We start from the raw sequence: 72,089 nt of genomic DNA, 5'->3' as shown, positions 1-72,089 counted from the left end.
CTTCTAAAACTCTATTTAGGTTTTTCTGAGATCTCCTATGAAATTATCAGTTAAGATTTTGTCTGAGATAGCCTAGTAAAATCTCAGTTTGGGTTTTTATTGTGATAGAGGTGAAAATCACAAGGAACTCTATCAGGTTATTAAGGTGACCCTATGAAAATCTTTTTATAATGAAAGCCAAAATTACGAGGGAAGTAATTTTTGGAGTGGAGTAGATGTGGCTGTTTTTAAAGCATCGAACCACTATAATTCTTTATGCCACGTGGTGAATGCTTTATTTTTATTTTTGGTGGATTGGATTATTTAATTTCAGTTGTGTGGTGATTGTTGTAATTCTTTAATTTGCACTTGCTAGCTCGAAGTTTTGATTTTAAAGATATTCATAAAATAAGGTTGTCCTGCCTAAAATTTTAGGTCAAGGTTGTCCTACGAATTATTCGGAATCAAGGTTTCAATACTTAAGTAATTGAGATCTTTGTATTATTTACATATTCGGCACTTGTTTTGATTATTTTGCATTGTCCTATTCACCCCCCCCCCCCCCCCCCCCCAAGGACATTGTAGTCTCTCCTTTTCAAACTCCTTTCTAGTTGTCAATCGAGAAAGTTGGCCAATATATGATGTTTGAGAATGAATATGTCAGTCGAATGACTTTCTCCTTGCACTGAAGATGCTCTTTATGTTCGTTTAAAAATTTCTACCTCAACGCTGTTAATTCTGTCTCTAGAGCTATGAGTCAGACCTCAAGACTATCCAGTTTTGCCCAAGACGTCGTTAACTTGGTATGTTCAGTCTCAAGCTCATAAGCAATGGCTTCTACACAAGTTCTCTTGGACTTGGCTGTAGCTAGTTCTACTCCAAGACGGTTGATGACAGTACTAATTTGGAAGTAGGTTTTGAATAACCCTTAATGTTCTTGCACAATGGGTATGTTATCAGCAAGGGCTAGGTCTAACCAAGAGAAAACATAGTAACCCTCAACCAAGCGGTCGAGTCTTTAGATTACCTAAGCATCAAGAGAACACTTTATACCCCTTTGCAGCAGAACTTAGAGCTCGGACCTTACATATTGAAGAGTGTCGTAAGAAGATGGAGACTCGGCTATTGTGCTCTCTCCAGTTAGAGCCCTCCGGAATGAAGAGATGATATCCACCACTGGAGGAAGATCTCCGATAATAGAGGTAGAAGCAGTCCTGGTTAAAACAACTCCAGCGGAAACTGGTGTAAAAGTCTCGACTGCAGCAGATTCTGCAATGTTGGTAGGAGCACTCTCGGTTGTCTTGACCCTGTTACTAATCTTGACAAAAGTTTCCTCGATGGTCATGACCAAAGCGGTAATAGGTTCCTCAATTTTGGCCGTGTTTGGCTTATCAACTTCAGTCAGGTTTGGTACAATGGCTTTAATCAGACCAGCTTTAGTTCTCTCTTCTTTGTCCATTGTCCTTGCCATCTCAATAATCTCCTTAACCAACTCGACTGCAACCATGCTTTCAGACTTAGTTGGAATCGTAATCTTCTCGACCACCTCCTCTGTAGCTTCGGGCTCGGCTGGAGTCAGACTCTTCTCAACCGTTGCAAGTGGTGGGAGGAGCAACAAGGGAGGAGTGAATTTTACGATGAAGGGTCGAGGAGAAGAAACCTCAACCGCACTCTGAATAGTTTGTGCAGGGTTGGGGGAAACTTGTATCATATACTCTGAATCTTCAAGAAGATTGCTAACTTCCAGTGGGCTCTTGGAGGGAGCATTTTCTGAAGTTGCAACACTCATGACCTCAATAACCATAGGGTCAAGGACCTTAGGGATTATTGAAGTTACTATTGTTGCTAGTGCAGCCGATACTTCTTAAATCACCACTAGTAAGACCCGTGTCCTAATCCGTACCATTTCATTAGCTTTCGCGGTCATTCCGGTCAAATTCCGGCAACCTTAGCACCGTATTCGGTGTTTGCGCACGATCCTAAGCCAGGTCCCGCGCACCGACGTCGGCTTGATCCGAAAGTTGTATCATAGCGACCGCGTCGTCGCCGCGGTTCCAACGCCGTGACTTGCGCACCGAACCGATACCCAGGTAAGAAGATGCCGATCAGCGTTTATTCCGAAGAAACACCGCGCGTTGCGGATTTCGAGAGAATCTCTACACAATAAGTCCCATCAATCATCATTAAATGCAACCTTATCTCAAGTACAACAACCCATACCTCTTTCTTCACAAAGTCAATTCTCTCTCTCTTCACCCATCCCTCCTTTACTCACTTTTCAAACAAACCCATGCCCCATTAATTACACCCATCACTCCATCACCTCATATCACTCCCATCCTCTCATTTTCTCTCTCATTTTCTCATATCTCTCCAAGCAACCCCAAGCCCCAAACGTCCAAGCCTCCTCTCCCTCTCAAGTGTGGTCCACCTTCCATCATCCATCTACACCCTCCCATCTCTCATCCTCACCATCAAGAGTCCATCATCCTCCATCAAAGTTGAAGCTGAGGGGCATTGGAGTCTAAGAGACCAAGAAGAAGAAAGATAAGGTGGGTGAATTGCCATTATTTTAAATTTTAGGGCCCACTTGTTGGTGGGACCCATTTGGATGTATGTGATTTATTCAAGAGGGCCCATAGTGGCGGGGTTCCTCTATCTCATCGTATATCTCTCTTCTATCTCTCTCTCTTCCTTTGTGATGGTGTGGATCCCACCAATATGTGTTACATCTACCCGTCCATCTACATTAGACGGTGCGGCCCATCTTATTGTAGGTGATGATCCACACCATCCACCGTTTAGGTGGGCCAAATGCTTTATATATGTAAATATATGTTATATTTTATATAATATATATAATATATATAATATAATATGTATTATATATATAATATAATATAATATATATATATATATTATGTATAAGTATTGGTGGGCCACATCTACGTGGGACCCACCACATTAATGTATTCATGCATGCCGTCCAGCGTCCCTGGACGCTGGACGCTGGCGAACGGTGAAGTGTAAACTGACGTGGGCTGTGCTAACGGGCTAGCCAAGAGGAGTGGTGGCCACTCATACAGGCCCCACCTTGATGTATGTATGTGATCCACACCGTCCAATCTATTCTCCAGTCTTCTTTAGGCGTTGAGCCAAAATTTTAAGGCGATCTGATCATCAGGTGGGCCATACCATCTAAAACCATGTGAAGACATGCCAGATCATAAAAAAGTACTCGGTGGGACTCACCTGAAGTTTGGATGCAGGTGAAACTAGTTCTGGACGGGTAGAACAGTGGGATACACATAATGGGCGGGCTGGATTGTGAATCACATCTCGGTGGGCCCCAAAACAAAAAAAAATAAAAAAAAAAATTTAAAGCAGCAGCAGCAGCACGAGGCAGGGACCCACGGCTCCATCCGTGGGCCCCACGGTGATGAATTTCGATCATCAACCCCGAGCATTTGGTGGGTCCCCACGGTTCATCCGTCCACGCCAAAAGTCAGCTGTATATGGAACTCTGGTGGGCCACATCATTTGAAATCATGTGAAGACATGTCTAAAACATATAAAATCGTTGGTGGGGCCTACCTGAGTTTTGGATGTAAATGAAACTTGATTTGGACCCTTAAAATTGTGAGACCCGCATAATGGACGGGCTGGATTCGTGAACCACACTTCGGTGGGCCCCACATCCACCGTCCACATGACCTAAAAAAAAAAGGATATATATTTATATATATTACAGTGGGCTCCCTGCCCACGTAACCTGTCAACAGGTTAGATGAAAATAAACATTACGGTGGGCCCCTTCACCACGTGGCCCTGTGGATAGATTGCATGAAAAATAAACATTTCAGTGGGCCCTTGGTCCACACGACCCCATCAACAGGTTGTATGAAAAATAAATATTACAGTGGGCCCCTTCACCACGTGACCTTATGAATAGATTGGATGACGAAAAAAAATAAAATAAAAAATAAATATTACGGTGGGCCCCTTCACCACGTGACCTTATGAATAGATTGGATGACAAAAAAAAATAAAAAATAAAAAATAAAATAAAATAACGGTGGGCCCTACCCACGGTCCGTGTGACCTTATGAATAGTTTGGGTGGGAAATAAACATTCCAGTGGGCCCAGTCCAGTGGGCCCTACCTTGGTTTAAGTGGCTTTATGAACAATTGGGTGGAAAATAAACATTATGTTGGGCCTTAAGTTGGGTGGAAAATAAACATTATATTGTGCCTTAGGCTGGGTGAAAAATAAGCATCATGGTGGGCCCCACTTATGTAAGTATTGTAAACCACACCCTCCATTGGTATGGGCTCCATCAGGATGCATGTGTTTCATTCGACTATCCAATCATTTTTGGGATATTTTAAGGCCCATTGTGGAGGCCCATCTTCATGTACTGGTGATCCTCGTTGAGGCCCACCTTGATATGTATATATGAGACCTATGTATGGGGCCCATTTGATGTGCTGGAGGCCCATAGGTCAAGGCCCAATAGGACATACATAAGGCCCACTGATAGGCCCATGCTTGCGGTGTAATTCCGCCATGGTATATGTGTTGATTTTGTAACGGGCCACGCCTTGGGAGTAATGTTGGTTTGACGTCCACATTGATAATGTTGGTTAAATGTCCGCATTATAGTTCTCCCTAAGGCCCACCGATAGGCCCAAACTTGTGGTAAGTAGGCCGTCTAGGCCCATCTCCATTATACCTAGAACCCATCTCTTATTACATGTTTAGTATAGATGCATGATTCATGATCATTCGCACCATATGTATGCATCGATGTGAGGAGTGACCGATCATAGCATATACCTTTGGATAGACTATTTATGGGCTCCCGATAGGTGGAGTTGCCTCATATAAGTGCACGGTATATGCAAGGATTGTTGCATGAATGATAGTGTGACTCATGCACTTGCATTTGAGTGATTGTAGTTCTGTATGCCCTAGCGACATCGGGGCCATAGCCTCCATAGACACATCGTGGATGGCCGATGGATACCTGAAATATTTGATTCTAGCATACGGGCGCCATAGACGTCCCGGGTGAAAATCCCTAAACCCGATGGTACCGAGGATGACTCCAATGTTGAGACCGAGTGGATATATGAGCGCACGAGGGCTCGAATACCAGAGGCCGCGTCTCCCACCGTGTCGTGGTCGGTTGGAAAGGAGTGTGGCCTTACTCGCCCGAGGGTAGGGGGCAATACTAGGCCGAGTTTGACCAGCTCGTGAATGGGTCCGCTATCGACGTGCGGATAGGTATTGGCAGACTTTGGCCACGCGGATAGTGAGGTTTCTTACGCTCACTTGGTATGCGGCTAGGAGAGCGACAGTGCCACTTGGAGTGTATTGAACCCCGGATTATCCGAATGAGAACTGTACTGATACATGTTGAGGATTGGCATGCTTGAGTTGCATTTCACATCGCATGGCCGTGTTTTGGCCGATGGCATTCATATCTTACACCGCATAGCCTTGGTACGGCTGATTGCATTCATGTGCTCATTACCATGTTTCCACATCACTCTGACCTTGCATTTTGAGTACGTTTATATTGCGCACACACTTACACCACCCTCTAAGCTTTCCATAAGCTTATGCACGATTGATGCGTGCGAGTGACGCCAGGACGCAGCAGCCATAGTCTCGCTGTAGTTGGAGCGTGCAGCTGAGCTTCTGGAGTTTGCTTCTTTTGTTACATTGTATTTTTCCTTTTGTCGCATTGTACTAAAAAGTTTTTGATCATAGTGGATTTTGTGGTGGTGTTCTTGTGGTTATTAGTTGTGGGTTATGCTTTTGTTATGCTCATTATGAATCAGACTGATGATTTGAAATCCTCCTTGTAGTATCTCATGATCGGAACCTGGTGAATGGGTGCCGGGATCCGAAAATGGGGTTCTACGGAGGCTGCTGGATTCGGCGATCTTGTTGCTAGTGCAGCCGATACTTCTTAAATCACCGCTAATGTCAAAGGAATGACAGATATTGGGACCGCTGCTATCGTAGTTATTAGTTGTTGTTGCGTTCGCACTACAGTCATCTACTTCTCGGCCGCTGTCAATTCTCGAGTAACTACAAGAAAAAATAAGAAAAGAGTTAATATATGCAAATGAGAAAGAATCAAAGCAAAAGACATATGGGCTAGCGATCTCCACCTAAGTCAGATTAAACTGCTTGGACAACTGGTTGATTCTTAATAGCTTGAGGATTTGTTATTACGGTCGCTAATGGCCGAATGGAAGTGGGGAATGATGGCAAATTAGGGTGATAAGGTGTGAGATATTTCTCAAATGGGAGATCAGGATTTTTCAATCTTTCTCTATCATGCCACCATTTATTCCAACATTTATTGAACTGAGCTACCTCATGGCGTTTTAAGCCTTCTTCAATTTCTTGTGAATAATCCGCGACAGTAAGGCTAGGCCAGTACTTCATCTTGAATATTTTTCGAAAGTAGATATAGCTCCAACCAAGGAAGTATTCCATGATCGAATGGATCTGGATAGCGACTGATCTCCTACTATTGGATGAGAATTAAAGGGATCTATGCGTTGAAAAGAAAGGATAGGAATTTCTGGAGGATGACTGAGAATAACTCCTAGTTCCGAAATCTTCTTTGGAGCCATTTGTTGCGGTCAACCGAGTGAAAGAACCTCTAGTTTTTCCTCTGAAAGCTCCTCGTTTGATGGGAGAGGAACTTCAGTTACTAAGGACGGGGTAGAAGAAACAGTGACCGATCTCGTCCTTGCCTGACTTGTCACTCTTACCAGTAAGAGTAGGTGGTATTGTGGCAGTCCTCTTTTTGCCCTTCACTGTAACCGGATGGGAACAAAATTGGGAAGTGAGCTCTATTGCATCCTTACCACCTAAAAATTTGGTGTAATGATGATCCCACCATGTTATGAAAGTATCCATTGCTAAAGAAGAGCCAAGATAGCTTGGAATCTTCGAAACAAGTGCTTTCTTGTGATACAAATTGCTAAGAGATATGTAAAGGTCAGGACTAGTTATTATCAAGTGGTCATAGGGAGGTTGATTGTAAGTTTTGTGAGTGAGGGGGCATGGGATGCATTGGATCAAGCCGAGTTGTCGAGCAAACAATGTTGGATGGTATTGCTCAATCCCAACCTTGTCATTTTTTCATCTTTCGATGTGCCACCATAGGGAAGGTAGCGACCGATGACGTAGCTAGCCTAGGCTTGGTGCTAGCGACCCGCCAAGTTTTCATCATTGGGCTCGAATCGTCCTGTAAGCCACTTCGGCACATAGACTTCTCCCTCTGAAAAGGGCATGAAGAATTGTTCTTCCTTGAAATTATCAAGAGAAAAGAATCCTTTGAGATAATCTATGACCGTGACCTTCTTTGGATGGATGTGAAGAAGTCAGTCACCAATGGAAGAATATGTCTTGTTGGTCTGCGTTTGATTGAAGAAAGAAGGTCAGAACCATGTGAATAACCACATTTGTAGGAGCCAAAGTGAGCCTCCCGCAGAGTATAGGCCTTTATAAATGACCTCGTATAGACCCCAGTACAAGTGACTGAGGACATATGGTTCCATGGCTATTTGATGGTTTTGGGTAAGGTATTCGGTCAGGACAACATATTCGAAGGTAACTTGCTGGGCACTGACACATAGCAAATGATTTGAAAATCCAAAGAAGGAAGGCGATGTGCTCATCTTCTTTGACCAAACCCTCAAATCTACGATGGGCCCTCATGAAGTTGGTGTACCCTTTATGTTCCTTGCTCGGGTAGTCTTTGCGCCGCTTCATGGAAGCACCCGTATAATACGTCATCCCAATGGGTAACAGCTTAGTTAGATGGCATATGTGTTTGATGGTGATGCTCATTGGACTGCAACTAAAAAAGAAAGTATTGGCAGAGGTGCTCTAAAATGCTGAAATTATAAGTAGAAGAGATGTATTAGCTTCATTGTAAGAAAAAGAGAGAGCTTTATGGACTCAAAGATGTCCATATTTCTCCATGATTCTTCACACCTAGACAATACTTGAGTGAAGTAGGCTTTCCATTCTGGGAGAGGTTTCGGCTACGTCCTTGGCATTTTCAACGTGTTTGCTACATTTGGGATGGATCCAAATCGGATCAATATCTCTTCTCCTGGACAGATTGGGAAGAATGGATCTAGAGGTTGAACTTCATCGGCCAAAACATTCAAAGAGAATGCTAGACCGAGGCAAAGAACATCTTTGCCTAAAGGAGATTTAAAGATAATCTCTTCCGCACACCTCTTCGAAAGTAGATCCATCACCGCCATTATATCTTTCTGGTTGAACAAAGGTGCAGACGATGAAGAAGCAAACATTACAAGAGAGACAAGAATGAAAAGTAAAGGTTTTGGAAAGAAAGTTGCAGAGAAAAGAAATCCAGAAGCATGGTAGAATCAGATTCAAAGTGCGAAATATATAGACGTGAATGGAAGAGGCATTTATTGCGAAATCATGATTATTTCGGTAGAATGGCTAGAAGAGATGGTGTAAATAGGGAATTCATTCAACCCCTCGATTTGATGTGACTAAGATTGACGATAAATGTCAAAGGAAATTCGCATTTGAGTAACATGTGTGGACATTTATTACATCATTAATGAAGCATCAAACGTCAATGTCACTTTCTCCAAAAGAATCGGCTGAGTCCTATTTTTAGCCAATCAAGGTCATTTATGTGTGATCTGTATGGACACGCATGTTATAGCTATAAGATCTTCTGCAGATATGTATGGTTGTGTCTAGGAAAGTGGAGCGACAACGTATCAGCCATGACTGTACATCACCCAAGCGGTTGATAAGGGTGGGATCAAATTTAGATGACCAAATGACAAGTGCCCAATGGCTGAATTTGTACGATCGCTGGACAGGTGGTTGAAAGAAAGGTCAAGGGAGCAAGAATGTGGGAAGTGTCTAAAAGACAATAATGGGAAACAGTTACGATAACCATCAGAACATGGGAAGGATCCAGATCTGTTGGATTAAAGCTTATAATAGGAAGGCAATGCAAATAGAAAATTTGTCTCATACCAAACCAAGCAATCTAAAATCTATCTTTTAATTATCTTTACAATTATCCTATCAATTTACATTCCTTAGTGCAATCATTTACTTTCCCTGTTGAGTAAATTATTTTTCTTTGCATAATCATTTACTTTCTGAACTTGCCATTTAAATTATGTAGTGTAATCCATAGCATTAATCTAGTAGCTGATAACTTTAGCTATAATTGGAGTCTACTCTCGCACAATGAACTTCATTCGATTATTCGAGGAGTATCCTTTAGTAACTAACAGTAGCCAACTGTAAGGATTTCTTTCTCATTTTGTTTAATCTATATTAAAAAGTCCTTTCATATGGAAGGTGAAGGAGTAACCCATCATCAGATGACGAATCCCACACTCTTACTATCACCTGATCCATTTACACATTGAGTGAGTAGTTGAATAGGTGACTAATCTTCTCAAAACTTGGTCATACTCTGTCTGCCTACTTTGGCTCTCGGGGTCCTTGTTGTCCTGCTTGAATTGGAGCCACAATCCCAATTCTGGCATGCCCATGACCACTCGTATTATGAAAGCAACGAACAAACAATGACAACCATGACCCAGACCCTTAACACATGACAAACTTGACCCTTAACACATGACAACCATGATACAGACCCTTAATACATGGCAACCTTGACCCTTAGCACATGACAACCTCGACCCTTAACACATGAGAACTACAAGCCAAACCTTTAACACATGACAACCTTGACCCTTAATGCATGACAACCATGACCCTGACCCTTAACACATAATAACCTCGATTCTTAACAAGTTATATATGTTTATTGTCTTCTAAGGCAATACATTATAAAATCTAAATTTTGTCTCTTTCATTGTCTTCCACATGACAACCACAACTATCCCTCCACCTCAAATCCCTTCCGATAATCACTTCTTCTCATGAAAACAACCATGACCATCCCTCTCTATCTACAACTAAAAATGACTTCCATCTATATGAAAATTTTATTCTATAATAAAATAAAATAAAAATTTTTATTCAAAATGTCATCTACCTATCAATGGCTTCCATCTCTAAGAAATGTGGTCGTCAAAGCAAAAAACAACACCCATTTTTAGGGGCATAGAAGTTGTTGGTGGTGCCCATACCTTGGAAAAGTTGATGGAAGTGACCGTGCATTGAAAAATGCAGTCGAAGGAGGGGTGGTGGGTCCTCCAAAGACATGTTTGAAAAGGAAATAAGAAGAGTCACAGGAAAGAAATAAAGGAAGGAAAAGAAAGTCTATATGGGCATGGCTCCAAGCAAAGACAATTTTGCTCCATTTTTTAATAGTCATAGCGTTATCAAAAGCATTTTTTTAAGTCCTAATTTTTTAAGCATTTGACATTACCACAAGGCTACTTTGATCAAAATCCCCAAAAAAAAATGTAAAGAGATGGTTTCAAGTGTAGATGTTGGATGGCGTGTAAGGACTGGCATCCTATCAACCATGTAATGTGGTCCATCCATGCGATCCACATCATCTATAAGGACCATTGGCACTATACATCACCCCGACTGTAACCAATCACCCATCTTAACATTGATCCAAATCTAACTGTTAGTTTTGATATAAGAATCTAGATCCTCTGCTTCTATTTGTTGCAATCTGATACCATCACACACTACATTTAATGCAACAGTGCTGACAACATCAGTCGCAGCCATAGTCTCGCTGTAGTTGGAGCGTGCAGCTGAGCTTCTGGAGTTTGCTTCTTTTGTTACATTGTATTTTCCCTTTTGTCGCATTGTACTAAAAAGTTTTTGATCATAGTGGATTTTGTGGTGGTGTTCTTATGGTTATTAGTTGTGGGTTATGCTTGTGTTATGCTCATTATGAATCAGACTGATGATTTGAAATCCTCCTTGTAGTATCCCAGGATCGGAACCTGGTGAATGGGTGCCGGGATCCGAAAATGGGGTTCTACGGAGGCTGTCGGCCTTGAAGTTACTATTGTTGCTAGTGCAGCCGATACTTCTTAAATCACCACTAATGTCAAAGGAATGACAGATATTGGGACCGCTGCTATCGTAGTTATTAGTTGTTGTTGCGTCCGCACTACAGTCATCTACTTCTCGGCCGCTGTCAATTCTCGAGTAACTACAAGAAAAAATAAGAAAAGAGTTAATATATGCAAATGAGAAAGAATCAAAGCAAAAGACATATGGGCTAGCGATCTCCACCTAAGTCAGATTAAACTGCTTGGACAACTGGTTGATTCTTAATAGCTTGAGGATTTGTTATTACGGTCGCTAATGGCCGAATGGAAGTGGGGAATGATGGCAAATTAGGGTGATAAGGTGTGAGATATTTCTCAAATGGGAGATCAGGATTTTTCAATCTTTCTCTATCATGCCACCATTTATTCCAACATTTATTGAACTGAGCTACCTCATGGCGTTTTAAGCCTTCTTCAATTTCTTGTGAATAATCCGCGACAGTAAGGCTAGGCCAGTACTTCATCTTGAATATTTTTCGAAAGTAGATATAGCTCCAACCAAGGACGTATTCCATGATCGAATGGATCTGGATAGCGACTGATCTCCTACTATTGGATGAGAATTAAAGGGATCTATGCGTTGAAAAGAAAGGATAGGAATTTCTGGAGGATGACTGAGAATAACTCCTAGTTCCGAAATCTTCTTTGGAGCCATTTGTTGCGGTCAACCGAGTGAAAGAACCTCTAGTTTTTCCTCTGAAAGCTCCTCGTTTGATGGGAGAGGAACTTCAGTTACTAAGGACGGGGTAGAAGAAACAGTGACCGATCTCGTCCTTGCCTGACTTGTCACTCTTACCAGTAAGAGTAGGTGGTATTGTGGCAGTCCTCTTTTTGCCCTTCACTGTAACCGGATGGGAACAAAATTGGGAAGTGAGCTCTATTGCATCCTTACCACCTAAAAATTTGGTGTAATGATGATCCCACCATGTTATGAAAGTATCCATTGCTAAAGAAGAGCCAAGATAGCTTGGAATCTTCGAAACAAGTGCTTTCTTGTGATACAAATTGCTAAGAGATATGTAAAGGTCAGGACTAGTTATTATCAAGTGGTCATAGGGAGGTTGATTGTAAGTTTTGTGAGTGAGGGGGCATGGGATGCATTGGATCAAGCCGAGTTGTCGAGCAAACAATGTTGGATGGTATTGCTCAATCCCAACCTTGTCATTTTTTCATCTTTCGATGTGCCACCATAGGGAAGGTAGCGACCGATGACGTAGCTAGCCTAGGCTTGGTGCTAGCGACCCGCCAAGTTTTCATCATTGGGCTCGAATCGTCCTGTAAGCCACTTCGGCACATAGACTTCTCCCTCTGAAAAGGGCATGAAGAATTGTTCTTCCTTGAAATTATCAAGAGAAAAGAATCCTTTGAGATAATCTATGACCGTGACCTTCTTTGGATGGATGTGAAGAAGTCAGTCACCAATGGAAGAATATGTCTTGTTGGTCTGCATTTGATTGAAGAAAGAAGGTCAGAACCATGTGAATAACCACATTTGTAGGAGCCAAAGTGATCCTCCCGCGGAGTATAGGCCTTTATAAATGACCTCGTATAGACCCCAGTACAAGTGACTGAGGACATATGGTTCCATGGCTATTTGATGGTTTTGGGTAAGGTATTCGGTCAGGACAACATATTCGAAGGTAACTTGCTGGGCACTAACACATAGCAAATGATTTGAAAATCCAAAGAAGGAAGGCGATGTGCTCATCTTCTTTGACCAAACCCTCAAATCTACGATGTGCCCTCATGAAGTTGGTGTACCCTTTATGTTCCTTGCTCGGGTAGTCTTTGCGCCGCTTCATGGAAGCACCCGTATAATACGTCATCCCAATGGGTAACAGCTTAGTTAGATGGCATATGTGTTTGATGGTGATGCTCATTGGATTGCAACTAAAAAAGAAAGTATTGGCGGAGGTGCTCTAAAATGCTGAAATTATAAGTAGAAGAGATGTATTAGCTTCATTGTAAGAAAAAGAGAGAGCTTTATGGACTCAAAGATGTCCATATTTCTCCATGATTCTTCACACTTAGACAATACTTGAGTGAAGTAGGCTTTCCATTCTGGGAGAGGTTTCGGCTACGTCCTTGGCATTTTCAACGTGTTTGCTACATTTGGGATGGATCCAAATCAGATCAATATCTCTTCTCCTGGACAGATTGGGAAGAGTGGATCTAGAGGTTGAACTTCATCGGCCAAAACATTCAAAGAGAATGCTAGACCGAGGCAAAGAACATCTTTGCCTAAAGGAGATTTAAAGATAATCTCTTCCGCACACCTCTTCGAAAGTAGATCCATCACCGCCATTATATCTTTCTGGTTGAACAAAGGTGCAGACGATGAAGAAGCAAACATTACAAGAGAGACAAGAATGAAAAGTAAAGGTTTTGGAAAGAAAGTTGCAGAGAAAAGAAATCCAGAAGCATGGTAGAATCAGATTCAAAGTGCGAAATATATAGACGTGAATGGAAGAGGCATTTATTGCGAAATCATGATTATTTCGGTAGAATGGCTAGAAGAGATGGTGTAAATAGGGAATTCATTCAACCCCTCGATTTGATGTGACTAAGATTGACGATAAATGTCAAAGGAAATTCGCATTTGGGTAACATGTGTGGACATTTATTACATCATTAATGAAGCATCAAACGTCAATGTCACTTTCTCCAAAAGAATCGGCTGAGTCCTATTTTTAGCCAATCAAGGTCATTTATGTGTGATCTGTATGGACACGCATGTTATAGCTATAAGATCTTCTGCAGATATGTATGGTTGTGTCTAGGAAAGTGGAGCGACAACGTATCAGCCATGACTGTACATCACCCAAGCGGTTGATAAGGGTGGGATCAAATTTAGATGACCAAATGACAAGTGCCCAATGGCTGAATTTGTACGATCGCTAGACAGGTGGTTGAAAGAAAGGTCAAGGGAGCAAGAATGTGGGAAGTGTCTAAAAGACAATAATGGGAAACAGTTACGATAACCATCAGAACATGGGAAGGATCCAGATCTGTTGGATTAAAGCTTATAATAGGAAGGCAATGCAAATAGAAAATTTGTCTCATACCAAACCAAGCAATCTAAAATCTATCTTTCAATTATCTTTACAATTATCCTATCAATTTACATTCCTTAGTGCAATCATTTACTTTCCCTGTTGAGTAAATTATTTTTCTTTGCATAATCATTTACTTTCTGAACTTGCCATTTAAATTATGTAGTGTAATCCATAGCATTAATCTAGTAGCTGATAACTTTAGCTATAATTGGAGTCTACTCTCGCACGATGAACTTCATTCGATTATTCGAGGAGTATCCTTTAGTAACTAACAGTAGCCAACTGTAAGGATTTCTTTCTCATTTTGTTTAATCTATATTAAAAAGTCCTTTCATATGGAAGGTGAAGGAGTAACCCATCATCAGATGACGAATCCCACACTCTTACTATCACCTGATCCATTTACACATTGAGTGAGTAGTTGAATAGGTGACTAATCTTCTCAAAACTTGGTCATACTCTGTCTGCCTACTTTGGCTCTCGGGGTCCTTGTTGTCTTGCTTGAATTGGAGCCACAATCCCAATTCTGGCATGCCCATGACCACTCGTACTATGAAAGCAACGAACAAACAATGACAACCATGACCCAGACCCTTAACACATGACAAACTTGACCCTTAACACATGACAACCATGATACAAACCCTTAATACATGGCAACCTTGACCCTTAGCACATGACAACCTCGACCCTTAACACATGAGAACTACAAGCCAAACCTTTAACACATGACAACCTTGACCCTTAATGCATGACAACCATGACCCTGACCCTTAACACATAATAACCTCGATTCTTAACAAGTTATATATGTTTATTGTCTTCTAAGGCAATACATTATAAAATCTAAATTTTGTCTCTTTCATTGTCTTCCACATGACAACCACAACTATCCCTCCACCTCAAATCCCTTCCGATAATCACTTCTTCTCATGAAAACAACCATGACCATCCCTCTCTATCTACAACTAAAAATGACTTCCATCTATATGAAAATTTTATTCTATAATAAAATAAAATAAAAATTTTTATTCAAAATGTCATCTACCTATCAATGGCTTCCATCTCTAAGAAATGTGGTCGTCAAAGCAAAAAACAACACCCATTTTTAGGGGCATAGAAGTTGTTGGTGGTGCCCATACCTTGGAAAAGTTGATGGAAGTGACCGTGCATTGAAAAATGCAGTCGAAGGAGGGGTGGTGGGTCCTCCAAAGACATGTTTGAAAAGGAAATAAGAAGAGTCACAGGAAAGAAATAAAGGAAGGAAAAGAAAGTCTATATGGGCATGGCTCCAAGCAAAGACAATTTTGCTCCATTTTTTAATAGTCATAGCGTTATCAAAAGCATTTTTTTAAGTCCTAATTTTTTAAGCATTTGACATTACCACAAGGCTACTTTGATCAAAATCCCCAAAAAAAAATGTAAAGAGATGGTTTCAAGTGTAGATGTTGGATGGCGTGTAAGGACTGGCATCCTATCAACCATGCAATGTGGTCCATCCATGCGATCCACACCATCTATAAGGACCATTGGCACTATACATCACCCCGACTGTAACCAATCACCCATCTTAACATTGATCCAAATCTAACTGTTAGTTTTGATATAAGAATCTAGATCCTCTGCTTCTATTTGTTGCAATCTGATATCATCACACACTACATTTAATGCAACAGTGCTGACAACATCAGTGTTAATGATCAGTGATAATGGGACCAATTACACAAAAGAAAAACATGAATTTTCTGACTGTGGCAAGTAAGGATCCATATTCTTGATATAAACTCGTCAAGGCTATCCAATTGTAGAATGTCTGATTATAATTGTTTTTCGACAATCCAATTCATTTGCTTAAGTGGGCCACCATGCACCATGATCTTTGGATAGTCAACCTCTATCACTGGCCGTTCGATGTGCGAATCACAGCTAAGTCATACGGACATGTGCATATGTGGATGTATATGAAAATTAAAAACATTGAGTTTTGGAAACTACCTTCTGTTCATCCCCATGATCGCCATTCCTTCCATTCCTCATAAGAACAAATCAGAATAGGTTATGTGTGATCTGTATAGATATGCATGGTGTATTCAAAATTTTAAGGATATGTACAAAGAAGATTTCTTGGTAATACAACTGAAATGCATTAAACAGTGCCACATCATTATTCGAGTGGTCGATGAAAGAGTAAACATGTAAGAGCAGTTACGGGACAAACGGAAGAAGAAGAAATAAAGGCCAAATAGTGGTGAATGGTTATAGCAACTGTCATAACATGGGAAGAATCTAGATAAGCGGATGAAGGTTATAAATAGCTAAGGAACCAAGTAAGAAGATTTCGTCTCATACCAACCCAAATCAAATCAAACATTACCTTTCAATTGCCACTTAATTTACATTTCAGAGTGTAATCTTATACTTTCCTTGTTGAGTAAATTACATTTCTTAGTGTAATTCTTTGATTTCAGCATGATGTTTACATTCCGTAGTGTAATCCATAGCGTTAATCAAGTAAGCCGATAATTTTAGCTGTAATTTGAGTCTATGCTCGCATGATGGATTTAGTTCTTCACTCGGAAAGGTGTTTAATAAGTGTCTCTCACAACCGACCGTAAGAATCCCTTCTTTATTTTACTTTATCTGTATTAAAAAGTCCTTTTGTACGAAAGGCAAAGGTGCAACCCATCATCAGAGGACGAACCTCACCCTCTGAATATTGCCTGATCCTGTTTACACATTGAGTGAGTGGCTGAATAGGAGGTTGATCTCATCAGATCTCAGTCATACACTACGTGTCTACCTATCTTAGCGCTTAGGGTCATAGTTGTTCAGTTTGAAATGAGTTATAATTTCAATTCTAGCACATCTGCACATGTACAACTGAAAACAGAACTACACAACAATTTTTGGCATGCCCGGTGGGACCATGTCTTCAACTTACTGGTGTAATATTGCCAACTATGAATAGAAGAACTGCCCGCATTGCTGGGATCGACCCCTCTATGCTAATCGCACCACCTCCAATCGAGGATGTGTCGGTTCCAGCAGCCCCTGAGGCATTAAATCTGAACTATAGTCCAACACATGGTACTGGGGATCACGAAGGAGCATCAGCCTCTTGAACTGTTCTTCTAGACAAAATACTTATCATGCTACAAATTGTACAGCAGAGTATTCAGCTTGTATAGGAATATGGAAGGGCCCAAGGAGAGAAATTTCGTATTCAAGCTAAAAATACTAATCGATATATGGCTAGCCAAACTGAGGCCATGCATAGGTTGACGACTATAATGGCCGAACAAACACCATTGGTGATACAATACAATGCCGAGGAAAGTTCTATTGGCAACGCAGCTCCACTTCCATTCATGCCCCCTCGGCCACAGAATCCACCACCAATCCTAATTTAGGAGACATGAAATGTTCCACCTCCTGTGGAAGCTAGGCGACCGGTACTAGAGGCTAGAAACTTTATACCTAAGAATCAGAAGCAAGGATTGTCATAAGGGTTCAATCCTTAGCAAATCTCCAGATTCCAGGATAATTTGAACCGATTTGGCCCTGACCCGCCACAAGTCTTTAAACCTTAGTTGATGGATCACAACTAAATTGTCCAAATTGTCCAATAAGTTGCTAGTCAAGTACTTAGCCACAACACTATCCCAGTGTATCATAAAACATACTTCGACTGGATAGATCGGCAACACCCATTGCCAAGGAACTATCGACCAGATTTTTCATCATTTTCAAGTGAGCCCAGTTAATCAACTATCGAACATGTTGGTCAATTTACTATGTAATGCTGTGAATTGGCCAACGATGATTATCATAAATTACAATTGTTTGGTCATTCAATAATGGTAGCGGCCTTCACATAGTATTGAAACTTACTGTCTGACTGAGTACACACATGCAAGTGATGGAGAAGTTCCATGCTCAATTTTTCTCTAAAAACATTGAGATAATTATGGCTGATCTCACCCACTTTTGGCAGTACCCAGAGAGACGTGGGTTATATTACATGGTTCAAATGTGCAACTTGTAGAAGATGGGCTTGAGTATAAACTTTGTAAGAAGTTCATAGATTTATACGACCTAATTAAAAAAGTCTCTCAATATAAGGAACTCGTACAAGAGGGAAACAGACAAAAAAACTCGTCATTAGGAACATATTACCACAACCTGAATTACGAGGCTGCAATCACCAAGGTGGTGGCTAAGAAGCCATTGGTATGTTCATCACTGGTCAAAGAGTAATCAACCGCATCAACCACACAGAAAGCTCAAAAGATTTATATCTTTGACATCACAAGAGCTGAGGAAATATTTGACATTCTGTTGGTCGAAAAGTTTATCAAAATTCTTATGAATCATAAAATAGCCTCACTTGACGAATTCCAAAAGGTTAAATATTACAAATGACATAGAACTCGGTCTCATTCAACTAATAAATGTATTGTATTTAAGAACATCATTCAGGATCATGTCAATCGAGGATTGTTGAAGTTTCCTGAAAAGGGTGAAGTGGCCATGTTAATTGACATGGACCCATTCTCGTCCAACCTTGAGGTCAATATGGTCACAACCAATCTAAGAAATCTACCATCATCAAGGGTCGATCTTGGCTTGAACAATCAAGGAGAGGTATCATGATAGTCGGTACGAGGGCGACGTCAATTCTTTTAGTCAAGTAATCATCAGTCTAACACTTAAGGCTCGTTGTTATGTGACTGATGTGCTCGAAGGACTATTCCTGGATGCGGGGAACCCTCCCAAATAAAGGTGGCACGGTCATTACATGTCCCCGAGGCAAATCAAGGGAAACGACCAGCATCGGCCGCAGCGAGCGATCCCAAACTACAACCAATGAGTTGAGTCATCTAGCCGAAGGATGGTCAAACCCCCAATGACTTGAGAAAGGTATGGAAGTGGGTGGTGCACCCAAAATTTCCAGCAACACTAGAGGTGCTGACTCAAACCCAAAAGCGTCAATGGCAAAGACGTAGGGTCGTAATAAGAAAAGAGTTAAAAGAAGCCACGAACTTGCCTCAGCTAGAGTTATCTCAGTTAAACCCTTCTGGAAGATTCCCGTATCTAAAGGTGAGGTAGTTATAAACACAGTAGGGGCAGTACTATCTCTTATGTTACAAAACGAGGGTTCCGATGTTATCGATCGACCTAATCAGTCGGCAAGATCTAAGGAGGAGGACATTTGCGGTAATTTATCAGACACCTTAGTGATAAATGCTTCCCAATGGATGAATGGTTGGATAATGAACTGACATCGATCGCTGAAGCATTGCAAATTGTCTCACCAACAACCACCTCGGCTAGCTATCTAGCCAATGGAGGCGTTGATCAGACGGAGAATCTCAGGATGGAAGCAGACCTTGAAACACTAGGGGGGCAATGTCCAAATGATGAAATTGTATTTGGCACATTGCCACTAGTCGTGTTCCATTGCAACTTGGTTTTCACATTGCCTTTACATTTCTAGGCCAAGCCAATTCAACCAAATAGAATGGTAAGCGATGTAGAAGAATATACCCCCCAATAACAATATAGCATGCTTCTTTCCCATTCGAAGAATATGCTAGAAATGAACCCATGATGGATGAAGCACCTTATGTCAACACCATCACAGTGGAGGTGGAGGCTACGTTCGAAAGGTTAGTCATAAAGAGACTTACCCACGACATAATGCAACATCTCAAGCCGATGTACATTTCGGCTCATCTTGAAGGATTCCCCATCACCAGAATCATGGTCAACAATGAGGTTGCTATTAACCTTTTTCCATTAAGGATGATGTCGAAGTTGGGGAAGACTGTGGCTGATTTGTTCGCATAAAGGTGACCGTCGGTAACTTTGTTGGTCATGTTACGAATACTCATGGTATCCTACCGGTCGATCTGACTGTTGGGACCAAGACAATATTAACACCATTTTTCATTGTCAGTACTTTATCAAGCTATAATACTTTGTTAGGCAAGGATTAGATTCATTCATTTGCATGTATCTCATCCTCCCTACATAAGTTTGTGATTTTCTAGAACCAAGATAAGGTCGAACTGGTCCTAGATGATAATAATCCTTTCTTGGCCACCTCAAACACCAATGAGGCTTATTATTACAGGGATGAAGTGGGACCAATTCGGTTCATTAGAAGAAATAAGTTCAGTCGACCAACTAAAAATCAGTAAAGAAGAATCCAGAATGTATTGTGTAGGCTATGATCAAAGTAATATGGGTAAGTGACAACCTACCAAGGGACATTGTTCCTTAACAGCTAGTCTCATGTTGCACGATCGAGAAAATTCTAAAATTGCGGTTTTTGTACCGCTATACATTAAGTGCGAAAGCTTGGCGGAGTTAGATAATGAAGGCTAAGTCCTAGAGGGGGTGATTAGGACCAATTAAAAATTTATACCAATTAAAAACAACAATTGCCTAACTTAAACTAATTAACAATTAAGCTAAGGTAATATAACTCTAAGGATTCTAAGCCAATAAGCAGTCCAATCACATAGACTAGATATGATATGTAAATAAGCAACTAGTCTATAAAATGATAGTGAATATGTGTGCGTGGGATGTGCTACCTATCAACTCTAAGCATTCATCTAATCATGCATGTTAAAATGTAAACATTCAAACTCACAAGCATAATTAAATAATTACACAAATGACACTCCCAAACACAAGCATGTATATTGGTTCGGCTACTTGCCTACTCCACTCTCAGTGGATGCACTCAACCCATGAGTGTACCAAATTTCACTATTGAAGGTTTTAAATTAGGTTCACCTCTAACCTTTACAGCCCTACACAAGGACTCTAAGATTTATGCCTGACACAAGAGCAATGGTCATACTCCTGAACCTAACAATTTAGGCCATATACAAGAGTAACGGTCCTACATAAGAACCTAGGGATTTAGGCCCTACACAAGAGCCAAGATCCTACACAAGAACCTGAAATTTAGACTCCACACTAGAGTCAAGGTCCTACACAAGAACCTAACATGTATTATCTCGCCTTCAGTTGGTTTTTCCTTAGGTTAACCAACAACCTTGGTCCTATGCAAGAACCATGAATTTAGGCCATATAAAAGAGCCAAGGTCTTACATAAGAACCTAGGATAAGTTTGGGACACAAACTCTTGCACTCCAAACTACACAAGTGAGGAGTATAAACTCAGAGTCTTACACATGACACTTACTTGTTCGATTGAGTCCCTTTTGTAGCTCCGTCTTGGGTGACTTGATCTCCACTCTCACATGCTTCAATTAGCTCCCCGATGCTCCTTTGATCATATTGTCGCTGCTTTGCCAAGGCTTTAGCTCCATGATTAATCACCTTGCATTTGATGCTCCTCCGAGGTGACCAAGGTGATGAGAGGTTGGTTGAATCTCCTACAACTAATGGGAAGTTATTTTTCATAGGGGATTCAACTAAATGGGTTTCTTAGAATATTTAGACAATGTTTTTTCAAGATATCTTAAGTTTAATCTTTAGGAAATAGAGGAGTTCAAGCACATATCCAATAGTGATGTTGAAATCCCCATTAGAGTTGAAATCTCAAGGGAGATTGCTTGAAACTCAATGAAATAGAGGCATGGGTGAAGGATATGCATAAGGAATTACCCTAACTCTAGTTTCTCCAAAAACTCATCGAAAAGCCCAAGAACCGAATGCCCTTTATAAAAAGCTCAAGCTCCAACAGTAAAGGGGGGGGGGGGGGAAGAAAACGGCTCTGTCGATGCATTGAAGGTCCTTCGATAACATCAAACAATCTGTCGAGGGTCAAATATTACATATTATCTCCCATTTATTGCTTGGTTTTATGAACATGATAATGCTTAACGTTCTATTTTAATCATGTTTGTGTTACAAGATGAATTAAGGACTTGGATTGAAAAGGATGCTAAAAGCATGGATTTAACACTCACGAATCACCAAATCCAAGGATGGATCTTATGAGATCAAGACTAAAGAATTCACATGCCAAAGATCTAAGAAAACCAAATGAGGAATAAAGAGCATTGAAGACTTGAAGTGAAGAAAAGGAACCCTAAAAATTTACATCCTTCAACTAGTTTAAGCCCATCTTCGACCAGTCGAAGGCTCCTGCTCGACTAGTCGAAGATTCCTCAACTCGAACTCCAGTGACAAAATTCTCTAAATTCAAGTCATCCTCAACCAATCGAAGAAAATCCTTGACCATTCGAAGGTGACCCTAGACCAATCGAAGGCTGTCCTCGACTAGTCAAGGGATATGCAGATGTTGCGAGGACTACGTAAATTTGAGGCAATTTTTAAAATTTTCCAACTCGATGTGAAAGGAGGTGATGCACAACTATAAATAGGAGTCCCCAAGGCATCCCTAGGAACCTTCTAAGGTTTGAGTATTAGAGCAAAAGCATGGAGAAGTTGTCGCCAAGAGTTTTTCTTCCTCTTCCTTAGTTGTTTTTATGCTTTTCTTAGGAGATTTTAGTTTAATCATGTCTATGGTTGGCTAAACCTCTTAGCTAGGCTTAACAGGTGAAGCTTATCATGATGGGTTATTTTCTATTGGTTTGGTTCATGTTTATGTTGAACTATCTTTGATTATAATTAGATATTTAAGAAATACTTTTAGTTGTTATTGGTTTGTTGTGACTCAAATTACAATAGATCTGCAATAGCTTTGAGTATGCTTTTTTCATGTATTGAGATTGTGAAATTAGGAAATCCTATTGTTCACCACTGTCCCATGGGCATGGTTGGGTGATGGAATCCTGCCTAATCTTCCTAATTCTCTTATGATTAGTTGTGGGATTGGTAAATCCTATTGTTTGCCTTGTCTCCTGGGCATGGTTTTGTGATGGAATCACTTCCAGATCTCACACCTCTCATCCATTGAGAATTAGGTAAAAGGAAGTTCAGATTTGGTTTTACTGAGATATCTTCCAATTGGATAAGATGAGACTCTAATTCTAGTTATGTCCTTGAATCAAGCATAGATCTCCCTGATCTCTACAAGTGGATCCTTGGAAACCCTAGTTACCACCATGGAATTTGTTAGTTTTAATCACTTTAATCACATTTACTCTCTCAATTAATTCAGATTTAGATTCACATCTTCTTTTAGTTCTAGTTCTAGTTACTTTCAGAATACACACAAGATTAGTCCCTATGGATTCGACCTCGCTCTCATTGAGATTATTACTACATCGCGACCCTAAACTTGGGGTTGTGAACAAGTTTTTGGCATCGTTTCCGGGGACTAATGGCTGTGTTTTTTTGAGATTGGCTAGTTTTGGAATTAGTTTAAGATTAGGTTTTTCTGTTTTCTATTTTTAGGATTAGGATTTTGTTGAATTATTTTAGAAACTGACTTAGCTTTCTAATTCTAGGTTTAGAAAATTTCCTAATTTGATTTTAGAAACTAAATTTTTCTCTTTTCAGAAACTTTCTATTTTCTATTTTTAGAAACTTTTCTTTTTAAAAACTAGTTTACTTTCCTAATTTGTTTGTAGAAACTTTCGATTTTTAGAAACTAACTTGTTTTGTTTTGTTCTGTAGGATCTTAATTTAGGAACTTCTAATTTGGTAACTTCTTTCTAATTCCCTTTCTCTTTCTATTTCTAGATTTTTATTTCCCTTCTTTCTTTTAGGTGTAGGTTGGAATCTGAAATTGAGGGTTGAGAATGTTTCATGCCTAAGTGGGCTCGTGACAATACTCAATGTATTTTGAGTGACGGAGGATTAGTTGAGGGGTTATCTATCCGTCAGAGGATTAAACACCACTCGAGATCCTCAGAGTTAATTGAGGTTATGGCTACAAATCAACCTATAAATCAACCAATGAACCAACCGCAACCTCGTGTTGTGGAAGTTGAGGATGAGAATGAGGTGCACCATGCACCCCCGCCCCGTACTTTACGAGATTATTTACAACTAGCGGGGGTGACCACACCTTCTTGTATGGTTTTTCCAGAGAATAGAGGAAACACGGACATCAAGCTTGGAGTGATCCAACTCCTTCCAAAGTTCCTTGGACTTGAATATGAAAGTCCATACCTACACTTCCAAGAGTTTGACAAGGTTATAACCACTTTATACTTTTCAAATGTGTCTAAGGACACAGTCAGGCTGAAACTCTTTCCTTTGTCCTTGAAAGAGAAAACTAAGATGTGGTTGTACTCACTACATCCGCAATCTATTGACACATGGAATGACATGATGAAGGAGTTCATAAAAAAATTCTTTCCATACCATAAGATGAACACCATCAGGAAGTCGATCATGAGCTTTTCCCAAAAGGAAGATGAAACACTCTTCTAATGTTGGGAGCGGTTCAAGGATCTTGTCAATTCATGCCCACAACATGGTTTTGAAATGTGGCGTATAACAACTTTCTTCCACAATGGACTGATGTCTTCCATGCGTCAATTCGTCGAGACGATGTGTAATGGGGAATTCATGAACAAGAATGTTGATGAGGTGTAGGATTACTTTGACAAACTCGCTGAAACCGCACAATCATGGGACATCACCTCAAAACCTAGCACCACATCTAAGCCTACTCAAGTAAGGGAGAGAGGTGGGATATACTTGCTGAAAGAGGATGATGATATAAATGCTAAAGTGGCCAGTCTCGCAAGGAAGGTCAGGGCCATGAAACTTAAGAAGGATAAGGCTAAGGAAGTTGTTTGCGGTATTTGTGCTTACAACATACATACAACTGAAAATTGTCCAACGATACCTACTTTTCAAGACGTACTGAATGAGCAATTGAATGCCGTGAACAAGTACCAAAGATCTTTCAATCTGAGTCGACTCGACTCGAGAATTATACCCTAGCGATTACGTCGTCACTGCGGTTCCAATGCCGCGTCTTGTGCACCGACGCGATACCCAGGCCAAGAGTTGTGGGCCGCGTTCATTTCAAGGAAAATACCGCATTTGTAAAACCCAAGAGAATCACTATCAAATCAATCAATCAAGTATAACCCATCACTCACCCATACCTCTCTCTTCCCCAAAGTCAACACAACCCATACCTCTCAAGTCAAGTACACCTATTACTCACCCATCACACCCATTCCTCTCCCTTACAACCTCTCTCTCCCTCTCTTCCCTACCCATTTTTTTCCTAGTAACCAAGGAGCCGTTGGATGTCCAAGCTTGGAGACCAAAAACTCTATCATGCCAACCCCCTTCCTTACAAGATCCCACTCAATCCAACCCTTGGATCGTCATCTCCACCATTGAAGGAGCACTTTTAGAGCATTGGAAGGCTAGGGAGGAAGAAGAAGGATAGGTGGGTGATCTTTAGGTAGATCTTTTCATTTTCTTACATAGGGCGAGTGGGACCCACCAAACAATGGTGAGGATCTCATCTTGGTCCCTAGGTGTGGCCAACGGCCCACCTTGATCGCATGTATGTATTGTAATGCAAGAGGGGCCCACAGTGGCGGGGTCCCTCCCACAACTGCTCTCTCTCTCTCTCTCTCCTATTTTTCCCTGATGATATGGCCCACCCTAATGCAAGTGTTTCATTCACACCTTCCAGTACTGAGGGTAGGACGCTGCATACCATCCAGCAACTCATTGCTGCCCGTTTTGGGCAGGCCCTGTTTTAAGGGAAACCACAAATACCACCTTGATTTTTAGTGGAATGGCCCATTGATGTGGACACCACTTATGGTATGTGCAGCATCCATGTTGCCCGTCCAGTGGGATCGGCCCACCTTGCGGTCATCATCCAGGTCCAGCGGGCCCACCATGATGTACTTGACCCTAACCGTCTAGGCATTGGACGTCCAGCAGCAGTTGCTGCTGGACTATTTGAAGAGAAATCACAAATATCAACTTTATCCAGAACCGTGGGCCACATGTGTGGCCCACCTTGATGATGTACTGATCCACACCATCCGTCAAAGCAAGGACGGTGAGTCCCACGTAGCAAGAATGTTGTTGAATTGACGTCAGCAAGTTTTGTGGGTTGTACGCGAGGTATGTGTTAGATCCATACCATCCAACCAGTTGGCAAAGGTGTGGGGCCCACCCCACACGTGTTGCATGTGTGGGATGGGACCTACCTTGATGTACATATTCTATATCCATCATCCATCTAGATGGGTGGTGTGGGACCACCTTTGATGCATATGTTTTATATTCAAACCGTCCATCTACGTGGGACCTTCATGATGTAAGTGTTTTACCCACACGTGTGGGTCCCACCTTGATGTGTTGTATATCCACACCATCCATGTGTATGGGACAGTGGGCCCTGGTGTATGTGGATTAACCATGATGGATGTGCTTCATATCCACACCATGCATCTGTTTTGCTGAATGCAGGGCCCACTTGATCTATCCATGCCCACCTTTAATGCATGTATTCTATATCAGCATTGTCCATCTGAATGGTGCCATGTGGGGCCTACTATAATGTATGTGGTTCATCCTCACCGTCCACTGCCTAGGACGATGGGAATCCCACCTGATGTATGGGTCTTATACACACCGTCCAGATGACTGGACGATGGGACCCACCACTGATGTATATGTTATATCCACACCGTCTATCAATTGGGCCACACTGCAAACCAATGGAGGGTTGAAGTCTACCATTGAAACCCGTTTGGGGTCACTAAAGTTCTGGATTAATATGAAATTTGTTTTCCTCTTAATTCATGTCTTTGAGACCTTGTGAACAGATTAGATGGAAAATAAACGTTTTGGTGGGCCTATGAATTGTTAACGGTGAAAATCAATATCTCCACTGCTATTTGTGGTATGGTCTAGATGATCTTCCGATATGATTCATTTTTTTGGGTAATGCTCTAAAAATAATCTCTAAATATAGATGAATGATACATATAGTCTAGTTAGGATGGCAGGCCCACTTGATGTATTTGAGGCCCATGTTTAAGACCCAAATGTGATGTATTTGTGGCCCATTTGATGAGGTCCAATGAGATGAATTTGTGGCCCATGGATGTGGCCCATTGTGATGTGTATTAGGCTCATGTGATGTGGCCCATTGTGATGTGTATTAGGCCCATGTGATGCAGCCCATTGTGACGCGTATTAGGCCCAGGTGATGTGGCCCATTATGAGGTGTATTAGGCCCATGTGATGTGGCCATTGTGATGTGTATTAGGCCCATGTGATGCGGCCAATTGCGATGCATATTAGGCCCATGTGAGGTGTATTAGGCTCATGTGATGCAACCCATTGTGATGTGTATTAGGCCCATGTGATGTGGCCCATTGTGATGTGTTTTGAGGCCCATGGGTTGTGGCCTATTGTGATATATTCAAGGCCCATGGGACGTGCCCATTGTGATATATTTGAGGCCCATGGGATGTGGCCCAATGCGATGTATATGAAGCCCTTGTATGAGGCCCAATGTGATGCATGTGAGGTCCATAAGTGAGGCCCAAAGCGATGTATATATATGAGGACTGATGTGATGTGTGATTCCACCATGATGTATGTAATGATATTTATGGTGGGTCATGCCTTAGGGGCAATGATGGTTTGATGTCCACATTGTAAGAGCAATGATAGTTAAATGTCCACATTGTGACCTTCCCTAAGGCCTCGTTAGGCCCATTCTTGATACAAGTAGGCTATCTAGGCCCATTCTTGATATGAGGAGATTACATCATCATCATATAACATGTTTAGTATAGTTTCATGATCCATGCCCATGCGCATCATATGTATGCTTGATATGAGGAGTGATTGATTATAACACATGCCATTGGGCAGATTATTATGGGACTCCCTAATAGGAGTTGCCCCCACATGAGCGTGTGTATGCGCAAGTTTGATGCATGATTGGATGGTATGACTCATGCATCTCGCATTTTGTGATATGACCACTGTACGCCCTAGCGATATCAGGGTTGTAGCCTCCACAAGTATATCATGAAAGTAGGTGGACCCCGCAATATTCCACAAAAGAAAGAAAAAACAGGCAGTCCTTGGTCTTGAACATTTAAAGAAACCTCAATCAGAGTCTTAAAGTCTCATGAGTTCTGACAATGTGCATTAGAAAAGCAACAACACCCATTACATGGACTCTTTTTTTTTTTTTTTTGGTATAGCATGATTACCTTCGAATGACAAGAGAAAAATATGAGGGTATTTGAAATTTGACCTTGTACTTGGGAAAGCAAGACAAAAACATATATGTGTATGTATATGTGTGTGTGTGTGTATTAAAAATTCATTCAACAAAAGGAATACCAAAATAGACAAGCTAATAGAGATTGACATGTTAACTAGAGAATGAGAGCAAGAAAAATTGCATCATTATTGAAAAGAAGACTAGAGTGCATTGATGTGAGACATGTAGACCTTTCATCATCATGCTACCTTTTTATTCCCTCATTGGTCGATTTAATAGTGTTACCATTCAACAGATCAAATTAGGTTTCTTTTCCCGTAAGAGAAGTATGTATCATGTAAAAGACTCTTTTCAGTAACAGTAATGGTGGCAGTAATGGCCATCGCCATTACCATTACAATACCGGACGTAACAAACTTATGACCCTTTTTCTTGGGAAAAACAAAAAACAAAATCGGCCCATAGTGGGCCATAAACAGCCTGTCATGCGTAAAGGTGTCCGCTGTTACTATTACAGGCCGCCCCTGACTTGAGCAAGGGACCCTCCGATGCCAAAGTCAGGCCTGGATTCTGGGTCTAAATGTATTGAGGGGTTTTCAGAAAGAATTTTTGCCTACCTTACAAGACGATGGAGGTTCCTCTTTTATAGCTGCTGGAGCACTTAATCGTACGAGGATTCTTCTCCTGATATCGTGGGCGGGATCCTCTCCTGGTATCACGGAGATAGGATCGTGCCCGTTTCCAGTCTTCATCCGATCCCGTGATCTTCGGGGTCGGGGATCTTATCCCAAGATATTCGGGATGAGGCTTTATCTTGCGCTGGCCGATCTGACAAGAAGATCAGCCCGATGCATGCCCGGATTGCTGATGTGTCGTCCGAACCGACTTAACTTCTGTCTCGGTTTAGTGAACCAAGCCTCGGATCTGACACATCCTTTGGCGACCCGAGGCATTAAGTCCGAGTCTCCGAACTCTGTATCTTTTGTCCCCAACAGTAAGCCCCCTTACTCCGTGTGTTTCATATGACACTTAGGAGTAGCGAGTTTTGAGTCGGTTCATAACTTAGTCCGAGACAATAAGTAGTCATTTAATGCATTCTGTGTCGCCTTTGACGGGAGACGGTTCAGTCTCTGACATCGCATGCGCCGACAGCCGTCAAATCGCTCACCCCGCCAATGAGGGTTGGACACGTAGCAAGGGCATTATTGTCGTCAGTCGACGTGCGCCACGTGTCGAGTGGGGGAGTCGATGCAGGCGTCGAATCATTTCCCCATTAATTGCTTCCGCCACATGGCAATCTTATAAAATGGTGGGGGTCCCGCATTTCGAACTTCTACTGCCATTCCCGCTTTGCATTTCCTTTGGAGCTTTTTCGGTCTTTCGTCTTCTTCCTTTCCTCTTTCTTAACTGTCAGCGGCTCCTTTCGCCATTTTCGTTTTCCTTCCTCCCTCCGGTGAGTCTCCCCTTCCTCTTTATTTAGTGATAATGGCGGCTAGAGGTTCTCGAAGTCCCTAGGAGGGAGTTTCCGGAGATGAAGGCGAAGCGCAACGTTTTTGGAATGTTGCGGAATTGCCTTCCTTACTGACAGAGATAGCAGTTGATGCGAACGCTGCTTTTCTTTCTGAGAGGGTCACTGAAGCTCCGGCGGAGCGCCCTGCTTCCGTTGATCCTTCTCGTGGTGGGTCGTCTTTAATAACCCGCCCGGGAAGGCCTAATCTTCCAAGGGGCATGGAGGAAGAAGAGGAGGAGGAAGAGGAAATATTGATTGCCGAGGGAACCTCTGGGCCGGTTCCTGTTGATAAGTCGGCACACGCCGAGTCTGAAGGAGAAGGATCGGGGGATGATCTAAGCGGCCCGGTTCCTTCAGTTTTAACTGAGGCGGACTTAGACAGAATCCGAATCGGGTATCACATCCCCGAATCGGTTATCACTTATCTCCCCCGTCCGAATGACTTGCCGGATCATCCTCCTGCTGGGGCGGTCGCGATCTACCAAGTCTCGATGCAATGCGGCTTGCTCGCCCCTTCGAGGCCATTGTCCGGAGTTTTATCTCGTATTGATTGCCCGGGGCAAATAGTTCGAATGGGTGGAGGAACTTATTCGGGTGTGCGGTGTTGTGGTCTGAGATGGAACAGCACCGCTAACAGTTGACGAATTTCTCCACTTATACCAAGTGCGCGTGAACCCGAACTACCCCGGCTTTTATGTCTTCGCTGCTTGGCGGGGCGGAGGCGGCTCCCTAATAACTGACCCTCCCACTTCCAACAAACATTGGAGAGAACGTTGGTTTTGGGCCTGCGGTCGCTGGGAGACGGCTGAGTCCGGGTCCTGCGAGGCTCGTGTTCCTCGGGCGTTCCAGAGAGCAGGTGACTTGGGTCTTCTCTCTTGCCCTTCTTTATTTTTGTAATATTCTGAGTCTAACGGGCTTGTGTCTGGCAGATATTTCGAAGAAGCGGCAAAAGCTCGGCTCGTGCTTGGCTCGGATCAAAGAGTTGAGGACGTTGGATCCGGCAGATAGGTCTGGAAGGTGAAAAGAAGAGGAAACTACTCGCAGGTCTAGACTCGGCGGTCACAGGTAATTGAAAATGTATCTTCATGTATCTTCTGAATTTTCCGAATTTCTTCGTTTTTTTAATTATTTTTAGATTTGCCCGAAGCTCGACCCCATCTCAGGATTGTTCCCGAATCGGCCCCCTCAGAAATGACTGGAGCTCGTCCTCCTCTTAGGGCGGTTTCGAAGTTAAAGGCTCCTCCGCGATCAGTTCTTTTGTCGGAGCCTCGGCCGCCGAAGAGACAAAGAGTGGTGCGGAAGGAGAAGGAGTCTGCGAGTTCTTCTGCCCCTACTGTCGTTGTAATTTCTGACCCGAAAGAAAGGGTGGAAGTGACGGTGGCCGCAGCCTCGGAACCTTAGGCGGCACCCGACTCGGGACACATTGCGACGGATGTTCCGAGACAGGAGGAAGAGACTAGGGCTGCGTCTTCCAGAGGGGAAGAAGAGACGAGGACTGCATCCTCCAGAGGGGAGGAAACGAACCAAGAAGGGCCGTCCGTCCTGCAGAAGGTGGTGTCGGGGATGGTTCCCTGGGCCTTAGCCCATGGGAGCGAAAAAGAGTTCATCAGTCTCTACAACGCTCCTTCATCGCAAACCATCGGCCATGCAGCAAGGGTGCTTTTTGAACTCGCTCCCTGCTTGGTTAAGGCCAGCAAAGAGTTATCTTCGACTCATCGGCTGCAGACTCTTCTGTCGGAAGCCGAAGGGCGACGCGAGGATGCCGAAACTCGGGTCGGCGTTCTGATAGGCGAGGCGGCCCTTGCCCGGAAAGCTGCCGAAGACGCAAAAGCAGAGGCGGCTTTCTCCAGGAGAGCCCTTGATGAAGCGCAAGCCGAGGTTACTCGGGTATTGGCTCTCCTTTCCAGAGCTAAAGAAGAGAACCGACGAGTTCTCGCGGTCCATGCTTCTTGTGCAGATGACTTGGCTCCGGCTAAGCTTGAGGTGGCGGAGCATATTCAGCAGGCCAACGAGAAGACTCGGGAGGCTGAGAAGGCTAGGGACCAAGCCGTCCAAGCTTTCCTTGAGTCAGCGGAGTTCGAGGATGAGAGGGATCGCTTGTTTCAAAGCGGATTTTTGGAATGTGTCAAAGACATAAAGAAATCTTTTCCTGACCTTGATCTCTCAGAAATCGAGGGTGGAGGAGCCTCGGAATCCGAGAATCCGGACGCCGCTGCTGAAGTCACTGCTGGGGATGAGGCCGGTACATGCGAGGATGCTTCGGGTACCGTTCCTACCGGAGGACAGTAACCAGGGCCCCTTGTGTTTTTTTTAAAATCGATGTATTCACATGTTGTACTCGCATGTGGTTGATGAATGAAAGAAAACGCTTAGTTTTATTCATTTGACTTGGCTTTAATCTTTCTTAGTTCAGAGTCTTTAAACATTGAGTACCGAGCTAAGGATAGTAAATCTTGAGGTGCTCAGCGTTCCAAGGATGAGGCAATGATTGTCCGTTTAGATCTTCTAGCCGATACGTTCCTGGTCGGATGGTGCCCGAGACGATATAGGGTCCTTCCCAATTGGGTCCCAACGTACCCGATCCAAATTCCTTGGTATTGGAAAATACTTTTCGGAGAACCATATCTCCCATTCGAAACCTCCTGATCTTAACTCGGGTATTGTAGAACCGAGCCACTTGTCGTTGCCGTGCCTCCGTGCGCAGCCGCGCCACTTCCCTTTGTTCGTCCAGAAGGTCGAGCCCGAGTGTAAGGAGTTCTTCATTTTCTTCCGCATTGAACGAAGTGATTCGAGCCGAAGGTAATCCGATTTCAACGGGAGTGACGGCTTTCGAGCCGTAGTTCGGTAAGCCCAGTTTCTCCTGTGGCGGTTCGAGCTGTAGTTCGGTAAGCCCAAAAAATTTTCGGGAGCTCTTCGGCCCATGCTCCTTTGGCCCGGTCAAGCTTGGTCCGAAGATGTTGCTTGATAATCTTGTTAACCACCTCAACTTGTCCGTTAGTTTGAGGATGATGAGGTGAAGAATAGACGTTTCTGATTCCGAGGTTGTCGCACATCTCGCGAAAGCTCCTATTATCAAATTGCCTTCCATTGTCTGTAATAATGGTACGGGGTACTCCGAATCGGCAGATAATGTTTTTCCATACAAACTCGGTGATCTTCTGCTCGGTTATTTTAGCTAATGGTTCTGCCTCGGCCCACTTCGTGAAATAATCCACTGCTACCACAGCAAACTTGGTCTGACCTTTTCCCATAGGGAGTGGACCTATGATGTCGACACCCCACTGTGCGAAGGGCCAGGGACCAGTCATCGGCGTCAGTGCCTCGGGGGCTTGCCTCGGAATTGCCGCGAACCGTTGACATTTGTCGCATTTTTGGACGAGCTTGCGAGCGTCGTGTTGGATAGTGGGCCAGTAATATCCCTGTCGTAGGACCTTGTGGGCGAGAGATCGCCCTCCAGAGTGGTTTCCGCAGATTCCTTCATGGATTTCACGTAATACATAGTTCGCCTCACTGGGTTTGAGGCACCGCAGCAACGGAGCGTAGTAACCTTTCTTATAGAGGGTTCTGTTGAGTATGGTGTAACGGGAGGCTCGGATCTTAACTCGTCGAGCCTCGGCACGATCTTCAGACAACTTTCCCTTGTCAAGGTATTGGCGGATTGGATCGATCCAGGATGGTTCCGAGTCGATTGTATTGACGGCCTCGCTAATTGGTTCATTTATACTCGGCTTATCGACGTATTCGACAGGGACGGACCTGGGTATATCATCTTCATCGGCGGAGGCGAGCTTTGCTAATAAATCGGCTTTGCCGTTTTCTGTACGAGGGATCCGAGTGACACGACAGAGTTGAAATCCATTGATAAGTTCTTTCGCTTTCTCCATGTATGCTCTTAATTGGTCTTTCCGTGTCTGGTATACACCGGTAACTTGATTAACAACCAACTGAGAATCGCTGAAAACACTTAGGTGCGTGACTCCCATGCTAGCGGCGAGTCGGAGGCCGAGTAACAATGCTTCATATTCTGTTGTATTGTTCGACGCTTGGAATCCAAGTCGTAAGGCATACTGTATATAGGTATGATCGGGGGTTTCCAGCACAACCCCAGCCCCACTTGCCTTCGAGTTGGAAGAACCGTCGACAAACAGTTTCCAGGGAATAGGGCAGGGTAGGGTCGGGGGAGCGGTTGTTGTTGGAACTGCAACATCCTTTGGCATATCGTTGACCGGGAGTTCGGTTGGTGGTGTTCCCTCGGCAATAAAATCAGCTACGGCTTGCCCTTTGATTGCTACCTTCGATCTGTATTGAATGTCAAACTCACTCAGTTCGATAGCCCACTTCGTGAGTCGGCCGGAAGCTTCTGGTTTCTGCAATACCTGGCGAAGCGGAAGATCGGTCATCACGATGATGGTATGGGCATGGAAATACGGCCTGAGTCGGCGAGAGGAAGTTATTAAAGCCAAGGCCACTTTTTCCAAGCTTGGGTATCTCGTTTCTGCTGGCAATAACGCTTTGCTGACGTAGTAAACCGGCAGTTGCTTTCCTTCGGATTCTCGTATCAAAGCCGAGCTAACCGCTGCCTCGGATACTGCTAGGTAAAGGAGCAGAGACTCCCCTGATTCGGGTTTTGATAAGAGAGGTGGAGAACCGAGATATGATTTTAATTGTTGGAATGCCGCTTCACATTCTTCCGTCCAACCCATTGTTTGTCTTCCTTTCAACTGTTTGAAGAAAGGGAGACATTTATCCGTGGCTCTGGACAGGAACCGATTAAGTGCTGCGACTCGTCCAGTCAACCTTTGGATGTCCTTAATGGTTTTAGGGGATTCCATATCAATCAAAGCCTTTATCTTCTCAGGGTTTGCCTCTATTGACTGACCAAAAAACCGAGGAACTTTCCAGAGCCCACCCCAAAAGCACATTTACTCGGATTCAGCTTCATCCGAAACTTCCGTAGGATGAGAAACATTTCTTCCAAATCATTCACATGATCTGCCGCGTGTATACTTTTGACGAGCATGTCGTCAATGTATACTTCCATGGTTCGGCCTATAAGCCGAGCAAAGATTTTGTTAACTAATCTTTGATAAGTTGCGCCGGCATTCTTCAGACCAAATGGCATCACTCGGTAACAATAAAGGCCTTTGTCGGTGACAAAGGTAGTTTTTGATTTATCTGTTTGATGCATTGCAATTTGATTATACCCTGAGTATGCATCCATGAAGCTAAGGAGCTCATGTCCGGCGGTACTATCTACTAGCTGGTCTATCCTTGGAAGCGGAAAGCTATCCTTCGGGCAGGCTTTATTTAAGTCAATATAGTCAATACAGACTTGCCACTTCCCGTTGGATTTCTTTACAAGCACGACATTCGCGACCCATTCTGGATAGTGTATTTCTTCTATGAAATTAGCCTGGAGGAGTTTGTTGACTTCTTCTTCAATGATGGCGTATCGTTCGGGGCCGAGCGGTCGTCGCTTCTGTCGGATCGGTCGATATGACGGATCGATGTTGAGTCAGTGAGTCATCACAGAGGGGTAGATCTCGGGCATATCTTCATGACACCAGGCAAATACGTCGGCGTACCTACGGAGCAGGGCTATCGACTTTTCTTTCAAGGGGGATTGTAAAGACGAGCCAATTCGCACCGTCTTGGATCCATCTGTTTCGACCAAGGGGACCGAGATAAGATCTTCGACCTGCCCTCGTTCATGACTCTCGCCCCGAGGGTCCAATGATTCGATCGTTGATATGTTAATCGGACTTTTGTCGGCGGTTTCCTTTACAGCTATCATGTAACAACGCCTCGCGTCTTGCTGGTCTCCTTTGACAATTCCTACTCCCGACTCAGTCGGGAATTTCAATGAAAGATGGTATGTGGATACCACGGCCTGGAGGAGACTCAATGAAGGTCGGCCGAGTATTGCGTTGTATACTGAGGGTTGATCGACGACCAAGAATTCGACCATCATCGTCGTTTGATGTGGGGCACTACCAGCAGTGAGTGGTAACGAGACAATCCCTTCGGGCAGTACTTGTCCTCCGGAAAAATCGATTAACGGGGTCCGAACTGGGCGTAGCATGGATCGTTCGATCCCCATTTTGTCGAACGCTTGAGTAAACAACACGTCTGCAGATGACCCCGTATCGACGAGTATCCGGAACACTTTCGGTTAGCGATAGTCAGGGTGACAATCAATGCGTCATCGTGGGGGTGATAGATACCTCGGGCATCTTCCTCTGTGAACGAAATGCAATATCTTTCCCTTTTCTTCTCCTTTGGTGGCCGATCTATAATCATAAGCTCGGACTTAGGCTGACTAAGTTTTCTCGCATGATTCCTTCGAGCATTGTTTGAGTCGCCCCCACCTCGCGGACCGTCGATAATTGTCCGGATTTCTTCCATAGGCTGACTCTCGGTCGGACGTCCCTCAGCTACCCCAGCTTTAACCACATGTTCTTTGAGTCGGCCGTCCTTTATGAGTCGTTCGATCTCTTCCTTTAGGTGACGGCAATCACTTGTGTTATGCCCGTGATCACGGTGATAATGGCAGTATTTATCCTTGTCCCGCCGATTAGGATTACTCCTGAGCTTACTGGGCCAGTTGACAAAGCCTTCGCTTATTTCCATCAATACATGTTCCTGAGTCTTGTTCAGGGGGGTATATGTGGAAAATCTTCGATCTGGTCGTTTGCCTGACCTTCGCTCATCATGCGCTTGATCATCCTTGCGTTTCCTTCCTCCGGCCGAGTCGGCTTCCTTTTTGGCCGACTCTTTGACCAAAGTTTTAGTTTCACGCAGAATTCGCATTTCTTCGGCGTTTGCATACTTATCCGACCGTGCCATAAATTCTGCCAGAGTATCGGGCAGAGTTTTGTCTAGAGATGCCAAGAATGGCTTATCTCTAACTCCTTGCATGAGCGCATTGAGAGCCGTTTCTTCTGAATGTTTTCGAACTCGAAGGGATTCGAAATTGAAACGCTTGATATAATCTTTCAATAGCTCTCCCTGCTTTTGAACTATGTTGTTCAGATGTGCAGGGGGCTTCAATTTCTTTTTTCCACCGATGAAGTTGGTGAGGAAGGCGTCGCTCAGCTCAACGAATGAGCTGATGGACTTTGGTTTCAACTGTTTGAACCACAGTCGAGCTACATCGGTCAATGTAAGAGAAAAGGCCCGACACATTACTGCATCCGAGGCATCGTGGAGCTCCATATAGGTTCTGAAGCATTCGATATGCTCCGTCGGGTCGGTCTTGCCGGTGAAAGGAGTGATTTGAGGTAATCGAAACCTCTCGGGCAACCGAGCCTTCATTACCGAGTCCACAAAGGGGGACGCCTTTGCTTCGGATCTGGTCGAATACATATTCCGGCCATGCTTCATGTCCGCCATCTCTTTCGCCATTTCTTCCCGCACTTCTCTTTTAAAATTTTGAATATCGGCTTTCCAAGGTTCACTGCTCTCTGCCGTGCCTTCCATGGAAGGGCGGTTGCGCCTTCTTCGCTCTATCTCGTGTCGAAGATCGGTCGGGGGCAGGGAAGCGTTGGCCGACTGCGCTGGAGATGGTTCTGATTCGCCTTGGGGTTGGCTCGGCCGGAAAGACTGCGGCGCGGAAGGTTGAGGATCAACCGCCGCAGTCGGTACGTGCGCTGTCTCCCCTTGAGGATGCGGGAGTGGCTGCATTTGCTGCTGATACATTCGTTCCAGCATCTGCTTCATCATATTCATATCAGACCGAATTTCTTGAACCTCCTGGTCCAACCGCCCATCGTTGCGACCCCGCTGATTGTTGCTTGTTCTGGTCGCTCCTCGTTGGCGGTTGTTAGGTGGGTTCTGGGCTGCGGGGACCGCGACTGGACCCGCTGGCCCTGTAATCGCAATCTCATTCAAATCTTCTTCTGGGACCGTCCTTCTAGTCATCACCATGGAATTCAATATAGAAATATGAGATGGCTTTTTTGTACGGTTCCCACAGACGGCGCCAAACTGTTGATGCAAAAATCTGGTTCGTCCTCTTAGACCTTCGTATACCTGCACGGAAAGAGGACAAAGGAGACCCTGGCTTGAGCAGGGGACCCTCCGATGCCAAAGTCAGGCCTGGATTCTGGGTCTAAATGTATTGAGGGGTTTTGAGAAAGAATTTTTGCCTACCTCACAAGACGATGGAGGTTCCTCTTTTATAGCTGCTGGAGCATTTAATCGTACGAGGATTCTTCTCCTGATATCGTGTGCGGGATCCTCTCCTGGTATCACGGAGATAGGATCGTGCCCATCTCCAGTCTTCATCTGATCCCGTGAGCTTCGGGGTCGGGGATCTTATCCCAAGATATTCGAGAAGTATGTATCATGTAAAAGACTCTTTTCAGTAACAGTAATGGTGGCAGTAATGGCCATCGCCATTATCATTACGATACCGGACGTAACAAACTTATGACCCTTTTTCTTGGGAAAAACAAAAAACAAAATCGGCCCATAGTGGGCCATAAACAGCCTGTCATGCGTAAAGGTGTCCGCTGTTACTATTACAGGCCGCTACAGCTGTTACATAACCATTTTTGCACAATATAGTTCCATCACCTAAAAATCAGGTGGCCTAGTCGTCACTTAGAAGTTAGGACAACTCTATAGGTTGGATGTGGGCCATAAGTCCACTACACCAAAATATCAATTCTGGAACGAAATACTATTTTGGTTCTAGAATGGCTTAACGTTTTGAGCTGTTTCAAATTTCAAACAGTACAGGAACCGGGCGCTGGCAACGGGTCTATATAAAAGCAAAATAAAAAAAAAGAAAACCCTATTATCTCATTCGACCCGTTTCCTCTCCCCACCGCTGACTCTCTCTGCGCCTCTCTCTCTCCTCTCTCTGCACCTCTCCCTCTCTGCTCGATCTACCTCTCAGCCTCTCCCTCTCCGCTCGATCTCTCTCCCCCTCTTCACTCTCGAACCCTCCCCTCTCCCTCTCCGCTCGATCTTCCTCTCCCTCTCCCTTTCTCTCCCTCTTTTATTTCTTCTTTTCTTTGGTCTAGCACATTAAGCATCATTATGCAATATCATTATGCCGATTCGAGAAGATTAGAGGTTTCTTCCTGATCCAGTTCGGAGGAATTAGGGTTTCGATTCGATCTAGGCTCAGAAATCCTAATTCCTCATCGTCCAGAGGTTCAACCCCGTGAATTTCTTCTTTCTAGGGTTTGTGAATCGATTCAGAACGTCGTTTCCTTGTAATCCAGATTGGAATATCGAAGGAGTTAGGGTTTCTGATGGATTCAAGCAGAAGAGCTGTGGAATCTTACTGGAGATCTCGAATGATTGATGGCGTGACATCAGATGAGGACAAGGTTGCTCCTGTTTACAAATTAGAGGAGGTTTGCAAGCTTCTGTGATCTTCGCATGTCAGCATCATGAAAGAAGTTTCCGAGCTTATCTTCAAACGGCTTGATCATTAAAGTCCGATGGTCAAGCAAAAGGTAAAATCTCCTGTTATTCTGATTTTCCTTCGAAAATTTCCTAATTATTTGGTCTTATCCTCAGGCCTTTTCATGTTAAAAAATTATATATCAAATGATTTGTAGTTGATGTTGTTCCCTTGTAGATCAGTAATTTGATTAATTAAAGCAGCAAAATTCAGATTTTCCTTTTTACCTTTTTGCATTATGCATTTAGTTTTCCGACAGTTAGGCTAAATCTGGAAATGATTTGGTACAAAACAATGAAATATATGATGCTTGGCCTGAACTAGTAAATTTTTAACTCAGGGTGGCATTGGGGTGGGGCCCACTATTCATTTAATCCAGGCATTATACCTAATATATTTAATATCAGGTCCGGCACTTGTGGTACTTTATACCCTATGCTTCAAATTAAACATAAGCCATTTATCTGTCTATGGCTACATGCTGTTGGGCTGGCTTTTGCAGGAAGGCCTATGTTTTGGCATGGTGTACAGATCTTTTACGCATCTAGCGGGTGAGTAGAGTAGTGGTTGTTTGCTGCATATCTGGGATCAATTGAAGCAAATTCGAGGGTTTTTTTTTTTGTTTTGCTTTTTTGCTTCCAAGTGGGTGATGCAGCTGGGTTAAAAAAGATTGTGATTGAACGTCCACCATTAAAAACTTCTTTAAGGCCATAAAAGTTCTGAATTAACTTGATATTTGTGTTTTCCCTACACTAAAGTGTGTGTGACCAAATGGCCAAATATTTTAAATGATATTTAAGATAACAATGAGCATTTAAAACAGAGACAAGTATTTTAAATGGCCAAATGAAAGCAACTTGTAAGATTTGGCCCATTGGTGGTGTGGCATGATACTCTTATTTGATGTTGAGGGTTAAAATCTCAGCCCTCCTGCATTTATTTTTATTCAAAATGATACCCTGTCTGGTGAATGACTTGGTCAAGTCGCGCCAAGTCGGCCAAGTTTTCGAGCCAACTTAACAAGTCTTGTCGAGACTTGACCAAGTCACTCTATTCAGTGAGTTTATATGAAATTTGGCTTAAAATCTAGCCAGGTTGAGTTGACTTGAGTTGACCTGCGAAGTTTTAGAACTTGATTTCCTTGGTAATTTTGCCAACTAGTGTGTCAGGTTTTTAACCAGTGGGGTTTTGTATCTTAAGAAGAGGGTTCTTTAAACACTGCATGGTTTGTTATCATCCTTACCATCAAACCTGAACTTTTCTAATGGATGGTTATTTGACTACTAAAGAAGTCAATAATGCCATAAAAGTAATCTATGCAACCTAATTTATTCTCTTGCTTATCTGGCATCTTCCTTCAAGGAAGAGTTGGTGTGAGTTATAATCTCAAGACATGCCCTTTGTTTGTATACACCTTTTCTGATGGGTATCAGATAAAATATAATTGTGGTATATTAAGAATGGTCAATAAGATTCGAGTCTTTCAGGTTATTAATATTTTAGAAAAAATATTTACAAATCTTTAAATGGCATGAAAAATGAATTTGTGCTGGTATAAATGTTTTAGAGCTTGTCAACAACTTTCCATTAGTTCCTTGTCTACGCCTATATCTGTTTCAGTATGCACAATATTTATGATGGAGCAATGATATGGAAAGTCTTGCAGGGGAGCTTATTTATCTGGTTGCAGGTGATTGACCTGTCAGGGTCATGTGCTGCGTCAGACATTTGGAGTGTGGGCTGCACCGTGATTGAGCTTCTCACATGTTTCCCTCCTTACCATGACATCCCACATTACACAACCCTTTACCGGATTGTTAAGGTTTTTTAATCAATCTTTTCCATGGATATCACTTTAATTGTGGTCATTTGATTCACAACATGGAGCTTGATTTCTACAATAAGTGATGCTACTAGGGGCTTTTATCTTCTTGGATTCTGTTTTTGTTCCTTTTTCCCATTTTTTCTTGTTTAAGTTGTTTGTCATTATTTCTATTCTTTGGAGTGATGTTCAGATATTATGTGGTAGTTTTATATGCAGAAGTTGTATCACTTTTTGACATCTTCAATTGTCAGAAACCTATTAAGTTTATCTGTCTATGGCTGCATGCTGTTGGGCTGGCTTTTGCAGGAAGGCCTATGTTTTCCCTACACTCAAGTGTGTGTGACCTAATCAACAAGTTGGATATCAAATAAACATTACAGTAGGTTCTAAGAAGTTTTTAATGATGAGTGTTCAGTCACCACTGTTTTTACAGATCCCCTTTCTTCTTAATGCAATTTGTTCTTCTTTTAGCTTGATCTGCATGTTTTGGATGAGATCTAATAGCTGAAAGGCATAATTGGGACTTGTATCTCTGTCACTACCCTTGATCATGAAAATGTTACCAATCTATCTGTTTTGATGTAAGAACTAGATATTGGTTTTGTTTGACCACCAAACTAATTGAATGTAATTTTTTTCTACTAATAATGTATTTTTCAAATCCACTATTACGGTGGGGCCCACATAACTCTACCTCATGGGAAGTTCCCATGAGCTCAACTGCATAGAACCTTTTCCCATATATATATATATAGAGAGAGAGAGAGAGAGAGAGAGAGAGAGAGAGAGAGAGAGAGAGAGAGAGAACCTTTTCCGCATAGTAAGTTGCGTTTGGAAGGGAAGTTAGTCAAGGTACCCAAATTCCCAGAAAACCTCACTAAGCTTACCTTGGTTACTCCTATTTAGAGAAAGACCCACTGCCGAAGCTGAAGAAGCTGCCAAACCTTCGTATTCTCAGATTGCTTTGGTCTTCTTATCGGGGAAAGGAAATGGTTTGTATTCTAATTTCTGGTTGTTCATAGAGAATATTGATAAGCCAAGAGGTTTGAATTTTGTGATAAGTTAATTCTTTCAAGTTGATATTGTTTGAAAACGGTGATTTCCTATTCAGGACGAAAATTTATTCGCATTTGTAATATGTCTACAATTTTACTAGCCTTCATTCTAATAGAACCTAACCCAAGTGGAAGTTTCTAACTATCCAATCTTTAGCCTCTTCAGTTGTTTATTGTTATATTCTTGACTGTTTATTTGTAGTAATTGATCGATGGATTGGAAACTTCCAATCCGAAGGTGTCCACCATCCACACTGAGATCCACTGGATTTTTTAGTGTGGATTACCACCAACACCACTTTGGGTTGAATAAGTACATCATGATAGGTTTCCATTTATGTACTTCTATTTTGCTAATGAGTTGCTTTAGTATGAATAGTTGCACATCATTTTTAGGCTTTAACTAGAGATTTAATTGGTAATGTCTTGATTTTATTAGCAATGATTCTCGGCGCATTTGAGGTGTTTGCTGAGAGAGTTTATACATGCATCATCAAGCCACTACATAGCTTCCCTTGTGCAAAATTCATGCCATCTACTCAAGCCGATATGCCATACATCTTTGTTAATTGCTCACTATCCATTTCTTTTGTATATTGTACCCAACTTAGGAGCGGAAGCTTGACTTTTGCATGTGGCTCTTCTAATGGAAAGCTTGGATCTTTTATGCATGGCTCATCTAATGGAAAGCTAGATCCCACACACATGTTTCACATTAGCATGTTCGGCTGCCAGTGGATGGTCACAAATCCACTGGCTTAACCTCTATTTTTATGTGAACTTCATATGGTTTTTGATTTATTATAGCAAAAATAGTAACACATTTTTTTTTTTAACGAGATTTATTTTTCAGTCTTTCTTTTATAGGAGAAGCTACTTGACACATGTGAGGCAATTGGACGTGATATGGACATGACATGGTAAATGATTGCCAATGAAAGTTAATGCATGAATGATATGAGATCTTTGGATTATATTTTCAAATTGTAGCAAGATTTATGTAATATTTGACTTGTGATTATATTTGTGTTTGGATGTAATATGCTTATTTGAAATGGATGCAATTATTTAGAGTATAGACTTAAAACAAGCTCCATAATGCTTTATTGGAGAGTTTACATGGAAAGTTGCTCATTAATTGTGAAAAATTCAGGCTGGTTTGGTCATCTGGTGGGCCATGTAGCTATATACATCTATATATAGCAAACCTCTTCGGGAAGAATTTTACAAGGTTGCCATTGATATCATTATTAAAATATATTGACATAGTGTATGTTTTGAAGATAGTAATCTTTTAAATTTCCCAATCTCTTATTATTTTGGTCTGCTCTTCGGATCTGATAAACTGCCTTTTGTAACCCTTCTATGTCAAAGACTGATGCAGGACATGAATTTAAATATGATATGCAAGATTTCAGGCTTAGATCATACCAGTTTAGAAACAATCACACAAATTCCACATCCCACATGAAAAATCCAAACATTTAATTAAAGGGGAATCTATGCAGGTCCAAGCCTACACACGTTAGGCTGGATCAATGAAAATTATGAACCAAACAATACTCAAAGGGAAATAGAAATCAATCACACATGCATAAGAATCAGTCCCTAATCCAAGGGATTCCCCAATCTCAATTCAAGGAACCCTAGGGTGAGAAAAATGGCAAATATCTTAGAGAAAATATAATCTATGGCTTAAGTGGGTCCTCCTTCTGCGTATGTACGTGCGTAGGGTGGTGGTGTAAGGGCGTGCGTGTGCACGATGTCCTCATCAGAGATGTCATGCTTTCTGGGTATTACAATGGATTTAAAACTTAAGATCTGGAACTCAGGTACATCATTTTGAAGGGTCCTTGTGACAATCTTCATTTTGTTTTTATCAGTCATTCTACCTTTAGTTCTGCCCCATTGTCATGAATATTGTCAGCACATCCTTTCAATCGATCTGCTCTGGTGCAGAAAGCTAAGGATAAGGGATTTCTTTTTGGGAAAAAGCTATGACTGGAGTCTTGACATCCCTTAATGGGTGCTTTTTCATTACTCCTATGTGAATTGCAAACAAATGTTCCACAAAAACAATTGAGACTTGAACTTTAGCTGTCAATTGCTTTTTCCTTCCCACTTGGCAGCTGTCAGTCATATACCATAAATTACAAGGAGACCATTTTCCCACTTGATTCCCTTCCCTTTCAGTTATGTTCTTTACAACTTCTGTTATCACGTCTCTATGAAACCTTTGCACAAGTTCTTGGATGAAAATTTTTACGTTCTTTGTTGACACCATCATATATTATTACTTAATCAGTGATATCGTAAAGATCGCAGAATTTTTTGATTTTTTTTTATATGCTTCCCTCTCAATTTGGTGTTATTCTGAATATAAGGCACACCGGATGGTGGTGGTCCAATTGGAATTTCAAATTACACAGGAGCTCCCCAGTGAAGAATGGGTGGAGCTGAAGGGTTTATGCATTTCTACTCTTTCAGTATTAATTTTTTTTAGTAGTATTTTGAGGTGTTGAATTGCGTTCCTTAGTGACATTGCCTTGGATATCTGTTTGTCTATTTAGTGGAAGCCAGCCATCTTTTATCACAAGCACGACTGTAGAAGTTGTTGTTCCTTGATCGCTTGTTACTTCTATCTATGGAGAGGATGGAGGCTGTTTAAAACAGATACATGAGGTTTATTTTGAGACATGATGGTTGTTGATGTTCCTGCATCCTTGATGCTTTGTTACTGACCAATAAATGCATTTTTAGATTGCTGGTGCTAAAATTACCATCACTGAAACTGCACCTGGGGCAACTGAGACTGTCATTATAATATCGAGAACACCTTAACAGACCCATGCTTCATAGAGCCTGCTTCAAGCATTTGTAATGAGCGGGACAGCCTCCCCCTAATTTGCCGTAGTGGACAAGTAACCTTCCTTGCATTCTTCCCGTTGTATCAAAGAAAAACCCTTTTCCGTGTTTGGAAAGCTGACTGGAATGGATTTTTGCATGGTTGGTTGTTCTGTTTGCATCTTCAGTTATTTTCAAGTTTTGACCCTTTCAATACAATTCTAGGCGTAACTTGCAAGCATTTCATAGCTTTAAACAAACCATTTTAACAGACTCTAGGATGCTTTTGTAGTACATCAGTGAATTTGCTCTGATTAGTCCATTTTTTGCCACATTTTGTAGGTGGAATATCAATTATCCACTCATTCATACATGTGAGGCTCATGTATGATTTGACTGGCCCATTTTGGCCTAAGCTGTATTCATCATGGCCCTGCCTCATGGACTTCCTGAATACTTAGCAAGTGTGCCAAGCACATGCATCTTTCCTAATTCTAATTTTCTCCAAAAGTCAGGTGGGTCACATTGCAAGAAATAATAGGGATTGGACACTCACCATTGAAAATTTATTGGGGCTCACAAAAGTACAAGACAAGGCTAATATTTGTGTTTTCTCTTCATCCTTGTGGACATCACCTGATGAATGGGTTGGATGGAACATAAACAGAATGGTGGGCTCCATAAAGGTCTTATTGATGGTGTTTCCATCCTCTAGTATTTCTTGTGGTGTGGCCCACCTAGGTTTTATTATCTACCTAGTTTTTTTTATTAGCTCATGGACTACCATGACTTGACAAAACTAATGGATGAAGTGGATGTCATAAGGACATTGAGACTTTCTGATCTTTGTTACATCTAAAAAATGTGTCCTCCTAATAACTATGGTCTAAAGAGATTGAGACTTCTTAAGATCCATCAGCAACAAGTATTCCATGTTGCAGCTTTCCTTTAACGATTTCATGCTTCCGGTAGGAATTATGGAGCTGCATCCAGGAGGGATCAATAGCATCCCAAATAAAGCACGCATAGAAATCGGTATGCCTCCTCTTTCGTGAATAAAATTCAGTAAGACCTAGGATAATTTTAATATTTGTGATTTTGAAGGAGAAAAAAAAAAAGATATGGGTTCAGTAAGGATTCCTTCATTGAAATTCTGTTTTCAATATAAGATGCCTTCATTAATTATATGGCGATTAATTATCTTTGATTCCTAGCATAATAGTTAGTATGACTTTAAATTACCAATTAACTTCAATTTCTATAGTTTTTTATATTCTTAGGTGGGAAGTGCCTTGTTCCTGTGGGTCTAGGAGATGATGATCAATGCATTGAGGGAGCTTCACACGCCATCTCCGCAAAGCTATAATTTAAAGTGCTAGCCTTTACTGTAGCTTATTTTGTAAATTTGATTTTGCAATGAAACATCTTCAAGCACATTATTTTCTTATGTTTTTCTTTTGATTAATCTCTATTTTGATGGAATGTAGTAAACTTTTGTTAATTTATTTCCCTTGATCTTAAATTTTGTGTTTATCTGGGTTTAAAATTGTTCCTAAAATTCCGTCCTAAAATCTGACCGTTGGCAACATTAAAAAGGTTTAAAACCGTTCCTAAAATTCCATCTCTGAAATTGGAAACGGTACCCAAAACGGTTCTGAACCGTTCCTGTTTTTCTGCGACACCTCATTTAGGAACGGTTTTAAACCATTCCTAAGAATTTAGGAACGGTTGACGATTTTGGTGTAGTGGTCAGGTACCTTCTGTTTTTTTTTTTTTTTTTTTTTACTTTGCACCCATGTGGCTGACCTAAAGACTAGACTAACAGATTTTTGGAACATGGTCATCTGATGAATGATGAGGATTTTGCACATGTGAGACAGATGAGGCCTGTGAGAGAGTAGGCTCCAAAATCCTACTATCAAAGAGGCATCACTCTTTTCATCACCAAGACACCATTTTCTTTCTTAACGTCATGTGGAATCTTTGGAGAGAGTAGGTTCCAGAATTCTACTCTTAGGAGAGCCATCAAACTTTTCGCTACCAAGAAGGTATTTGCTTATTTAAACATCATATGGACCATGTAACAAAGCTACAATATCAATTTAGATAATGTATGGGATAAGCAAGTGCATTTTTTTCCATTGGGCTGAATTGACCAAAGTATCCTTGAGAATAGGAGTGTGAAGGTACCATATTAGTTCATGTTATGTTTGAATGAAATGATGGATCCACCTAAGCAACACTAGGGATCAACATGTGTTCTACCAAAAGTAGAATATATTGACTGACATGTCTGCTTAATCCAATTTTGTGGACAGCACCAAATGAACGTTGAGGCTATATTTTGGACAGTTTGTATTGGGGTACATATACATTGTGTTTAGAGAGTGCATATGCGTACGAATAATCATACTCTGCCAACATAAAATGACTCCCTCTTTAAGTATAGAACTTCTCTGGAAAAGTGTTGGGAAATGAAACAACCCTGGGTGTTCAGGAAAGAAGCACCTATAGGGTTTCATTTTCAGTAGATGTTTCTTAGTTGAGTGTGGAATTGTTTTTAAATAATAAATTAAGTGTTAAGTATCAGACGTGTACAACCTTAATACATATTTTATGAGAAATATTAGAGAAAGTTTCAAGTTAAAATAGTGAATTGACAATCTGAGAAAATTATGGTGAAGAGCAAGTGGTAGAATTGGAATGAGCTATTGTCAAAATCAGAAGCCCAAGGACCAAGAACATGGTTCAATCTAAGCTTAATTATGAAAAGTACAAAAAAAAAAAAAAAAAAAAAAAAAAAAAAAAAAAAAAAAAAAAAAAAAAAAAAGAGGAAGAAACACACAAAAAATAAACAAATAAATGAAAACCAACCATTACCAACATGTAGAAGATATTTACAAAAAGTAAACATAAAATCTCTACGCAATGCCTCAACTAATTTTGGTAGCAAATGCAAAACCAATGCCACATATAGCAGAAACTCAAATTGGATTCAAATACAGATTGGCACGAAACAATGCATGATAATCAACGAATCACGTAGCACAAACTATTGAAGCTAAGATCAATAGCAAATCAACGAAAAGAAATCCTGCTCACACCAAAAGGGGGTAGTTCTCGAGGGGATCACTCAAGGAAGATTCAAGAATTCCTATGTGGTAAACTAAATTAACAGGTGAATTTCTTTCTCCCAGATCATCACATCACATGCCAAAGATCCTGGCTGCTTGTGAAAAAAAGATATAAAATTCATCTTTCCAACATAAACAAGTAACAAAATTCAAATGAAAAGCAACTTTGTTGCAAGACCACTTTCGAAGTACATCAATATTTGATGAGTATCCTTCCAACAAATATTCCAATCAATAAACAAATTTGTAAAAGAGATTGGTGAATAATACCTGGCAATTTTCTTGGTTTTCTCAACGGAACAAACTTTGCACCAATCACTAACGCAATTGGAGGACCAAATATAAAGCCCCTAGCCTCAACTCCTATAAGCATACCAAATTCAATATCAAATCCATTGAATTAAGCACCTTCATAAGTATAAGCATAAAAAGGGACCAACAAACAACAACAAAAAATATTGCATTGATAAGAAAATTCATGTTAAATTTAAAAAAGAAAAAAAAGAACATTGCGCGTATAATGCTAGCTAATTACAAGAAACAGAACAATTACATGTTGAAAAAACAAAATAAAAAAGTGCATACAAGATAATTGTCATTGTGATCTACCTTCAGATCCATGTAGAAGTGCAACAAACAAAACATCCCGTAATAATCTTATCATGCATCTCCAAGAATACTATTATATATATATATATATATATTATTGTTTGCTTACTACTTCACCATTTCCAGAACACATTGGAACTACACTTGTATTTGTCCTTCCCTTTGCACTCCAACTCCAAGTCATCAAATATAAATTGCACTTTCTACATCACCGAAATAGTTTTAAAAAATAATAATAAATATCAGAAGAGACAAGGCCTGATTAGCTTCATACATAGAAATAACTCAAAAGCAAACAACCCATGTTCAAGAACTTGGTTTCAAACTCATCATTTTTTACTTGGACTAGGCCTAGTCAATGAAAAGCTCTAATGTCAAGTTGATCATAAATAAGAACCCACTTCTTATCAAGCTCAGCGCTCTGAACTTGGAATTTTGGAAAACTCAACTCAGCTCAGCCGGATCCTGAGTCGATCATCAATTTCTCGATCCATGTTCAAGAACTTGGTTTTGAACTGGTTTTTGGGTTGGACTTGGCCTAGTCAATAAAAAACTCGAAGGTCAAGTTGATCATAGACATGGCCCAATTCTTATCAACTCAAAGTACGAGAATCAGCACTCTAAACTTGGAATTAGGAAAACCAAGTTGGCTCAGCTGAGTTCCGAGTCAATCTGCAAGTTCTTGACCAATGTTCAAGAGCTTGGTTTTGGACTACTTTTCACAGGAACCTGAAGGAAAAAAAAAATACAAAGAAAAACTCCATAAATGCATCACTCACCTCTATCTAAACTCCAATAATAGTATGATGATGCCATTGATATACCTAAGAGAGGCCCTTGAGTTTAATTTCCCTCCATTATTCTCGAAGACTAACACCTTCTGCTCTTTAGATTCCAAGAGATCGTAAACTTGGTTTTGATACACCTCATAGTAAGAAATCATCACTGAGCTTCCAATTTCTTCACCAATTGATAGAATTTTGGCCAGTGCCAATGGTGCTTAAAAAGGCATTTCATTGAAACCCTACATATTAATACCAAAGAAATCAGCAAAAAATAAAAAAAATAAAAAAATAAAAAATAGTAGAGACATCTTTTCAAAGGAAAAAAAAAATGTGCAAGATGAAAACATACTGAAAATAAAAATAGTATGAGCTCTATTTATTAAATAGTTCTGACTCTTCCATTAGACATGGCCTAAGCATAGATTCAATCCATAGCTATACATTTCCGAGGATTGGAACTATTTGCTCTTCTTCAACTAAAAATGGATACATGAACTACAACACCTTTAATGATGACTGATATTCTTTGCCTATCAAGATCGGGAATTTGAAGATTAAGTTTGGAAGGTTCCAAAATCATCGCATGCAGTCTTAACAACTGTCGCATGTATGAGAAATACATAATCATGACACGTAATTTTAGAATCATAGCCTCAATAGAAAATAGCCATCATTTCCATTGTATGAAAATGTGATGTAATTTTCAGAATGCATGGCATGTAGAGTGAAACGAATAACATATAATCAGTAAATATATTGTTGGCTGGTCAAGTGCTTGCGCACGTGTGTGTGTGTGTGTGTGTGTGTGTGTGAGAGAGAGAGAGAGAGAGAGAGAGAGAGAGAGAGCATAGATGGATGCAAAGAGTAGTTAAATTGACTTCATTTTCAATCAAAATGAATGAAGTAACAGTCAATGAAAAGAAAAGTAACCTTTACATTTCCGACAAATTCCTCAGGTGTGGAGTTCTCTGGGAGTTAACTTTGCAATATATCCCTGAGATGTTGTGCCAAAGCCATTCTCTACTTCTGCAGTGCTCTCACTAAACGATATTCGTATGATGTTGTAGACGTAAGACCACAAACAAATGGCTCCAATCTGAAAGGTAAAAATTAACAATAAAAAATAAAGTGGGATTAGTTATCCATGCTAGCACTCAGGTCTTTAAATGGGGGTCCCACTACAGCGGTACCAGGAAGATGTGCAGCCCACATGTTTTCAGACATCCAAGCCATCCACCAGATGTGTCACCCCAACATACCTCAAGGGCCTTGAACTAATGCCAATGAAAACTCAATTGGGCTCTAGCACAGGGAACAAGTTGGCGCCCAGCCTTGACTTGAGTGGGGCACTCACAGTTTGTGTATATGGAATCCATGCTGTTCAGACCCTTCATCTGGCCCGGATGAAGGGTCAGGCTAGAATTCAGATTGTTTTATATAACTCATGTAGGGCCCAATGAAAATCAAGGGTGGGCTTCTCTCCTACCTTTTTGACTGTGCTGTGAGCCACCTGAAGAAACTTGAAAGAAGAACATACTGCCATAGACAGTGAAGTGTATGCCAGTCCATATGTACGGCAGACGTCAGGAGCTCCAAATGGACGGCCTTTCTCTTGACAGATTGCTGGGACGATAATCAGAAGCATGGTCCCTAAATTCCCTGTTCAGAAAAACCGATGCTATGCAAAAAATCACTTTCCATTTTAATCATAAAGAATGCTTGAAATGGTACAGAAGTTTTCTGTAAGAAATACAGTTACTGGAAAAATAGAAATTCTTCAATTATAATGAGAGAGAGAGAGAGAGAGAGAGAGAGAGAGAGAGAGAGAGAGAGAGAGAGAGAGAGAGAGAGAGAGAGAGAGAATCAATTGGGGTGTTCTTCCCATAGCTCGAAAACCTGAAAACTCAACTCGGCTTGATGTTCATGTGGGTCAGGTCGACCGAAGACTCAACCTGACTGACTCAATATCTATAATAATTATAATAAACAAACGTGCAAGGACTAACAATATTAAAATAGTCCTCTCATATAAGTATAATAAAATAAGATGAGTGCCGGCAAAGTGCTTGTACCTGAGTGGTAGAGGATCTCGCTTCATCTCATTGAGGTCAGGAGTATGAATCGAGCACCCTACTCTATTTAATCTTATTGTGGTCATGAGTTTGCAAGTTGACTCAACTGAGTTTTGAGTCAAGTCAGCGAGTTTTAGAACTATGGTTCTTCCCACAAATGAACACCTTTGCCGACCATTTATGATGCAGTAAACACAGAAACCAAAAGCCTAGATTGGTTTTACAAGACTACATAGATAACTACACAGCCTATTTGGCAGCAGTGCATGAGATGGCAGAATGCGTAGCATCATGGCTGCAGCCACTAGCCACCTTATGCTTATATCCCACTCATAAATATCGTCGTCATCCTCATCTTAGCCTTCTCCCAGCAATTCTGGCGACGGAAGCAATCAGCTTTTGCAAAGTCGATCAACAAAAAATTTACGATTGGCTGCCCACCAGACAGCACCTTTCCTCTTCTACGAGGGTCTTGGAAACCGGCAATGGCAAAGGCGGACATTGACAACACTCGCTTGCCAAACATGGTCCCACCAAGTGAGCCAGTACTGATACCCAGCCTAACCATTATACATGCACCCCAAAGAGCAAGCAAGTGAAGTAGGGTAATGGCCTGCTAAGCATACCGATGAGCAGTAACGCAGAATAATATGAATCAATAATGTAACCGGATAAATTGATGGATGGGCAAAGCTATTAAGAAGAGAAAAGTCAAGTGCAGTCGATTTTTTTTGTCAAGGCATTACTCTCCTAACACAGAGCTTCAAACAAGGAAATACAATAGTAGGAAAGAAGCAGAAAGATACAGACAAAGCTACAAAATGGCGCTCCCACTTGGTTGGCCTTTATAATATCATTAAGTCATTTGGTGCAAAATGACAAAGTCGCTTCTTTCTAAGCAATGTTCAAAAACTGAACTCGAACTGGAAAATGGGTTTTTCAGAGATGGATACATAACAGTAAAAGAAAAGGCTGGCTAATGATTCTATATAGAAAACACCCTATTAGGGATTGGCTTGGTGATCTTTAGAAAATCAGAGATTGGACTCTGCACAGGTGAGAGGCCAACCAGAGCTGACTCAGCTTACTTCTCATTTCCGAGTCAACTGGAGTAACTTCGACAGTTGCATGCTTAAAAGACTTTCACAATAAAAATAAAAGATCTTTTTTAACATTGGAAGCACGAAATAGTCCTATTTACAGTTATCGAATGCAAGCCATCAAGAACTATACGGAATTATAAAGACATATACCAGCAGCACAACAGCCTAAAATTAGGCCCCTCAAATGGGAAGGTGTTTTCGTAATCTGGATGATGGCCCGCCCAAGTGCTGAACCAATAACAACTATAAGAAGGATGTTTAATGGCATGAACCACCTGCACAATTAACCAAAATCAGCTCACTGGAGAAATAAAATAGTCTTCTATCAATTGGGTATGTCACATATTACACAAGTTGACAGCAAAACAAAAATGAAACATCATCACCCTATGCTAACCTCTTAACACATGAGGAATACACGTCCATTGATTTCAGTTGGTACAAGTGGGCCCATGGTCCGGTGACCAGATCACTCAAGCTATGGCCTCCACATTGGAAGATGAAAGAGAGCCCTGCATGCATGTTGAAAGAATAGGAAACCTAAGCCATATCTGTGACGCCCCAAATCCGGAAATCGGACTCACAGGAATCCCGATCACCGAAACCAGTGCTGATAGCCTCCGTAGTACCCCATTCTCGGCTTCCAGCACCCATACGCCAGATTCCGATCCTAGGATCCTATAAGGAGGATTTTTCAATGTACATTTATCTCATAAGAGGCATAACCATAAGTTTTCTCAAATCACAAAGGCAACATCATCATCACATATCCACTACTATCAAAACTTTAGAGTACAATGTACAAAGAGAAATACATATATAAAAAATCAATGCTCCTGAAGACGGCTGCACGCTCCAAGCTCAACGCTATTGCAACCTAATGCCACCTGCACGCATCTATCATGCATAAGCTTATAGAAAGCTTAGAGGGTGGTGAACGTATGTGCGCAAGGTAAGTGCCAAGCATACAAATATCAGAGTAAACAGAAATACTAACAAGTCTATAAGTTATCCAATATCAAAGTAAGCGGAAATACTGATAAGTCCATGAATGCTATTAGCAGTAGCAAGGCTATGCGACGCAAGGCATGCATGCTAACGGTCATATCAAGGTTATGCGATACAAAAACATAATAAGCCAATATCATATACTGAGGAAGCAATGTAATATGCAAATCCTGATGAGTCCACAAATACCATCAACCTCACCTAAGTCATATAAATACAAAAACATAGCAACCCAAAATGCCATATGCCACAGATGTAATGCAATATGAGGTGTGAATAGAATGACCAAGCTAGAGTGTGAAGTCAGAATGATAGTACATAGTATCGCAAGCTATGTCACGCCCCAGACTAAGTAACCGGACTCACAAAGAACCCGATAGCCGGTTCTGGCCACAACAACCTCCGTAGTACCCTATTTTCGGCTCCTGGGATAGGTTCCGATCCTGAGATCCTACAAGGAGGATTTTCGTAACCACATATCTATTTCAATGCGAGCATACCTAAGATCATAGCAAGTACATCACAGAAATAACAAAGGCACACATTACAAAATCCACTATAAATTTAAGCTTTTCAAGTACATTGCCGAAAGAAAATACATTTGATAACAAGAGATGAAGGAAGTAAGATCAGCAACAATGGGTGCTCGGCCCAACACCTATCCAAGCTCAGCTACTAAGACGCCGACCTAGGATCTCCTGCACGCATCAATCGTGCATAAGCTTATAGAAAGCTTAGAGGGTGGTGAAAGTATGTGACAATGGTGCGCAAAAGAATAATAGGAAGTACAGAAGGGAACCATGATCAATGCCAATATCACTAACCTTACCAAGGCTAAGCCATGAATGCAGGAAGCCTTACCAAGGCTATATAATCTAATGAGTATTGGGCGCCCTACCAAGGCGATGCAATATAAGGCTTATACGGCCGATGCAAATGCAAATGTAAAGTAATGCCAGTGCTCATTTTTAATCGACATATCAGTAGAGTTCCTTCATAAGGAATCTACCGGGGTCTAGTACACTACAGGATGACTGCCGCTCTATAGATTCGCACAGTTAAAGGAGCGTAGGAGACCTCACTACCCACATGTGAACAACCAATCACTAGCAAGGCCTGACGGTAGCAGACCCATTCATGAGATGGTCAGACTCAGCCTAGCCATTGCCCTCTTTCCCTCGGACAGGTAAGGTCACACCCCATTCTAACTGACTACACGATAGTGGGAGTCGCGACCTAAAGGTGTAAGGCCCTCGTGTACTCATGTTTCCACCCAGTCACGGTGGTGGAGCAGATCCTTGGTACCATGAAAGTTTTGAAATTTTCACCCAAGGGCATCCTATGCACCCCATATGCTCAAGTAACATTTCTGGTGTCCAATCATGGCCATCCACAATGTATCTGTGGAGGCTACAGCCTTGATGAAGCAAGGGAGAAAATGTTCATATGCTATGCAATGCCAAATGCATGAATCATACAATCAACCATGCATTAATTTCAAACATCCAATGTGCTGAAGAGGGGATACTATGTCCCTCGGGAAAGGTATCATGCAATGCCCAAAGGCACAATCATAACCACACACACACAGAGTATCATTTAAGCATACAATGATGCACATGGGCCATGAAGATGGATCTAGACGCATTATGTGGCGATATAAAAAGTAGTACACTCCTCCTATCCAAGAAGGAACCAAGACTAGGTACTTAGACAATATCTATAAGGAAATCCAACCTCTAATGGGGGCCCATTTACCTGGGGTAGCCCACGAGACTGAGCATACGAGCTGTGGGTCTAAGTAATGTATAAATGAGCCTAGCAAGAGTCTTACATGAGCATCCAATCATACTTAATACAATCGGGCCTATAGGGGTCCATAATGGGGACATTTAACCACCATTTCCCAAAAGGCATAAGAACCATGAACTATATGGATAGAAGGCCCAAGGCCTACATTCAAGATAAAAATAGCTGGTCACATATGTGTATATTCCTCATAATGGGCCATAAGAAAGAAAGGGATAATACTATCTTCAACAACATGGGCCCAGAGAGGGGAATTAAGGCCCAAGGCTCAATTTCCAATGGTCATAGAATTCATGCATTAAGTTGGACTTGGTGGGCAGCCCGCATACACAATATACGGCCCAAAAACAAGTTTTAAATTTAGATGAAATGGGCCCCACTACATTAGCCCAACACTAGTAATTTAAGTGGGCAACCAAGGGCCCAATATCATCCTTATCTCAGCCCACAAGTTCATCAAAATGGTGGAAGTCGACCCAATACATAGCTGGGCCAACCTGGGACATCCCAACCCACTCTAGGCCCACGAGATGCCCCAAAATTTTGATCTAAGATGGAGTCCTCATGTGATCACTAGAAGTGACCCAAAACAATGCACTGATTAAGCCCAAAGATTATAAGAAAACATAAGTATGCAACAAATATGGTAGGCCCTGCAGCTAAATAAAGTTTTAACCATAAAAATGTACATTTAAGCCCCTTTGATAAACTTTTGGCCCGTTTGACTTCCTGGACCTATTAAAGTCCATAAATTAATCAACTATATGGAAACAATCTCAACAATATTCACAAGGGGCCCCACCAGATGGAGGGTGTGTATACATCATGAAAAGATTAAGTGGGACTGCTACTGAATTATGAGTCCAGCAGCAACCCAAGGCAGAGAGTGCTTCCATAATAGGGCGATCCAAGGCTTGAACGGCCTGGACCAACATATGTTGAGGTAGGCTCTGCATACATCCATATTGAGCCTCAAATAAACGGCCTAAGGCCTATGGTGGGCCTTTAACCATCCATATATAGACACATGGGCCTACATTAGGATCACCTCGGAGGACATTCAACCTCAATTGGTTCCCAAGAGGTAGCCCGCTACTACATAAGCGTGAAATAAGGCCTAAGGCCTAAAACAATCCATGGCTTAATGGGCTATACTCAAAGCCTAACACATACGCAATATGGTGGGCCCTCAAGAAAGGTTTGGGCCCAACCATGAAGGTCACAAAACCCATATATTGTGATGGGCCTAATGGACAGCCCGGTAATCCAACCATAAGGGCAATATCCTAACTTTATCCAAGTAAGTTAGGCCTCACAAATTGGCCCATATACAAGATCATTTTAGTAGGCAACCAAGGGCCCAACCACTTTACATTTTAAGGCCCACGACCCAACACAGTAGGTGGTGAAATTCAGGCCCAAATGGTCAAAGGGCCTAACTTAGTAGATCCAAGATGAATGGGCCCACCAAGGCCAATCAAAACTATGAGCATAAATTCAAAATAAAATCCAATGGAGGTGGGCCTCCAAGCATACATACATGAAGCCCAAAGACACCTCAGAGAATGGCAATCTTAAGTGCATAATCCACCCTTAATCCGGTGGGCCATGCTGCCCCAAAACATGACATTAGGGGCAGCCAGTTTGGGCCCATTGCTAAATTTCCAGCCCGCCTATATTCTGGGCTTGCTGGAGCCCAATAATAATCATAAAGGGTTAAGTATGAGTTCCCTGATAGCCCACATATATCTCTGTGGGTCCCACTATAGGGAAGGACTAAATTTCACACATAAATCAGGGGGACCATGCTGCTGAACTGAAAGTCCAGCAGTGGTCCAATGGGCCTGGGCGTCTCAAGGATGAAAAGTGCTATGAGCTTGGGCAATTGGCCCAAAACACATCCAAATGGATCCCAAAAACGGGGGCCACTAAGGGAGATGTCCGTGTCCCACATGTACCATAATTAGATGGATGGTGGGTGAAACAAATGCATCAAAGTAGGCCCACAAGGTGGGGTGGACGGCCAACCAAGGCTGGACGCCCCAGCTTGGGCGTCCCAGCCTGGTGGGCTAGTCCAGCCTGTACCACAATCGGTACAGGGGTCCTTTGCTGAAACTCGGTAGCTAGGTCCTATAATGGGTGAGCCATGCCTCTGCAAAATTTTAGGATTTTTGGATAATAATAAATATTTTAATTAAATTAAGGAATATAAGCTGTCCAAAGAATCTGCTAAGTGCAGAATTCTAAACAGAACCTGATTGAGCACCCAAAAGGGGTAGACCCAGGGTCTCTAAAAATTGAGAAAAATTGATTTCAACATCCCCACATGTATATTACAAGGTAGGGTCCACCAAAGTGGCCCACCTATTCAAAAATTATTTTATATTTTCAAGTTTCCAGACTGCAATGTTGCTAGAATTACAGCAGAAAATCCAGCAAGGTACCCATATTGACCCACTCTTTTGGGGACCCAAATGAGGTCAATTGAGGCTGAAATTTGGCATACTCAAAGGTGGGACATACAAATTTAAAAATCATATATTACTTGGTATAAAACTCCCCACTAAAAGCCCCAAATTCTGGCCTCAAGTTGGTCCAAAAATCTATCCAGACAGTTCTGGACAGCAACTTGTAATTTAAAGGAATTAAATATAGACATCATTTACAATGGGATTTAACCCCATAAAATCATGTTGTGGACCACCCTAGTGGTCCCTAAAAATTTTCAGACCTTCCCCATCATCAAGAACCCTTTGCATGTGCCCCATTTAGGTGGATTTTGGGGCCACATGTCTAAGAATGGACTACCATGGGAGTCCAACCTCCATGGATGGTCTGGATTTTTTATTGGTCCACAAGGTGGGCCACACATACATGATTAGAATGCTAAAATCAAAGAAAAATAAAGGATCGGCCACAAGAGGAGGGGCTCCGCCACATTAAGGCCCTCTCCTTCATTAATCACACCACACATTTCATTGATTCACATGTTATAACATAGATCAACCACATGTATGTCCTAAAATCAAGATCAATAATTGTGTAACGCCCTGAAATTCGGGGGTTGAGTATAACTCAGCTCCCGAGTTTCAAAACATCACTTATGCAACATATTTAATGATGGATGTATGTTGTCTGTATGAGTACATAAAACATGGAATAGATTAAGCCAAACTGCAAACATAATTCAGGGATAAGTGAAGGACGCAAGCGGAAGACTTAAAGAAATATATGTGTACATGTGCAAGTCCCTGAAATACGTATACATGCCAAGTCATACTTACAAGTGTTGCTCTCAAAAATACAAGAATCAAAATGAAATTATCTATTCTAAAAGAAAACCCAGAATCCCTACATATCAGGACATGGCTCACATGAACCCGCTTGAAAACTGCACAAAAGAAAATGCGGCCTCATTATCCTCGAACTCCTGCTCTGCCTCAGGGGTCGCATCAACATCTGCATCTAAGACAGAGTCTGGTTGGTGTTTAAACACCGCCCTAGAACGTGGGAGTGAGTGATCAACTCAGTGAAACAATACCGTAAAAGTTAACATGATATCAAATCAATCAAGCAGTAATGATAAGGTAATATAATTAAACGAGTCTAAAGTACTCTTGTTAATGCAAGGATGTATGTATAAATGATGCATGCCCTCGCCTGCACTCCCTCAGCATCTTCATCTTACGTTACGCATGACAACCTCCCGCAATGCCAACGACTTCCATGCACATGCATTGCGGTGCATGAACATGATTACCAAGTTGTTATTAATCCTTTCCATACAGCAGGATTGGGAAGCTAAGGTACCTTCCTCATATCAATTTCCACACGGTGATCCATTATAGGTCGTCAGTCCTAGGCCATCTCATACGATCATATGGTTCTAGGTTGCTGCAAAGGGCTCGTCACCAATTAATGCATGCCTATCATACCTTCATTACTACTCTAAGGCTCGTCGCCTTAATGCAGTATCGCGGTATGCTCGAGGTCACTACAAAGGGCTCGTCACCAATCAATGTAGGCCGACAGCACGAATATAATGTCCCATACCACTATAATCGGCTCACGAGTCTGGTGTGCTCACTAGTCACTACGGGGAGGCTCGTCACCCTAGCGTAGGCCGACAGCTCGACCACGGTGTCCCATACCACCATGTCCGGCTCATGAGTCTTAGCGGATCAAGGTACATCGATTAACGGGATTTCATTAGTAAGTTTGGTACCCTAGATTCAAACAATAGCGTCCATACATGGTGAACATACATCAGACAATCGGGTTACTTGACGAACTTGACTAGCACGAGCGCACGTTGGGTTGAACGACATAGAGTGCGCAAACACTCCGTGTGGCCAAACCACTGCCGACAACTCTAATATGACTCGGGTTCGTCAAATCACGTCCTTCGTGGCGAAAGCAACCTCAGCTACGAACTCAAGGCCAATTACCGATTTCCTGGACTATTTCATAGTCTCAAACACATTCCATTATAACAGCTATGCATATACAATTTAGAACAGTAATGGAACAACAATTCAAATCATGTAGTATATGAGCATTTGAAGAATATCAACTTAACATGGATTTACACATAAGTAATACTTGAAGTTAAACAACAAAGAATGTGACTTGCATGTAGGAAATCATACACACCAATAGGAGAGTTGAGAATCGCTTTTCAACCCCCGCAAATAGGATAATATATTACACTTTAGACCATTTAGACATTTCTACAAACACTTAGACTACATAGTTCAACATACATGACGTATGTTGGAATACATGCATTTGGACAATTCCTTTTGCCAAGGATCTGAGAGTAGCTCTGTAGATCAAGAGAGAGGGAGATTAGAGCGGAGGCGGATCGTCAAACTTTAAGGTAGGTGATCTTCTCTTGAGATTTAATATTTTCAGTTAATTATTATGTTTATTTTTTTAGGAATATTATTATCAATTGATTTTTATGTAGGAAATCCTACCTATTCATGAATTTATATTTTATTTTTATTTTTATTATATATATATTCCTGATATTAAATGTTGAAATAATAATTATATATATATTTATATATATATAATAAAATAAATTTACCGAATAAAATAAACCAATTATCTAAGTTTATATTTGGATTTATAAATTCTATATAAAAAATAAATTTGCAAAATAAATTTATATTTTGATTTATATTTGTGTTATCATATGCCTCACTTGCAATTTCAGAGTGTGTGCATGTCAATCGTCGTACTCCACCAGAGTATCAAATAACTCCTCATGAAAAGTCAGGAGATATACCATAAGAAACTACTTTAATGGAGAATGTTTCAAGTCCATCAAGCTGGACCACAAGTTCAGTCTACCTAGCAATAGATTTATGACATATTAAGTTCATTCAAAATCCAACCCTTTCAATTTGTTTAAAACAACATGAAGAACATTTATATGAAAAATCAATCCTATATACTAGTCAGGATATCCACCAAAAATAGAAAATAACTTATAACTGTTGATAAATAGTATTATCCATTTAATGAGTGAATGTAATTGTTTTCTTGTAAGTGATCCTAATAGTATAATAAACCTATTGAATGGGTTAGATTTTACTTGTAAATTAAAGGTTAGAAGTTATTTACTTGATGGACCGTAATGTTTCCAACCAGTTGAACTGGAGATCTTCTTATTATAATGGGACCTTGCCAGTGCAGCATTGCCGAGTATGACTACAATCTTATTCGTCTCCATATGCAGAACATAGCACACAACTGTAAGTCTGAGAAATCTACCATGCAATCCACATCTTCAACGTGCCCAGATAAATATAATAAATAAATAAATAAATAAAAGAGCACGGTCTATCCATTTTCTTAGGCACCATGAATGAATGAAAGCTAACAACATTCCTTATTCAACTTACAAGTATGGTCCACCTATTTAGTTTAACTGCAAAATTTTCAAGCAATAGGAACATAGAAAACATGACCTCTCAGATGAATGGAATAGATATCACACACGTGTCTTGTGTGGCACATGACCCACGAGTAGGATTCAAATCCTACTCGCGCGAGTAGCTTTCCCATTTTCCATGAAAAAAATTGAATGGTGGGGCATTGGAGTGGCTGCATGTATTCTAGAAATCAACCAACGGCTTTGGATTTGTGCAAGTGGTCATGACCCCTCCGGCTCTGTAGTGTATACATTCATCATATACCTGCATTTTTAATTATTACTTTGGGATACACATTTACTCGGTTTGTTGTATGGATTTATTTCCACAATCTGCCTCTTTATTAAATAATAATATCATGATAGTTTACTGCCATTTTTAATATGGTGGTGACTCCTCAACCGTCCACTATGAAATGTTGGTATGATAATCAGACTGTCCAAATTGCCGAACCAACTTTTGATGGTGGGCCACAAAAAATAAAATAAATAAATAAAAATATTTGAGCTGAGAATGCGAAAGTAACCATGAATTTTAGTAGGCCCAGCCACTCAATGTGAGATTTATTACTTAAGGGTGGAGCTCGTATAGAACTTGATATTTTAACAAATTTATGTACCTCATATAGAACTTGCATTATAGTGTAGAAATTGAATTTATTAAATTATTAATCATTTATTTTTGTTGATATTAAAATTGTTCATGTTATTCATGCTTATCTATTGATTAGTTAAATTGTAAAAATAAAATAAAATGTATATATGGTTGTATTAGCAAGTAGGGCGATCGTGTCCCTTGGGTGAGAGACCCTAAAGTCAGCAAGTAGGGCAATCGTGTCCCTTGGGTGAAAGACCCTAGAACCCATTGGATCCTTTGGAGTCTCCTTTGTGTACGGCGTATGAGTACAATTGTGTGCGTGGACATACGTCAGGAGTACAACTGGAGCAGTAGTCTGACCAGCTAACGTATAAATGGGTCCCTCACCATGAGGTACCAGTGCATGGGCGTTAATGCAACGTGACCATCCACTTGGATACGGTGTTGTAAGAAATAATACAAATGTTAGGAGTATTCATGGAAATATCACATGTATTGCATTTTATAATTCTGTTGTTAAATTCCATTATCTGTTTCGATTCCTTCTTTTAAAATTGATATTATCTGAACATGTTAAATTTTGGGTAAGAAACGACCCTACTGGGCTGTTATGCTCATCCTACTAAAACAAATGCACAGGTGCAGAGCTGGAATATTACGAGCAGGCGGGTCTCTACTATTAGCTTTATTTTTATTTTTTTTATTTTTTTTATCAGGTTTAGTTTTAATTCAAATCATTTTGTTATTAGGTTTAATTTATGTTCAAATTTCGATGTAGAAAGGGTTGAATTAAATAAACATTTCAGTTGTATTTCCTTTTAGATGATGTTGAGTGTTGATTGAATTTAATTAAATCAATTGGATTGTAATTAATGTATTATATTTAACTCACACCTTGAGATTCGGGTCCCGAAGACCTTATTCGGGTACTCGAATTTCGGGGTGTGACAGCTTGGTATTAATGTATTATATTTCAACAATTTTGTCCTCGAAATTCGTACCTTCTCATATTCCTCAAGGATCTGAGAGTAGCTCTTTTTTACCTTAGCTTCAGTCTCCCAAGTAGCCTCTTCTTCACTATAATGCATCCATAGTACTTTCACAAGAGGGATGACCTTGTTACGCAATACCTGCTCCTTCCTGTCTAGGATACGCATCGGTCGCAGTACATATGTGGCATCCTCGCTCAACTGCACCTGCTCCCAACTGATAATATGCGAAGGATCAAGAACGTACTTCTTTAACATAAAAATATGAAATACGTTATGCACACCCGCAAGTGGTGTGGGCAAAGCAAGGCGGTATGCTACTGCTCCCACTCGATCCAGAATTTGAAATGGACTAATAAATCTCGGCGTGAGCTTTCCCTTTTTACCGAACCGCAGAACTCCCTTCATAGGGGAAACCTTAAGAAATACATAGTCTCCAACCTCAAACTCAAGTAGTCGCTGCCTCGTATCAGTGTAACTCTTTTGCCTGCTCTAGGCTGTTAGAAGTCGACGTCGAATAATGTCAACTTTCTTCGAAGTCGCCTGCACCAACTCCGGGCCAATCAAACTACGCTCACCAACTTCTGCCCAGTAATGTGGTGCTCTGCACGGGCGACCATACAATGCCTCGTAGGGAGCCATGCCGATACTCGCCTGAAAACTGTTATTATACGCGAACTCTGCATAAGGGAGACAATCATCTCAACTGTCCTTGAAATCCAAAACATAAGCTCGCAACATGTCTTCAAGAATCTGATTCACACATTTCGTCTGCCCGTCTGTCTGTGGATGAAACGCGGTGCTGAACTTCAATTTCACACCCATCGCTTCCTGGATACGAGTCCAGAAGATAGATGTGAAACGCGTGTCTCTGTTAGACACAATCTCCAAGGAAACTCCATGCAGACGTACAATCTCCTTGATGTACAACCTAGCCAACTTGTCTGCAGAGTTTGTGACTTTAATCGATAAGAAATGAGCTGACTTCGTCAATCGATCGACGATCACCCAAATAGAGTCATGTCCCTTCCTCGTTCTCGGCAATCCTGAAATAAAATTCATAAAGATTAAGTCTCACTTCCATTCTGCTATGGGCATGGGCTGAAGCAGCCCAGGAGGTCGGCGATGCTCTGCCTTGACCTGCTGGCACGTGAGATAATGAGATACAAACTCAGCAATGTGAACCTTCATGTTGTCCCACCAATAAGATCTTCTCATATCTTGATACATCTTCGTGCTACCTGGATGCATCACAAGCTTAGAATTATGGGCTGACTCGAGAACCTCCCGTCTCAAGTCAGGAATGTCTGGGACACATAACCGACCACGAAATCGTAGGCCCCCATCTGAACTAACACTCCACTCGGAGTTTTCATCTGTACCAACCCGCTCTCTCATCTTCGCCAAAAGCTCATCATCTGCCTGAGCTGCAACGATCCTCTCGTTAATGAGGGGTTGTACATGAATGTGTGTGATAACCTCATACGGCTCTTCCACTGTAAGTTTCTGCTCAAAGTCTCGCACAAACTCCAACATGTCCCACTCTGCTATCATTAGCGGAGCCGCAAACTCTATATTCTTCTTGCGACTCAACGCGTCTGTCATAAGGTTCGCCTTGCCTGGATGGTAAGAAACATCAAACTTAAAGTCTTTCAATGTTTCTATCCATCGGTGTTGCCTCATATTCAAGTCACGCTGCATGAAAATATACTTAAGGCTCTTGTGGTCGCAAAAAAGCTCGAACTCCTTTCCGTGGAGGTAATATCTCCAGAGCTTTAATGCAAAAATAATAGCTGCCAACTCCAGGTCGTGTGTAGGGTAATTTTCTTCGTGTTTCCTCAACTGTCTCGAAGCATATGCAATCATCATGTCCTTCTGCATAAGGACACAACCCAGACCAATGCGAGAGGCATCAGTATATATCGTATACTTAACCCCTTGCTCTGGCAATACTAGCACAGGGGCGGACGTCAGCTTGTCCTTCAGCTCTTGAAAAGCTATCTCCGCCCTCTCATTCCAAGCAAACTTCAAATCTTTCCGTGTTAATTGAGACAACGGTCTGGCTATCTTCGAGAAGTCTCGTATGAAGCGTCGATAATAGCCTGCTAAACCTAGAAAACTTCTCACCTTAGTAACTGAACAAGGTTGCTTCCAGTCCTGAACTGCAGCTACCTTAGCAAGATCGACAGCTATCCCTTCCTTGGACACCATGTGTCCTATGAACTTGACTTCCACTTTTCAGAAATCGCATTTCTTGAACTGCTCAAAAAGCTGATTCTTCCTGAGAGTATCTAAGACTGCTCTTAAGTGCTCCTCGTGCTCTTCCCGACTCGCAGAATATATCAAAATGTCATCGATAAAAATAATAACGAATCGGAACAAGAATGGCCGAAATACCCTGTTCATCAGATCCATGAACACGGCCGGTGCGTTCGTAAGACCGAACGACATCACAAGGAACTCATAATGGCCAAAGCTAGTCCTGAAGGCGGTCTTCTGCACGTCCTCATTCTTGACGCGCAACTGATGATACCCTGACTGCAGATCAACCTTCGAGAAGTATCGTGCCTCCTTCAACTGATCAAATAGATCATCGATCCTGGGCAAAGGATACTTGTTCTTCACAGTCACCTGATTCAACCTGCGATAATCAATACATAATCGCAAGGAACCATCCTTCTTCTTAACAAACAGGACAGGTGCTCCCCAAGGAGACACACTAGGCCGAATAAAATCCAAATTCAACAAGCCATCTATCTACTTCCTCAATTCCTCCATTTCACTCGGAGGCATACGATAGGTTGGCAAAGAAATGGGTGCCACACCAGGCATGAGATCAATAGTAAAATCAATCTCGCGCTGAGGGGGTAATCCAGGAATCGACTCGAACACATCTTCAAACTCTCGAACTACAGGCGTGCTTTCAAACGCCGATCCAGCAATACTCTCCAACAGAGAAGTATAATAACCAAGAAGAAAAGGGTAACTGACCTGAACTAGGAAAGTAATTGTCTCGCCCTCAGGTCCATGGATTGTCACCGACCTAGCTTCACAATCAATCTCTGCCCACATCTTCGTGAGCCAATCCATACCCATAATGACATCGTAATGGTAAAGAGGTGTGATAAAAAGGTCAACAAGAATCGATCCACTCCCTAGATCAATCAAACAATCCATACAGCGCTTGTTCATAGCAGAGGAGATCCCTGTAGCGGTAGTGAGCGTCACTCCCTTCATAGTAACAGTGCCCAATCGCAGGCGCCTAACTGCCGCATGCGATATAAGAGAGGTAGTGGACCCTGTATCCACCAACATAGAAATGGAAATACCTTGGATGTAAGCAGTAACCTCGAAGGATCTTGGCACCAAGTCAGCCACAGGCGCTTCAGTTGAGAGAGCGTGAACTCGAGCCTGCTGCTGGCGATTCGGCGGAGGAACCATGGGCTGCTGAGGTGGCCTGAAGCTAGGTACAAAAGGTCTGAAGGATGGATGAGCTAGCGCTGAACGAAGAGGTGGAGGTGATATAACCTGAGGCATCGGACGGCTAATCCTCTGCGATGGAGTAAATCCACTATCCCGCATATGCGAAAAGCAAGTACGATGCGAATGCCCCATCTTTCCACAGTACGAACAGCAAAAATCAGCTCGCACCTGCTGAGCGTGCGGCGCTGAACGCCTCGGAGGAGAATCTGCCTACGGCCTCTTGCCGAGAAATGGTGCACTCTGAAAGTCAGGTCATGGTTTGGGAACCATAGGTGCTCACATACGGGACGACCTATCCCCGTCCTGCTCAACTCGCAGGGACATGCTCACCAACTCCGCATAGGAAGATATGCTAGCACAACACATCTTCGATCGGATCTCAGGCCTCAACCCCTTAGAAAAATGCTGCATCCACATCGGCTGATCACCCAGAATTAAAGGAGCATAGCGACCCAGCTCAGTAAACTAGTTCTCATACTCCGTCACCGACATCCCTCCCTGACGGAGGTGAAGGAACTCACTCTCCTTCTCGTGTCGGTATGTAACCGGAAAATACTTCTCGTGGAAGCGTGCCTCAAATGCCTACCACGACCACTCATACCCTTCCGCAACAATGCGAAAAACACTGTCCCACCATAAACTGGCCTCCTTCTCAAACATGAAGGAGGCAAGCTCGACCTGCTCAACCTCAGAACAGTGCAGCGGTCTCAGCATCTTAGAGATACGATCAATCTAGTACTCGGCCTCCTCGGGTCTATGAGAACCCGCAAATGTGGGAGGTCGTAAGCACTGGAATTGCTCAAATGTGCCGCTCGCACTAGCGCTCCCAGATGGGTGCATAGGTGAAGCAGGTGGAGTCGCCCCCATCGACTGAGCAAAGATGCCAGCCATGGAAGACAGAAACTACTGCTGCTGCTGCTGCTGCTGAATCTGCTGCTGCTACTGCTGCATCAACAACATCATCTGCTTAAACCTATCAGGAGGCGGAGCAGACGAAGATGCATACGACATCGACGCAGATGCACGGTTCGGCTCAGGAACCGAAGGCGTGACTGGAGGAGCCATAGGTGGAATCACAGGTATCGGCCCAACACCAGTAGAGACGAGCCCGACTGTGGATCCGTCTGACTATCGCCTAGGGGAGAAACCCCGGCAAGCGACTCGACCAAAGAGAGACGGGCCGAAGTCTTCGATCCCTTAGGAGGCATACCCTACATTCAACAGAGGATGCACCCTGTGAGATCCAACATTCACATAATCCACCCACAGCATTTGCATCACAACTTAAAGATGAAAACATGCATTCTATTTAACAAAATTGTTGCAATACAAGAAGTGCAGCATTACATGAATCGCGACAGAGAAAGCATGTGAACTAAAACATCTAAAGCTGCAAACAACTAATAACTTCCAACTACTATGCCAACAACAGCAAATAACAAAACAAAGTAAAGGACGACTACAACTGCAACTACTTGTCTGAATCAGGAGATAGAGGCAGGGCACCCTTATCCTGCAAACAACATAGGATAGACTTCAGAGTTCGAGTCATCTTCTTAAACTTATGCTTCATAAGGCCTCGAAGATCCATAATATCCTGGCGTAGAACAGCCTGACCCTCCTCAAGCCGAGCGATACGGGCATCCCTGGCAGCCTGATCTACGCTCTGCTCTGGTGCCACAGGAGGAGAACTCTCACTCATATCCTGAGCCTCTACCTCTTCCTCGTCCTGCTCTGCTTCTTTTTCAATCTCAGCTCCACCCTCGCCATAACTCTCTTCATCATCGCTCTCTGTCTCATCCTCACTTTCTGAGGCTTGTCGCCGACGAGGCCCAATGTCCATCTGATTTAGGGTCGTCTCATTAATGTAGCGAATAGGTACCGGCTTTTCTGCCCCAAGCCTATAGTCAAACTCATGTGCAAGCTTACAAATAAGTCGGCCAAATGGGAGTGATTCGGTCCTCCTATTCGAACGAGCGATAAGGATAATCTGACGCAAGATATACGTTGGCACACATAGCTTCTCTCCTTGCCCCACCTGATACAGAAAATCTACTATCAGCGCGTACACTCACTGCGGTTGCTCCACCTTGGATATACATTGAATGTGCACATATGGTGAAGCAAGCAGAAGTCGTCCGTCATGTTGGTGCTAGAAGGCTTCTATTAGGCTGTCATTCGATCAGACGACCACACAGGAGCCGCGTGCAGTGATTCCTCTCACGCGCACTGCTCAAATTCTTCTCACTGGCATGAACCTCACCAAGCGGCACATTCAGGAGTCGGGATATCAAAGCAACGTTGACCGTGGCCTCTCGATCTCTTCCACAAGGGATCTTAAACTGCAGAGGCTCTAGCGAAAGATCACGAATGAGGGCATAAAAAGCTTGAACAGTGCTTGCATTGACGCGATATTCGCTCTCAAACAAGGGACACCACCCGGCCCCTTCCAGGCGCTCCAATAAGAGAAACTCGTCAAATAGCTGCGGATCTACATGAGCCTCAAAAGGGACCCTACGGCCTTTATAGATTCCATGAGATAGCTCCGCCAACAAGGTTCTTCCAATGGGAGCTTAAGGATCAAGGTCCCGCTTGGTCTGAAACTCACGGGTGGCGGTCGTGCTCGCGGCGGCACCTCTCGGCCTCTGTGCACGGGTTGGGCGGCTAGGCCCGACTTCATCCATGGGCGCTCTCTTCTTCCCCATCAAAGAGAGAAAGGTAGAGATAGAAAATATGGCCGTGACAAACTCAAATAGGGCCATAAAAAATGAGAGAAAAGGGAGAAATGGGAAGAATGGGGAGGCTTCCACACACTTGAGATTCCCAAGAAGGATTTGAGAGCTCAAATAAGAGGAAAAAGGAGTGAAGACAGCAATGAAGATGAGTTTTTGAGATGGGTTGAATGGGTGTGCACGAAAATGGAGGAAGAATGAGATTGGGGAGAGATTTTTGTGGAGTTTTGAGAGAGATTTCAAGAAAAGAAAAGCTTTGAGGGTGAGTTTGTGAAGGAAATAGGGTTTAGAAGGGTTTAAACTTGAGCAACCATGGAGGAGTGGGCCACACAAGACCCAACATGCGTCAGCCTGAGCCGGCCCGCCCGGCCTGGCCCGCTGGGCGGCGAGGTCATTGCCGGTCTCTGGACAATCGGGCGATGACTCGCCGTTTGGGCGAGGTCTTCCTGGGCCCCTAAGTCTAAAATGATGTGGGTCCCCCTGAAAATGCCCCAATCGGGCCCTTAGTCCGATTCGACGCATATCGGGCCACTCGAATTAAAATCTGATATAAATACAGGTTTACAGACATTTTAAGGGCTGAGATGGGAAGATAAACCATCTAAACTCGTCAATGGACGGTCTAGAAGAGATTTTGGGTCGCTGTGTGTGATCAGGAGTGAGCACAGAATCGATCTCGGCGATCGTTTTCAGTAAACTTTCGCCGATAGAAGCAATAGAAACACATACACAAATTCTACAATAAACTCGCACCCTCCTACACTAAGGTGGCGACAGCGTGCGGTGTGTGACCATAACCCAGGTCCGGTTTAATCCAATTCATGCTCTGATACCAACTTGTAACGCCCTGAAATTCGGGGGTCAAGCATAACTCAGCTCCCGAGTTTCAAAATATCACTTATGCAACATATTTAATGATGGATGTATGTTGTCTGTATGAGTACATAAAACATGGAATAGATTAAGCCAAACTGCAAACATAATTCAGGGATAAGTGAAGGACGCAAGCGGAAGACTTAAAGAAATATATGTGTACATGTGCAAGTCCCTGAAATACGTATATATGTCAGGTCATACTTACAAGTGTTGCTCTCAAAAATACAAGAATCAAAATGAAATTATCTATTCCAAAAGAAAATCCAGAATCCCCGCATATCAGGACATGGCTCACATGAACCTGCCTGAGAACTGCATAAAAGAAAACGCGGTCTCATCATCCTCGAACTCCTGCTCTGCCTCAGGAGTCGCGTCAACATCTGCATCTAAGATAGAGTCTGTTTGGTGTTTAAACACCGCCCTAGAACGTGGGAGTGAGTGATCAACTCAGTGAAACAATACCATAAAAGTTAACATGATATCAAATCAATCAAGCAGTAATGATATGGCAATACAATTAAACAAGTCTAAAGTACTCTTGTTAATGCAAGGATGTATGTATAAATGATGCATGCCCTAGCATGCACTCCCTCAGCGTCTTCATCTTACGTTACGCATGACAACCTCCCACAGTGCCAACGACTTCCATGCACATGCAATGCGGTGCATGAACATGATTACCAAGTTTTTATTAGTCCTTTTCATACAGCAGGATTGGGAAGCTAAGGTACCTTCCTCATATCAATTTCCACACAGTGATCCATTCTAGGGTCGTCAGTCCTAGGCCATCTCATACGATCATATGGTTCTAGGTCACTGCAAAGGGCTCGTCACCAATCAATGCACGCCTATCATACCTTCGTTACTACTCTAAGGCTCGTCGCCTTAATGCAGTATCGCGGTATGCTCGAGGTCACTACAAAGGGCTCGTCACCAATCAATGTAGGTCGACAGTACGAATATAGTGTCCCATACTACCATAACCGGCTCACGAGTCTGGTGTGCTCACTGGTCACTACGGGGAGGCTCGTCACCCCAGCGTAGGCCGACAGCTCGACCACGGTGTCCCATACCACCATGTCCGGCTCATGAGTCTTAGCGGATCAAGGTACATCGGTTAACGGGATTTCATCGGTACGTTTGGTACCCTAGATTTAAACAATAGCGTCCATACATGGTGAACATACATCGGACAATCGAGTTACTTGATGAACTCGACTAGCACGAGCGCACGTTAGGTTGAACGACATAGAGTGCGCAAACACTCCGTGTGGCCAAACCACTGCCGACAACTCTAATACGACTCAGGTTCATCAAATCACGTCCTTCGTGGCGAAAGCAACCTCAGCCACGAACTCAAGGCCGATTACCGATTTCCTGGACTATTTCATAGTCCCAAACACATTACATTATAACAGCTATGCATATACAATTTAGAACAGTAATGGAACAACAATTCAAATCATGTAGTATATGAGTATTTGAAGAATATCAACTTAACATGGATTTACACATAAGTAATACTTGAAGTTAAACAACAAAGAATGTGACTTGCATGTAGGAAATCATACACATCAATAGGAGAGCTGAGAATCGCTTCTCAACGCCTGCAAATAGGATAATATATTACACTTTAGACCATTCAGACATTTCTACAAACACTTAGACTACATAGTTCAACATACATGACGTATGTTAGAATACACGCATACAATTAGCACAAGTACACGACAAATAATCATGGCAAACACATGTTCATATTTTATACGTATACGATACTTCCTACATATACATAGAATACGCAAATCTCAATATAACACATACATATCAGGAACACAAAATAAACATAGCATTTGGCATGTGAAATTGCATCCATAACAATAATAAACCATTATTTGACATTGAAAGCCTTGAAAACCATAACCTATACGAATATAATTTGCACCTTAAACCAGAAAAAGCACACCGAACTAATTCAGACGATATGTCTTCATCAACGGCGACTAGATAACCTAAGGCAAGAATAGAAATGAGGTACATCAAC

The 72,089-nt window shown here is 42.1% G+C and overlaps 1 protein-coding gene, 1 long non-coding RNA gene and 1 other non-coding gene across 8 annotated transcripts; 1 reads left to right on the top strand and 2 right to left on the bottom strand.

Annotated features, from left to right (window-relative positions):
- Positions 1-24,395: 24,395 nt before the first annotated feature.
- LOC131223835 (small nucleolar RNA R71) lies at positions 24,396-24,502 on the bottom strand. Its single transcript, XR_009160723.1, has one exon. It is a non-coding gene; the product is annotated as a small nucleolar RNA R71 (small nucleolar RNA).
- A 19,617-nt stretch (positions 24,503-44,119) lies between these two features.
- Positions 44,120-46,351, top strand: LOC131251368 (uncharacterized). Of its 4 annotated transcripts, XR_009173787.1 has the most exons (5): positions 44,120-44,525; positions 44,633-44,744; positions 44,823-44,983; positions 45,879-45,941; positions 46,187-46,351. It is a non-coding gene; the product is annotated as an uncharacterized LOC131251368 (long non-coding RNA). The 4 variants fall into 4 exon arrangements; XR_009173786.1 differs by lacking the exon at positions 44,120-44,525 and having other exon boundaries at positions 44,544-44,744; XR_009173792.1 differs by lacking the exon at positions 44,120-44,525 and having other exon boundaries at positions 44,545-44,744; positions 46,217-46,351.
- A 4,002-nt stretch (positions 46,352-50,353) lies between these two features.
- Positions 50,354-52,914, bottom strand: LOC131250629 (protein PIN-LIKES 3-like). Of its 3 annotated transcripts, none has more exons than XM_058250939.1 (3): positions 52,760-52,914; positions 50,921-51,093; positions 50,354-50,530 (listed from the first exon to the last, which is right to left on the bottom strand). In XM_058250939.1, exons 1-3 carry the CDS (start codon positions 52,875-52,877, stop codon positions 50,387-50,389), a joined length of 435 nt encoding a protein of 144 aa, XP_058106922.1. In that variant the 5' UTR covers positions 52,878-52,914; the 3' UTR covers positions 50,354-50,386. The 3 variants fall into 3 exon arrangements, 2 of the variants coding, with proteins under 2 accessions (XP_058106922.1, XP_058106967.1); XM_058250984.1 differs by having other exon boundaries at positions 50,370-50,530; positions 50,972-51,093; XR_009173438.1 differs by having other exon boundaries at positions 50,411-50,530; positions 50,972-51,112; positions 52,760-52,900.
- Positions 52,915-72,089: the final 19,175 nt, after the last annotated feature.

The sequence above is a fragment of the Magnolia sinica genome, chromosome 1 (genome assembly GCF_029962835.1).
Source record: "Magnolia sinica isolate HGM2019 chromosome 1, MsV1, whole genome shotgun sequence".
NCBI lineage: Eukaryota > Viridiplantae > Streptophyta > Magnoliopsida > Magnoliales > Magnoliaceae > Magnolia > Magnolia sinica.
Note: the sequence above shows the minus strand (reverse complement) of the source record. Positions and strands in the feature narration are given on the sequence as shown.

What these genes read in the sequence shown, in the direction of transcription:
- LOC131250629 (XM_058250939.1), bottom strand. Translation starts at nt 52,877, where the DNA reads ATGCCATTAAACATCCTTCTTATAGTTGTTATTGGTTCAGCACTTGGG. An exon ending in TTTAGGCTGTTGTGCTGCTG is followed by an intron (nt 51,094 to 52,759) that starts GTATATGTCTTT and finishes TTTTCTGAACAG; the next exon opens with GGAATTTAGGGACCATGCTT. An exon ending in CTCACAGCACAGTCAAAAAG is followed by an intron (nt 50,531 to 50,920) that starts GTAGGAGAGAAG and finishes TTTACCTTTCAG; the next exon opens with ATTGGAGCCATTTGTTTGTG.